At 44.2% G+C, this 72,089-nt stretch overlaps 1 protein-coding gene and 1 long non-coding RNA gene across 3 annotated transcripts; both read right to left on the bottom strand.

The window, feature by feature from the left end:
* Positions 1-25,156: 25,156 nt before the first annotated feature.
* Positions 25,157-35,592, bottom strand: LOC125525852 (MMS19 nucleotide excision repair protein homolog). 2 transcript variants are annotated; one of them, XM_048690858.1, is made up of 21 exons: positions 35,257-35,592; positions 34,802-34,864; positions 34,653-34,707; positions 34,092-34,189; positions 32,717-32,875; positions 32,567-32,626; positions 31,549-31,737; positions 31,383-31,436; positions 31,097-31,183; positions 30,289-30,991; positions 29,497-29,870; positions 29,336-29,409; positions 28,979-29,081; positions 28,047-28,849; positions 27,076-27,151; positions 26,876-26,987; positions 26,534-26,610; positions 26,369-26,449; positions 25,967-26,046; positions 25,653-25,762; positions 25,157-25,565 (listed from the first exon to the last, which is right to left on the bottom strand). In XM_048690858.1, the coding sequence occupies exons 1-20, from the start codon at positions 35,332-35,334 to the stop codon at positions 25,744-25,746; spliced, it is 3,345 nt and encodes a 1,114-aa protein (XP_048546815.1). In that variant the 5' UTR covers positions 35,335-35,592; the 3' UTR covers positions 25,157-25,565; positions 25,653-25,743. The 2 variants fall into 2 exon arrangements, with proteins under 2 accessions (XP_048546815.1, XP_048546813.1); XM_048690856.1 differs by lacking the exons at positions 25,157-25,565; positions 25,653-25,762 and having other exon boundaries at positions 25,882-26,046; positions 29,336-29,870.
* Positions 35,593-40,811: 5,219 nt separating this feature from the next.
* LOC125521662 lies at positions 40,812-43,635 on the bottom strand. Its single transcript, XR_007289366.1, has 5 exons — positions 43,151-43,635; positions 42,771-42,980; positions 42,544-42,688; positions 41,601-41,702; positions 40,812-41,005 (listed from the first exon to the last, which is right to left on the bottom strand). It is a non-coding gene; the product is annotated as an uncharacterized LOC125521662 (long non-coding RNA).
* Between the last annotated feature and the right edge of the window lie 28,454 nt (positions 43,636-72,089).

Genomic DNA, 72,089 nt, shown 5'->3' with positions numbered 1-72,089 from the left:
GGATTTCCAAGTTGAGGCCAGGTTCAATCATTCCCTTCCAAATCTTGCATATGCATCACATATCGCATCCCGCATATCATACCAAGTTTGCATCATGTTGATTGAGCATTGCACGTGGTTGATTGTGTTCCTTTTTGTTTGTTGTTCTTGCTTGGGTAGAGCCGGGAGACGAGTACGTGAACGAGGAGCCCGTTGAGTACGTTTACGAGGATCAAGGCAACTCTGAGAACTTTGCAGGCAAGATGACCATACCCTCGAAATCACTTCTATCTTTGCTTGCTAGATGCTCGCTCTTTTGCTATGCCTATGCTACGATACCTTCCACATGATTATCATGCCTCCCAATTGCCATGTCAAACCTCTAACCCACCATGTCCTAGCAAACCGTTGTTTGGCTATGTTACCGCTTTGCTCAGCCCCTCTTATATCATTGCTAGTTGTAGGTGAAGATTGGAGATCATTCCTTGTTGGAACATGTTTATTGTTGGGATATCACCATATTATCTTGTTTATCTTAATGCACCTATACACTTGGTAAAGGGTGGAAGGCTCGGCCTTATGCCTGGTGTTTTGTTCCACTTGCCGCCCTAGTTTCCGTCATATCGGTGTTATGTTCCCGGATTTTGCGTTCCTTACACGGTTGGGTTATAATGGGAACCCCTTGACAGTTTGCCTTGAATAAAACTCTTCCAGCAATGCCCAACATTGGTTTTACCATTCGCCACCTAGCCTTTTCCCTTGGGTTTCGCGGACTCAAGGGTCATCTCTATTTTAACCCCCCCCCCCCCGCCGGGGCCAGTGCTTCTCTAAGTGTTGGTCCAACTGAGCGATGTCCGGGGCTACCAGGGGCAACTCTGGGCTGGCCTGCCCAACGTCTGGCTCATCTGAGTGTGCCCTGAGAACGAGATATGTGCAGCTCCTATCGGGATTTGTCGGCACATTCGGGCGGTGTTCCTGGACTTGTTTTACCATTGTCGAGGATGTCTTGTAACCGGGATGCCGAGTCTGATCGGATTGTCTTGGGAGAAGGAATATCCTTCGTTGACCGTGAGAGCTTGTGATGGGCTAAGTTGGGACTCCCCTGCAGGGATTTGAACTTTCGAAAGTCATGCACGCGGTTATGGGCAGATGGGAATTTGTTAATGTCCGGTTGTAGATAAACTGAAACTTAACATAATTAAAATGCATCAACCGCGTGTGTAACCGTGATGGTCTCTTCTCGGCGGAGTCCGAGAAGTGAACACGGTGTTGGAGTAATGCTTGACGTAGGTTGTTCTAGGATCACTTCTTGATCATAGTTGTTCGACCGTGCTTTTGCCTTCTCTTCTCGCTCTCTTTTGCGAATATGTTAGCCACCATATATGCTAGTCGCTCGCTGCAGCTCCACATCATACCTTTACCTTACCTATAAGCTTAAATAGTCTTGATCACGAGGGTGTGAGATTGCTGAGTCCCCGTGACTCACAGATTACTTCCAAAACCAGATGCAGGGACCGATGATACCGCTCGAGATGATATGATCGAGCTCAAGTGGGAGTTCGATGAAGACTCTCGTCATTACTACGTGTCTTTCCCAGATGATCAGTAGTGGTGCCCAGTTGGGGCGATCGGGGATTTTGTCGCATTTGGGGTTGATCTTTATTTTGGTTCCGTAGTCGGACCTTGAGTGTATTGGATGAATGTAATGACTTATTTATGTATTTGTGTGACGTGGCGAGTGTAAGCCAACTATGTACCTTTCCCCTTTATTTATGTACATGGGTTGTTTGCGAAGATTACCTCACTTGCGACATTGCTTTCAATGCGGTTATGCCTATAAGTCATGCTTCGGCACGTGGGAGATATAGCCGCATCGAGGGCGTTACAAGGCCACTCCTCCTCGTCCAACTCAGCCACGTCAGCCGTCTCCGCCGCCTCAGCAATCATGGAAGAGAGCCACCGTAGCTATGGTGCGTAGCGGTACAAGTCGAGGTAGGACGGGAGGTACAGGCGGAGGCAAGCGATTTCAATATGGTCCAAGCAGCCTCGCGCCTCTTCCGCAGAGGCCTTATGACAAGTCCGAGGAGGAAAACGCAGCCATATCGAAGGCCGAGGTGGAAGCCCATTTTGCACCGAAACCGCCGCCGCCGCCAAGGGAGAAAGTGCCTGAGGAAAAGATTGACCACTTCATTCGTATGGCTAGACCACCAACTCCCAAGCCTGTTGACACAGACTGTGAGCGCCACCTCAGGAAGTTAAATCGAGCACGTCTACAGAATGAGGCGAGCTTGAGCTCGAGCAAATCAGCTGGCAAAAAATGTGGTAAAACTGTTCCCCAGCAGGAAGAACAGGCGGCGCAATCAACCCCCCCCCCCCCCCCCCCTTTTTTGGCAACAACACATGAGAGTACGCGCGCCCAATATTATTATGGGCAAACCGTTAACGTTCCCCAGCTGGGCGATGTGGTAATAACCGACCAGCATATTGAGCAGGCTGAAATGCTCAAGATCATTGTTGGACAACTCCTCGATATCGAGCCCATGTCTCCGCTTAGAGAGGAGGAGATAAAATGGAAATATGTCCGGGGCCAACCTTTGGTCGAGCCAGACGAGGTCAAGAAGCTCCCAACGAGAATGTATGAATTGCATCAATCGTACATGGACATTACCAAGACTTCCAATCGAGAGTCCCTCATGGTGAATGTCAAGAAGGATCATTACTTCCATGAGAAAGCTGTGTCCATTGAGTATTCAAAACTATTTCAGTTATACAATTAAGACGCACTCGACAAATCTATCATCAGTTTCTATTGTCTGTAAGTGATTTCTTTCTGTAATTTAAGTCTCAAGCTAGCTGTAGTGATCATTTTGATCAATCATTACCTGTAATTATCCTCACTATATTCTTTTCTGTGGTATTATGCAGGATGAAGATGTATGAAATGAAAAAAGGTGGACGCTATGGCATTGGGTTCATTGACCCAAATACCATTAATGAATACACATGGAAATTAGATGCATATTATTAAAAAAAAGTGTAGAGGAAAGCATGTTAGAGTTCTTCAAGCGCCTCAATACCAATGAAGATATACTACTTCCTTACAACTTCGAGTGAGTCACACTGTCTTGTACTACAAATTCTGTTTTTGCCTACTAGCTAGCTGCATGTTTTTGCTTACATATGCCCGCTTAATTGAGACATGCAAACGTGTGTGCATGCAGATTTCACTGGATCTTGTTAATCATTAAAGTTGATGAAGAAACAGTTGAAATACCTGACTCACTACTTAAAAAAGAAAGTGACTACACCATCTTGTTTGGGATAGTCAACAGGTAATTTCAATCATTATTAACTATATCTCGGCCTATTTAGTTCGTCATTTCCTGATATGAACTATTTAATAACCCATTTATTCATTTTCTTTGTCGGCGGGCAGGGCTTGGGAAAAATTCATCAGTGTCACTCCAGGCCAATGGAAACGAAAGTTGAAATGGTATCGACCCAAGGTAAGTAATTAAGTAGTACTAGCTAGCTAGCTGCCATCCCTTTAATTATCATGCTTGATTAATTATTATCTGATCAAATTCCATTCTCATAAAGTCCCAAAAGCAGGCGCCGGGGAATAATCTGTGTGCATACTATGTCTGCGAGAACATTCGCATGATGGCGTCTGAAAGGAGCAGATCTCAAAGACAGGACTGGGTAAGTTTGTCAGAATAATATTCACAATTTTTACACCATTATCGATATCTAGTCACACAACTAATACACATGCATATTGATCTCCTTCTTAACAGTTCAGAGAGGTGCGGGAGCAGCTCCTAGTAGAGGAGCGCATAGAAGCAATTCAAGAGGAAATAGCAGGATTTTTGCTCGACCAGGTCATAGATCCCAAAGGAGAATACTATTACCCGCTACCGCCCCCATGAACCACTTTCAATTGTCATCGTGCTCCGAAGGCACCAATTAGGAGAAATCGTATATAGCTAACTAATTGTATATATATATATATATGATCGGTTCTACTAGAAGTTCTATTTATATATATGCATAATGTGTACAATATGTAGTATCGTAAAATACCAGCAAACGAAAAGAATTAAATGGAAAACATAAAATTAAATGAAAAAGAAATCATAAACCCAACCCCCCCCCCAAACCTTTTAATACCGATTGGTGTCACCAACCGGTACTAAAGGGCTCCCTGCCCCCGGAGCTGGCTCGTGCCACGTGGTTGCCCTTTAGCACCGGTTCGTGCTGAACCGGTACTAAAGGAGGGGCCTTTAGTGCCCACACTTTAGTGCCGGTTACCGAACCGGCACTAAAGGGCCTTACGAACCGGTGCTATTGCCCGGTTCTCCACTAGTGAATCCGGGTGGTCAAGGACCGCAGGGGACCCTACGGAGCATCCGCGGTAGCGGGCGGGGGGGGGGGGGGGGGGGGGGGGGGGGGGGGTGGCGTGGACGGTGCCAGCATACATGTGGCATGGAAGTGGGGCGGGGGAGGTAACGGTGGAGAGGAGATTTTTTTCCTCCAAGCCAGAGCGGTAGAGGATAAATAGGGAGGTGGGACGCGGCTTAGGATAATTTATCCTCCACTAACATCGATTGAGGATCGGCTAAGTGCCGATTAGATTTTTACTCCTCTAACCGGTTATAGGGGGTCGGTTAGAAATGCCCTTAGAAACCTATGAAGATTAAATGATATTGTTGATAGCTAAAAGAAGTGGGGAAAAACCCCGCCACCTTTATGAGGAAAAGCAAGCATTGATAAGTGGTACAATATGAGCGCAAACATGCTATGGTTTATTGACATGGACTTAATAAGTGAGAAAATTCTGTTTATGCCACTAAGTAGCTTGGATGTTCGATGACTGCCTGCCACCGAAACTTCATGAATTCTGCGAGTGCCACAACAGCTTGCAAAGAAATTAGCTGCATGCCCCTAAGCGCCGTCTCCACTTGTTGTCAAGTTGCCATTTGAATCGTTTCCTCCTATGTGGGACCCACCTCTTGTCATGTTAACCGCGCCGATGAGCAGACTCGTTAGACTGTAGCATCTGTTGTGACGGACGGGGAAGGACGACCATAATTTCAATTTTTCATGTTCGCACGTCACACTGGCTGTTACTCCCTCCGTTTCGTTATGTAAGGTGTATTATTTTCGGCACGGTGACCAAGGCACGGAATTATAGACATGTTAAAACTAAATTACCCTTGGCAAATTATTGATTAGTGGTAAGTAAATCAATTAGTCCAGGAAATTAAGAGATGCATGCAATCAACAGAGAGATACTTTCCTTCTTTTGCTACAAAGAGAGATACAGACAATCAGGAGAGAGATACATTCCATTTTTCTGGAGGGCTAACAAAGGAATTATGAGGAATTAGAAGAAATGCATCTTACATTCTGAAATTTTATCAAAAAACAAATGCACCTTATATAAAGAAACGGAGGGAGTAGAAGGGAGAGAGAGGATTGGTGGAATAATCGTTGGATTGCTTGAGCCTCGTGGGCATATATATAGGAGTACATGATCTACTTGGAGCAGGGTCGTCTCCAGGAATTCGGGGGCCCGGTGCGAAATATAAGATGAGGCCCAAAAATTTGCATGATCCGTCTAGTATTTCTTAAAACAAAAATTTTAAATCGACTAAATCTACTCAGAAAGGAAAAATTCATTGAGTTATTCTTGGAATGAAGTATGCTAGTAGAGTACAGAATGAATAATTAATTCTAGAATTAGAAATTAGATTACGGATAGTGCGTTAATCCTATTAGTTTTGATTAAAATAAAGTACACACCTACTCGAGTAGCATTGCTGTACTAGTAGAGATTGTATTTGATACAGCGCCACAATAACATCAAAAGAACCAATGATGTATCAGGAAAGAAGAAATAACCTTAACGCATTGTTCGGTTCCTTAAAATTTGAAGGGGTTTAAGGGGACTGAGAGGGATTAAACCTCTGCAAGTAAAAAATCCACCTCAATCCTCTCCACTCCTCCCCAATTCCCTTCTGACCGAACAAACCCTAATTACTTTTCCGTTCATCAATTTTGATTCCGGGCATACGGTAACGGCTTACCTTGGAAAATATTGGGGGATGACGAGATGAGGCTGCTGCGGTAGCGAAACAAGCGGCGACGGCCGGACACACGGCAGACTCGCCGTGAGCGACCGCCATCTATCGGCGGCTCGTCCCCTCCTCGAAGCAGGTAGGCGGCGCCTCGTGAAGTCATGAACACGAGGACACACGCACGCTCGCGTGTAGAGAGTAGGCCCAGTAATACGTAACTAGTCTGCCTTGATTTTCTATTTGGATCTTCTTTTACTAGGACGACTCTGGGCCTGTTGGCTTTGACCAGCGGCATCACCACAACGTGCGTCCGCTTCACGCGCATCCGGCTGCATTTTAGGATCGAGCGACCAGCCGAAAAGCCAGCCAGTCAGCGAATTAAACGGAAAGCTTCGTGATTTTTCTGTCCGATCGGGGCCCCTCCGATTCTGGGGCCCTGTGCGGTCGCACGTCTCGCACAGCCTCCTCGACGGGTCTGACTTGGAGTACAAGGCAAGCCATAATATTTTCTAGTTTAACATATGTTTCTTAATACAATCACGTTACTCAACATCCCCCGCAGTCACAACGGTCGACGCATCGCGGAGTCGTGGTTGGAGTGGAAACCAACGAGGTTGCTCAAGCAGGCGGTAGCCCTTTGTGTCGTTTGTCGATGTAGCCGAGAGCCGAGGGTGGTGTAGCCGTGGTCGAGGTAGCCGCGCGAAGAATGTCGTGGTCGATGTCGAGTCGGGGAGCCGGTGTCGAGGATGTCGCCGTGGAGCCGCGGGCGCAAGAGGGCGCCGAGTTAACATGGGCGCAGTGGTGTCGAAGTAGTGGTGCGCCGGGAAGAAGACGTTGACGACGCGTCGCGGCGGGTTTGCCAAGCCCGAGGACACATCGTAGACGAAGGCACGCACCGGTGTTGCCAGCACCGGGCATGCGCAGACAGACGAAGACGAAGTTTACGAAGCGCCACACCAGGCTTGCCAGGCCCGGGGAAACATCGTGGACGAAGGCACGCATCGATGTTGCCAGCACTGGGCATGCATAGACGAGGACCTGCACAAGTTGTACGCCATGTCGGAGGAGTCGGAGAGGCCAACAGAGAAGGACTCGACGACGGTTGCGGCGTCAACCAGCACGGAGCCGATGTCGCCTGCGGTTGTCGGAGTAGACGATGTGGTCGGGGTAGATGACGGCGACACTGGCGACGGGCCGGTGCTGGACGAAGACGAAGGAGGTGGACGGGCGGCGGCGGCCACGTGGGTAGCGGCGGCGGCGGCTAGGTTAGGAGCGCGGCGGCGGTGCTCGAAGTAGGCTAAGAGCCTGACAGCATGACGAAGACCGACGCGGACAGTGGCGTTCCCACGCCAAGGGAGGCGGCGCGACGCATACCACGGAAGTCAATGCGCGTGGACGATGAAGTGGACCATGGACCGCCGCGCTACAGCCCGAAGGGGCGACGCAGCAGCGGCGAGCAGGTCGGGGTGACGGCGGGAAGACCTCGGGTCGGCGGCAGGGACCGCGGGCCGCGGCGCGATAGCCCGAAGGGGCGGCGCGGCGGAGGAGCGCGGGTCGGTGCAACCGCGGGGACGGCCTCTGGACGGCAGCGTGGACCGCGTGCCACGCTCGCTACGGCCCGACGGGGCGATGCAGTGGCGGCGCAAGGGTCGGTGCTGCCACGGGGACGACCTGGAGCGGACGTCCTCTGGGCGGCGGTGGACCGCGGGCCGCGGTACTACGGCCCGAAGGGGAGACGCAGCGGTGATGCGGGTCGGTGCAGCTGGGAGAAGAACCATGGGGCGGCGGCGCTGCGGCCCGATGGGGCGACGCAGCGGCAGCCCATTGCTCGATCGGTAGAGGGGCGCGCTGAACTCAGGACGGTCTTCACGGGGCCTGCTTAGGCGCGCGCAACCGACGGGCCAGGTCGGTCGCACGGCATAGATGAGGCGGATCGCGGCGGCGGGCGGATGATCAATCCGATCGCGCGTGAGGTCGGGGACGCCGCTCGGTGGAGGCGCGGTGGCGGCGGAGTCCAAGATGAAGCCGGCGGCGGCGGGCGGTAGGGCGGCTATGATTGGCCGCAGCATGGCGCGAGGCCGCCGGGTCGGGGTGATGCAGGAGTCCCGGTCGTAGCAGGGCGGTGACGGCCGGCATAGATCGACGGGCGGGCCGTTGCACGAACGGCGGCGGGGAAGGGCCGCCGCATGACGCGAGGCATCCGAGTCGGGGCGACCGGCGGGCCGACGCGCGGACGTCACGCGAGGCCGCCGGGTCGGAGCGACCGATGGGCAGACGTGCGGACGACGCGCGAGGCCACCGGGTCGGTGAAGAAGCCGGCCGATTACGTCGGTGTTAGAGTAGAGGCGCATGGGGTCAACGACGGTGATGGGCAACACAAACCGGATCACATAGACCGGAAAACCAAAAAGAAGACGCCGATCAAAGCGACCGGCGAGAGAGAGAAAATCCGGATCAAAGGATCGGGAAAAAAGACTCTCTAGGGCAGCCGGTCAACACGGGCGGCGGACAAACCCTAGGTACGGGCGGCGCGGCCCCCGGCGGCGGTCACGGAGGCCGCCCCGGGGGCGGCGCGCAACTGCGGAAGGGGCGGCGGCTAGGGTTTAGGATCGACTTGCGATAGATACCATGTTAAAAGGAAGAGAAAGGATTGATGGAATAATCGTTGTATTGCTTGAGCCTCGTGGATATATATATAGGAGTACATGATCTATTTGGAGTACAAGGCAAGCCAAAATATTTCCTAATCTAACCTATGTTTTCTAATACAATCATGTTACTCAACACTGGCCTATGCATGCATCATTGTAGTGAACTAGCAGGGTCACCTGCGCATTTGCGCGGCTAGTCTTATTGTTGCTGTCATCTTTTATTTTAAATGTACATAGTACTTCAATAGATGATCTTGTTATTTAGCAAAAAATACTATATGTTTCACTTTGTGTCAAAAAGTGAAATTTTTAATGGATATATGCTAGAATTATAAGTTTAAATTTTTAACTGGCTTTGTGAATTATTATGGATTAGGGATGCCAACCTCTCTTAGGTATGAGTAATGCTCTTTGTTGATCAATTAGCAAATGTTTATCGGTTCTTAGTTATGCAAATTTTGATTCCTTAGTGGAGACCGCCTTTAGATGAAATAGTGATTTCTTTATTTGTATTTCATATAGCCTTAGCACTTATCATTGCCTTGAAAAGGTTGTCCTTATTTTGTTCCAATCATTTATATTCCTAGTAGTAGTCTCGTCATCCTCGTGTATCCTTCTATTATGTTTCCCTATTGACCAGGGACACAATATGTTTTTTTGTTTCATCATAGAAAAATCATTATTCTCACATAATATCTCATGTGTTTCTTTCTCTTTATCGCATCTTGGTTCCTTATCCATCTGATATCGTCTTGAATCAAACAAAATTTATTGAATTTGATTGCATTTTATTTTTCTCAGTGACTGTGTCAACCCTCGAGCTTATGGTGATGGGCTGCATATGAGGTTTACTGAGCTATATATTTTGACCATGATAGTAGGTTTGGCCACAGTCAATAATGTCCAATGATGGCAACTTAACTTACCTACGGGAACAAAAAAAATTGAATGTTTTCCATTTTGCCGTTTATTTTATTTATTGCACTGTTGTGTTTGCGTCATGTGTGCTTTGTGAGCACTCAAAGTATCTGATACTTATGCATTATTATCTATGAGGTGGCCCACACATTTGGATACTTCGATTTTTCTTTCTTAGAAAAATGAACAGTCGTGGCTTGATATAATATGAAACCAAGAATAATATTTATGGATAATTATATTTGATATTATAATAATAAATGTTTTATAGTGCAAGCCTTTCGTAGTTGCGCCATAATGTTTGAGTATATAATATTATTTATTTGTTTTGATGCCAATGTTGACCTGCATCTCGGTTTCAGTTGCTGGCTTCTCATGTCCATTGACAAAGCATGTAGTCCCTTGCACAGAGATATGCATCCCTCATACTGGTCTCTAGATTGCAATCATTATAATATGGCCCTTGTAGAACAAAATACTAAGTAAAGTAATCCTGCAAATAGTCTTTAAAATTCTTCTGAATTAGAGTGCGGCTTCTAAATTTATTCAAGTTCGTTCTTCTACTCTTGCTATATCTAGCAAAAGAAAATTGGAATTGTTATATGCTCGCTTGCATCATTTGACAACTGTTTTGTTTGTAAATTGGTTCAAATTCGTACTACTCTTGCTATATCTAGCAGAAGAAAATTGGAATTGTTATATGCTCGGTTGCATGATTTGACAACGAATTTGTTCTTGTCCAAAATATGGATTGTTTGGCTTGGTGGTATTTTTCGTGCGCTCCATGGTTTTTAGCTTAACCTTGAGCTAATTGAAGAGCGTAAAAATTCACACTTAATCCAAACGGATCCTAAAAGAGAAAATCTATAAATTTGGACACAGATATTCATTTTTTTTGTTTCGGGAATGACACATTGATAGATTTGACACACCTTGGCGAGTAACATTAAAATGTTTCTGGGTCAAAAAAATTGTTTCTGGTGATCTACTCTAGTATGATGAAGAGGTGCAGCAGCGCACTCAAAATTCAGGCCCAATGATGATGGTCTCAGGTGTACGACATGAGTATGGCCAGTGATCTGATAGTCTAGTGTTTTTTCTCTCGCGTGGGCGTTGTTTCGTGGCCTAGTTAGCATTAGGAACATTTTTTTTTTTGCGAGATGAAACGACGACGACTGTCTTTCTACGTAGCCGGCCAGCTAAGGTGCGCTTTGCTCCTAGTCTCCATGGAGATCGAATAATAGCCAATATTTGTTTCCTTATTTAATTATTAATTTCCTATAATCATGTAGTACACAACTCTCTAACGTAAGTTTTTTTTCAAATTCGTAGTCAATTGTTTTTGCCTATATAAGGATATAAAACCGAAATATTTGTTTCCCTGTTTAATTTCCGAATCATATTAGGTAATTAGGAAACTCTCTGGTCGTTTTTTTCTTTCCACCCGTTTAATAGTCAATCTCTTTTTGCTTATAATAAGAAGATAAATCCGAGTCTTATGTGGAGTCTTTTTTTTAGAGAAAGAGTCGTGAAGAGATTAGGAAACCTCTAGCCGATTTTATTTTCTTTCCAATTCCGTAGTTAATCTCTTTAATCTATTCTCATGTTGGTAAGTGCCTGATCATGACAAAAAGCTTCCTTGTACATACTTTCAAGTGGTTGCACGTGACAATTATTGTACACAACTATATTTGTATGTAACGCTATATATTTTAAATCTTGACCGTTGAGGTATAAAATTGACGACCAAGATAATTTAATACATGTGGATAAACGTGATGGCTTGTTTGACTCCTGTATTATGTATATAATAGAAGAAGATTCCAGCGACGCACTCCCACCACAGTCGTGCTTGCCACTCCAGATTCTTGCTGACTATAACTACTGCGACACCACGACATGGCAAATTTTCGTGTTTGGACCCTTTTCTGAAACCTTCAGATTTGACCCTAGTTTGAAAAAAAAAATTGAGATCTAACCCTTTTGCTACCGCCAGAGTTCATGGCGGTAGGGTCTAACAGCCTACCGCCAGGGACTTTGACGGTAGGAAACATCGCTACCGCCAACCGGGCTGGCGGTAGCCTGCACAACCCCACCGCCAAGGTGCTTGGCGGTAGGCATGAGCACACACTGTGTTCAATACTGTTTTTGGCGGTAGGCCATGCAACCCTACTGCCAGGGACCTTGGCGGTAGGCTGTTATACCCTACCGCCATGGTCCCTGGCGGTAGCAAAAGGGTCAGATCTCGAAAAAAACTCAAACTAGGGTCAAATCTCGAATAGGTTTCAGAAAAAGGGTCAAAACACGAAATTTAGCCCCATGACGTTCAGCACAACACTCACATTGGTCTTGCTTCACTCCTCACGCACCATCACTGCCCCTCCAACTGCATGCCTTATCACTCACATAGTCTGTCAATGTGCTGCCCTTCCCTAGCCCATGCATCTTCAGTGCGGTGAGGGCCCCGACGCACCTGCACCAGAGCCGCAGCTGCCAATCCAACTGGTAAAGATCGTGGCCCGGGCTGAAAGCAACCTAAGCTCCTCAAGGGAACCCCTAGGGGCTTCTTCGTCTCACCGACTGGTGTTCAAGAAGCTCAAGTTTGTTCGCCATCCTTGTCATACCTAGTGCTCCTACAGATTCACCGAGCCATGTTATTTCCTTGATTCTCCCCTTGTTTAGCCTCGGCTGCACGCATATCCACCGAGATCCCATGGTCGTGTGACATCATGTTCCAGGGCGATTTGAATCTATCTATCATATAAGGTTTCCATTACAAGTTCTATTTTTATTACTGTTTTAGTGTGTTGCTACCATGTACTCCCTCCGTTCCTAAATGTAAGTCTTTGTATAGATTCCACTACAAACTACATACGGATGTATATAGACATATTTTAGAGAATAGATTCATTCATTTTGCTCCATATATAGTCCGTAGTGGAATCTCTAAAAAGACTTATACTTAGGAACGGAGGGAGTAATATGTTTGGTGTTTTTTTGTTCACTCTCATGTCATTTGCTTTTAGCAATCATGTAATCTGTTCACTCTTGTCTTATGTTTTCTTTTGTGGGTACACTCTTGTCTTATGCTACCATCATGTTTTTTCAGAGCAAATCATGTAATCAATTTAATCAGTTAATCAATTTATTGTTCTGTGTGGTGTTTGAGATTATTGTTTTGCGGTGAAGAGAAAAAAATATTAGTCAAACACATGTCTGCCAACTTTTAATGCAAAGCGAAAAAGTATGAAATATTGCAATTTCAAATTTCAGAAAAAAAACAACGCAATCCCTAACGTGTCTACCATATCGTGAAGACTCATGAGCATTTAAGTAAATTGTCTCTCTAAACTTCTGCTCCTGGACCACCAAGGGGGATGTTGCATTGTACATAGCTTTGGCATAATTGATCCTCAAACTCCATCTTATGTAGCATTTCTATCTATAAGGAGCATTCACCACTGTAAGGAAATAAGACCCCGGGATCAAAGGCATCTCACAAATCATCAATGTCCATACTCTCATACCATCCAAGCACGAGGTCGTTTTAGTATATCATGAAAAAAAAGTACGGCCACTAACAATCATATCCATGACGGGCTCACTAGTTTCTGCCTCGAAGGCGACATGAACGTTGATCTCTATGCAGACTTCTCGAGTGATCACAGCCATGAATTCTGGTACATCTGTCACTCCTAAAAGCATTAGAAGTGCCCAAATGTGTAGAAAACTATAATAACTCTTGTGTGGTGGTTTGTAGAGTAGTGAACGGTATTCAATATATCAATTTTATTCAATAAGAATAATGAGAAAACAATGTAGAGTAGCAATTGTTGTACGACCATATTTGAAGTACTCCCTCCGTTTTTAAATATAAGCCCTTTTAGAGATTTCAATATAAACTACAAACGGATGTATATAGACATATTTTAGAGTGTGCATTCAGTCATTTTGCTCCGTATGTAGTCCGTATTGGAATCACTAAAATGGCTTATATTTAGGAATGGAGGTAGTACAAGTTATTATTTGTCTTAGCATGAAATATTTTTATGATAATATTTGGGGAATTCTGTTGCATCACTTATCTCTTGAACTTGCAGTAGCATATCCTTATTGTCCTCTATCTACATGATCTTGTTGCATCATGAATTACTAGTGATTGTAGGTATTGTCCAACTGGGTTAGTACAGGGATTATGATTGCAAATTGAGTATATTCTACTCACTTTATTCCTAAATATGAGACCCTTGAACTGCCAAAGCATCTTATATTAGGAACAGAGGGAGTAGTATGACTAACTGGGTTGTGCTGGGTGGAAGTAAAAATCTTGTCGCGGCTGCATTAACGATGCCATATAGCAAAGGCAAGCAATGCCTCCCAAGTAGCCATCTAGATAGCTTGCTCAGGGATAGCATGATCCTGCTTCGGAAGGTGAACGGCGGCCTAGTCTCATCTAACACTATGCTAATGTTTACATCAGCACAAAACTCAACCAAAGAATGAGGGACCTCTCTTGTATATTATGTATTTGGGGGTGATGGGTACAACTGATGGAATCGAATCCGGCAGATCTTGGAAAGGGGGTCCCGAGCTCGTAGCCTTGGCACGATGGTAATAGGACGGAGAGGGGACAAGGTATTTACCCAGGTTTGGGCCCTCTTAAAGAGGTAATACCTTACGTCCTATTTTGATTGTATTGATTGTGAATGGGATATAGAGTACAGGTAAATGAAAGATGTGAAGAGAATACACACATCCATTTATTTTCACGCTATTCCCATTGAAGAAGGATCTAAACCAGGCATTGAAAGCCAATGAAGGCTACACCCTGCCTCCAAGAACGTGGTAAAAAAGGAGGTAATACATCTTCTTGATGCAGGGGTAATTTATCCTATCTCTGGTAGTAAGTAGGTACATCCAGTTCATTGCATTCCTAAAAAAGGAGGAGCATCCTTAGTAACAAATGAGAATAATGACCTAGTCACTATTCTGGCCGCTGGTTGTACAACCCCGGCCAAAACTCCTTCAACAAGATAGTGATAATGTCGTTTGGAAGACGTTCGTCTCCAACAACTTTCCAGTTGCTGCAAAAGAATCAAAATATTAGCATGTGTACAATCAAAATGTTAGTATGTGTTCGAAATATGATTAAGAGGCACTTACTCTTTCCCCGTGGGAACAATGAGCCACTTCTGCTCCTCGATAGCATGAAGGCGAGGGAGTTGCGCAATACCACGCAGCCACCCCTTCTCGCCAACCCCCTCCTCGCCTGCCTCCCCCTCAACCTCCTCCTCCTTGCCCGCCTCCTCCTCGCGAACCTCCTCCTCGGACTCAAAGGTTACCTCACTATAGGAGGGCGTCGAAGAGGTGGGCTAGAAAGTGGCTTGAGGCCGAATTCCAGGTTAGAACTTCCCCATAATAGCCACCAATATTACTCAATTGACCACTTTGATATAATGTCAACGTGGTCCTCCTACTCCATGTATAGTCGCTCAGGAAAAGTGTCGAGGCTCTGAAGCATGAAGCTTATCCTCGAGAAGCATTGAGCTCATATCCATGGACATGAAGTTGAGCACTGGGAGGTCGTGTCGGCAAATTGTATGATGCTTCTATGTGTGCTATGTCACTATGTTAAGCGTTGAACTTTCTATGTTGTATGCTCCATGTATCACTCGACATTTTCTATGTTGTATGGGCTATGTATGCTAGTTTGTGAACTTGTTGGTATGTGATGTGACTAGGTTGAAATTTTTTTAGGATTATATATGATGTATACATGGTTCTATCCATCAAATTATATAAGTTTTCAATTGCAGGAGCTTAAGAGAAATTCGACAATAAAAGGCATTTCTGGCAGCTTTCGCCGATTACTGGAGTTAACAAAGGTACTCTTTACGGAGTGAAACACTGCTGCTCTGACACATAGATGCCCAGTGTATTGATTGTGAATGGGGTATAGAATACAGGTTAATCTACCTCGAGATTGAGTATGAATGAGTTGGTCCCAATATGAGATAATCTATTGACTAGCCTAGCTTCGGTTTATATAATGTACTAAAGGCCTAGGATAACAGGAGTCCTACTCGGCTACGTCAGTGGAGAGGAGTCCTTGTCTTGTATGTCAAGTCTTGTGGAACCTTCCTCATATGCATCATGGGAAGCCACGGGGTCCTCGGCCCAGCCCTCCTGGCCGGGAGTGATATACTGAGTACCCCCTAGTCCATGACACCATCAGTAGCCCCTAAACCGGTCTTCAAGTTTTGGATTCCCCTCGGTTCTTCCGAACTATTCTTCGTCTTCGGTCGTTGGTCTTGAAAGCTGGTTCAACAAATCTTCCCCCCCCCCCTCCAATCTCGAGGATCACCGAGGTGTATCCGAAGAGTTCACATGTCGTGTAGCCGAGGATCCCCTTCTAGGTTCCCTTAGCCTTTATCAGATGTCTTGTTCTTTTCACGCTACACCTCTGGTTAAATTTTTTTTCTGTATGGCGGTGTGTTCTTGCATCCGAGCTCCAAAGCCGAACTGCATCCAAGGTGACATAGACCACCTCGGTCTTGAAAATGTTGAAGGGGTTTAGCCAAGTTGTATGCCAGAAAAAGGTCTTTCGTGTAGCCAGGAGCTCGCAGCTAGTCTCTAGGCTGGACTGGTTCCGAAGAGGCGCACACCACCTCTCTCTAAGTTGTCGATGTAGATGGCCGGCCTTCGTAGGAAAAAAATCCGCCAAGCCGGTTTTCGCGTGGCAATTTTTCACGGAATATTCCCTTTTGGTGCAATTTATTCTGTGCCGAGATGTATAGACAGTAGACCTCAAGGTGGATTTCGGCCTAAAATCTAGGATGCACCTAAAGGATAAAATAAAATCGCTGATCCCAATAGCCCCCGAGACACTGGTCGATTCGCAAAATCGTCCTAACGATCAAGCCCTTACTCGGCAGCATACTTTAGAAACACAAACACGGTGTGCAGTAGCCTCCGAGAGTCAGGTCGGGTGCAGCCGACCGAGCTAAGGATTGTAATCTCCTCGAAAACTGTATTGCACTTTAAATTTTCTGCATTGAATCGTCAATGCAGTAGCCCCCAAGACTTGGGTTGGGCAACATGGATGGCCATAGGATCGTATCTCCTCGGGAACTGGTTCAGCTTCGTTGTGTATTTCGCCATCACCGGGGTGCAACTCGGCAAGGAAGATGCCGAACTGTGGATCGAAAAAGATATTTCCAGAGTAGGATTACCACACAGGACACCTCAACCAACATGACGTCCTGCCTCCTAAGACAATAACATACAATAAGTTAAGAGTGTCATAAGCTCAGAAAACAAAAACAAAATGATGTAAAAAACTTTACGTGTGAATTAAATCAAGTTTTTTGGTGCCAATCCGAAATTGCTCTTAAAATTAATTTGTGCTTCGGTCGTGCTTTAGCATGATACGTCCGATCTCCGGGCTTCGAGTGGGCTAGTCTTCGGCTTCGGCCACCTTCTCTCGAAGGCGGAGTGCTTCTCTGGCCAATTTAGCGAACTAAACTCGAGCGGCATATAGAGAAGCCAAGCTATCTGGCTATTTTACCGTGAACTTGAGCCAGAAAAAGTAGTAAAAAAAGACTTTGCAACGACTAAGAAGCAAAACACTGATTATAAAATGGCACACACAAGTTTAACAGCCCCGATTAGCTTTAGTAAATAGAGTGTTTTTAACATTTTTAACAAACAACGATTTTGTTTTACACGAAAATAATGCCTAGTTGAACCAAACAAATTTGAATTTTCAATTATTATTATTTTTAGCATGAAAGCGACTTAGTTGGTTTTTTGTTTCGGGCATTGATAACACGGTCCGAGCTTGCGGAGGGACGAGGTCCTAGCCGCCAAGTTGGTCCCGAGGAGCTCGGTCTAATGAAGTAACGATATGACACGGTTGTTGTGGTGAGGCAAAGCCCTAGGTCCAGCTGAGGAGATGCAGCATGTCGATAGGTTATGTTGGAGCCTCCAGAGTAGGTTGATGAAGCAATGGAAAAGTCACCGGGTTGGCAGAGGTGAAAGACCATGTCGGTGTGGCGACATTAGAGCCCTGACGTCGGCGTCGTGGACATCAGCTTGATGAAGCGACAAGGAGGTGATGCCGACGCATGACAACATTTGTGACGTGGTGATGCTAGCTTGATGAAGTGACCGTGCAGCGATGCTGGCGCGCCTGACCCGTGCAATCTATGGGGTGACGATGTTGTCTTGGCCTTCACGATGACAAACTGTTGGCCAGCTTGTCGAGGTGGCGGTACGACGTGGATGACGTCGGCTAGATGAAGCGACGACGTGTCTGGCACGGGTCGGCATCCGTGGAGCAACGAGGTCGGACCGTTTTAACACCGACGCGATGGTGAATAGAACCTCGAAAAAGGATGAAAATTGATGGCACGTGTTTGAGATCAAAACACAATATCTTTAAAAAAAATCCTCCAAGAAAGACGTCTGCTAACCTGTTCATGAAAAAGATGAACTTGGGTTGGATTTGTTTTTGCACAGAAAACAAATTAGAAAATTAATGCACTCCTAGGGCTCATCCCGGAGGTTAAACCATCGGATCGAGCTGAAATTTTGAGGATTGTTGAAGTAGCAATTCCGCAGCAGATGAACGGCTGGATCTTCCAAAGGATGTCCAAGATAGCTGCAGCGTGTCTCACCCTGAAGTCGCGTGGATTTATGCCCAGGCCCGACAAGGCTTTAGTATATCGGCTATTGCCGGAGATTCCTACATCGAATGCAATGAAATTTTATGGGGCCGTTGTAGACTCAATTCCACACAATTCTACCAAAGCAATAGTCAAAGCATTGCTCGAGGAGGCGCAGACGTCGAAATCGTATCCGCTTTCCAGAAAATTCGGTTGAGATCGAAGTTGATGTTGATGAAGACATTCATCCGATCTTGACAATCCGACATGGGGTGTGGTCCTCGACTTGGCCGAGGTGACCAATTGAGTCAGCGAAGAAGATGGTGGCACCGAGGACGAAGATTCGTTCCGGTACATAGATCGCGTCAGAACCGATATGAATTCCCATCATGCCACGGTAGCTGCGCAGCAGGACTTGTATGGGCCACCAATGATGGAGTCGTATCCGGCAGATCTTGGGTAAGGGATCCCGAGTTGGTAGCCTTGGTACAATGGTAACATGACAGAGAGGGGACACGATATTTACCTAGATTCGGGCCCTCTCGAAGAGGTAAAATCCTACATCCTACTTTGTTTGTATTGATTATGGATGATATACATAATACTGGTTGATCTACCTCGAGATTGGGTATGAATGAGCTGGTCCCAATATGAGATAATCTATTGACTAGCCTAGTCTCGGTTTATATAATGTACCAAAGGCCTAGGATAACAGGAGTCCTAGTCGGCTACGTTAGAGGAGAGGAGTCCTAGTCGGCTATGTCAGAGGAGAGGAGTCCCTATCTTGTATGCCAAGTCTTGTGAAACCTTCCTCGTATGTATCATGGGCCTCCACGGGGTCCTCGGCCCAACCCTCTTGGCCGGGACACGACATGGTGAGTACCCTCTAGTTCATACACGATCTCGAGATAGATTAACATGTACTATGTACCCTATCCACAGTCAATACAAATAAAACAAGACGTAGGGTTTTACCTCTTCGAGAGGGCCCAAACCTGGTTAACATCGATGCCCCCTTGTGTCATGTTACCATTTACATCTAGTCAAGACTATTAGATCGGGACCCCGTACCCGAGATCTAGTAGATTCAACTCTGTAACTTGGGTACATCAAAATCATGTTGAACTATACATAATTCATCTTATATTGCCGAGTAGTGTTGTTTTTCCAATCGGCATCCGATCAATCTCATCCTCCTCGCCCTGTTCACCGTTTGCATAAGAGCTTCGGAATCAGCATCCAATCAATCTCATCCTCCTCACCCTATTCACCATTTGGATAAGATTCTCGGTTGGGTTGGGTTCCCTCTCCATACAAAAGGACCAAAAAATAACAAATCTCCATGAATAGATATTTTTTAGAATGAGCTTCATGTAAAAATACACGTATTAAGCAGCATTGCTGACATTCATGATGATCTTCAGCCTAAGAGCAACTCCGACAATTCCCCTAAAACACTTCCCCTAAGAGCATCTCCAGCAGACACCTTATCGCGCGAACCTTTATAGTGAGTATAAGGGCCACGAATAACGTGTTTTGATAGCTAGTGCGGGCTGCGGCCGAACAGACCCGCAAGGCCGAACGGTAAAACAAAATATTCTAGAATATTCGGTTTTGCTATTCGGCTTTGTGGGGTCTGTTCCGCCGCAGCCGGCGCCAGCCTTCAAACCAAAAAACAATCATCCAAATTAAAATAATTATTGAAATAAATATAAACTAAAATCTAAATATTACAATACAACAATCATCCAAATTACAATAGTTATTCAAATCTAAGAATTAAACTTATAATTCAATATAAAAATTGTTCGAAATACAACAATGATACAAATCAAACATGAGTTAAATTAAATGGATGTAAAAATGGCAGGTTTTATTACTACCAATGCCTTTGCTAATGGTGCTCAATGAGATCGTGCTAAGGCTGGTGGTGGGTATTTGAGTCTTCAATTTCCCGGTATGCCTGAAGGAATGCTTGTATGCGGTCAGGTTCTCTAAATGGCTTCACATGGCTACCGACATTGTCGTAGAAGAACTCAAAGTTCATGCCTCTCTCATTTTCGATGATCATGTTGTGAAGAATGAAGAATCACACAACATGTCCTGATGTTGGTCAGGGTTCGCTTGTCCTAAAAACGAGCAAGACCATGAATAATGGCAAACCTAGCTTGCAAAACCCCAAAGGCTCTTTCTATATCTTTTCGGGCAGCCTCTTGGACCTTTGCAAATTCAGTTTGCTTCCTAGTTTCAGGTTTTCTGATGGTCTTACAAATGTAGACCAAGAATGGTAAATACCATCAGCAAGATAGTAGCCCTTTGTGTACTGATGCACATTCATCATGTAGTTGTAAGCAGGAGCATGACCACTAGCAAGTCTAGCAAACAAATGAGATCGATGCAACACATTGATGTAACCGAGAGTACCCGGCAAACCAAAGAAGCAATGCCAAATCTATAAATCCACGATGCAACGACCTCTAGCACAATTGTTGTATCACAAGACTTGCCACAATACTGCCCATGCCATGCCTTCGGGCAGTTTTTTCAAATCCAATGCATGCAATCTATGCCCTAGCATGCCCGGCCAACCTCGCTTCTCATTTGTTTCCATCAACATTTTCGTGTTTTCCTCGTTAGGTGCCCGAAGATATACAGGACCAAAGACATGGATGATCACTTTGGTGAACCTACGAACTGACTCAAGAAGATATTCGTCGGCATAGTCAGTCGGAATGCCATATGCAATCACCCGCATAGCTTCCAAGATTTTTTGTATATGCGCTAAAACTGTTAGGACCGAGAGTATATCGACCAGAGGGGGTGAATGGGAGATTCAGATTTTCTTTCGAAAGCTTTGAAACTTAACCCAAACACAGTAGTGGAATAGAGTATCGAGGGAAATGCACGGAATCAGTATTCTTCGTCTGAGGCATATTCATCGAGAAACACATTTACTACAGAACGAGCCTGATAGATAATCGGTTTAACTACAATGAGGGTTATGTAGCAAGCAATTAGATGTAACAGAATGAGACATAGCATAGCTGAAGATGATAGAAAAACAATTGAAAGGTCGCACAAGAAGAGAGTAGTACAGACCGGCAATGAAGGAATATAGACGATGATAATGAAAAGAGTAAACACTGATACACAAGATGAGGGTGAAACAAGAAGTTAAACAATCAGGTATCTTGTCGGCATCGAACAAGAATGATGACTACTGAAAGAAATACAGTAAAGACAATATAACCAGTGGTGCTTGATGGCGACAAGAGATTTGGTAGACCAGTTCACCCTTCTGCCAAAGGGCTACGTCTGGTTAGAGGGGTTGTGACTTAACACGGAAGATAAACTCTCTTCACCCTATTCTCCTTCAATGCAGAGCTGGTCAGACTCAGGTTGATTTCACTCATGGTAGATCCTTGTCGGCGATCTCCAAACCTTCGGTCGAGCTTGCGAACCACAATGACTCTTGGTTGCTGAAGATCAGGCTCGGTGAAGACAACAACTCTTCAACGCTCGAAGCCAAACCTATCCGTCTAGAGAGTGTGCAACTCTCAAGAGTAATAGGTACAAGAACTCTCGCTCAGAACTGCTATGATGCTAAACCACTGTCTAAGTTTGGGCTCTTGATTTTCTCTCAGTGGATCTTAAACTCAAATCACTCGGAGAGGGGTTGCTAAAAACAATCTTTTCAGAAATCTCAAACGGAGCAGCCAACAGACAATGTTGGAGCGGGCTGGCTATATATAGCCGCAGCCTTCCCTGATGGAAAATGATCAAATTAGACATCGGGCTCAGACAATGGCCGAACGACACGATTCCAATGGTCGGATTTTAGCACAACAATAACATTTCTTGTGAGGCAAGAAATGCTAACTCCTCGGTCCGAAACAAATCCCTTGCAGCGAAGAAGATCTCGGTCTCTTGCTGGCAAATATTTGCTTGGAGCTCAAAGAGATTTTTCTCACAACTTTCATTGGTTTGGGCTAAGCATCACAACAGATCTAAGCATTGAGAACCAATACCCCTCTTAATAGTACGGAGGTCCTATGACTCAAATGAATGAAAGAAGAAAAACTAAATGAATGCTACGTCTTCCATAGTATTCGACATCCATCACTGCGGTCAATTTCTTCCATCGACAGTACCGAATAACACGGATTTGCTTCAACAGTAAAATTTCGAGGGGTTGATTTCTTCTCATCAATCTTCTTGACTCTATCACTTCAACAAGTATAGCTCATTCTCCTCTGCAACTCAGATGTACTTCGGTGAAGTTTCTCGAAACCCAGCACCAGAGACAGTATGTTCTTCGGTTATGTATGGACTTTTTCTTTCTGTATGCACTAGCAAACAAATTAGTCCATACATGTTTCTATCAACAATCTCCAAAACACAAGGTAGGCAGATATTGCACCAACAAAAACCCTTCAAGCCCGCGGCGTTTCTCCTTTGGGTGAAAAATCGAGAATTGGCCTCACAAGCTTCTACTATTTTTACGAAGAGGGATCGGCGCATTCGATACCTTCTCTGGAAGAGGTGCAGTGGATACGTAGGTGACACCGTGAAGTAGTCTTGCATGAACATCATGTTCCCGAGATGGCGGTTGCGAGGGAGCAAAGACGACCGACGATCGATCCTCGCAGTCTCCTACTATTCCTATCCTCGAGCTCCTTCACGGCGAGGACCACCACCACCATCTGTTGCCGATTCTTCTTGAGCAGCGTTCGAATGTTCGAGTCGTCGGACAAGGACGAATCCTGGAGCAAAAGTTCGTCGCAAGGGCTCAAATCCATCTATAGATCACAACGGAGCTCGCATGAATGGAAATCGTTCGCTAAATTAAACTAGAAGGGGTAGAAAAGGACTCACCGGCGGATCCGGGGCAGGCGGCGACTCGGCGGCGATCGACCCGGGGCGGCTGGGTGCGGCAGATCCAGGGCGTCGGTGAAGCGGCGCGCCGGAATTGAAGGCGGCGGGCGGGCGGCGACGACTGCGGAATGGCGGGAGGGAACGCGCTAGATTGAAATATCCCTCCCGCCAACTGCTTTCCCACTATACAAGGCACCGACTAGGCGAGGGGGGGTGACCTATGTTTTCGCGAGTCGGGGGTAATTTACCATGCCCTTGGGTCGGGGGCGTTTAAGGTGTTTGTTCGGGCCGCTTTTTCTGCACAAAACTGTAAACTGACGTTATTTTGTAATTCGGCGTGACATAAGTGGTGTGCTAAAGATGCTCTAAAATCGGCTTTCTTGGCTTCCCGTAAGTCTTCGGGAAAGTTTTCTGCGAGCAACTTTTATCAGTTCATGTAAACTTCTTTCCCTAATTTTTTATTTGATTTATTTTTTCATTAAACAAATTTTGTTATTCCTCTAGGGCCTGCTGGTCAGTGGTGGCGGCCGTCGGCAAGCGGCGTTGGGGCGGCACGAAAAGCAGCGGTGGCACAGCGTACTCCCGGCATGGTGGCAGCGACGGTAGCGGTGCATCGTGGCAGCGACGGCGTTTGGCATGTTGCTTGTGGAAGTTTCATCGCGGTTATCTTCCCTCCAAAAAGATATAAGAAGGTCATCCTTCCATTTCCATAAATCAGCGGAGAGAAATAAGTAGAGCGTTTTGATGCCTAGACTCATCTGCACTCGGTTAGAAAAAATCGTAAAAAATTCAAAACAAATTTAAAAAATTCCAAATGTTTTTGTGTGGTAGACAATTTAATACGTGAGATGCGCTACAAATTTCATGTCATTTGGACATCTGAGCAGCTCAGCAAAAAAGATAAATCGGATCAAAACAATACATAAACAGTAAACATTTTTACGGACCCCTAATTTGTCTTTTGCTGAGAGCTGCTCAAATGTTCAAATGACTTGAAATTTCAAGCAGGTCTCACGCATCAAATTGTCTATCACACAAAAAAAAGGAATTTTTTGAATTTTTCTAGTATTTGTTTTAATATTTTTTGTCAGCACAGATGCAGATGAACTTGGGTGCAGAGATGGATTTTCGGGAAGAAATGACCTATTTTACTGGATCCTCTAAAGATAAAGCCAGTTTACGGGAACTGTTGGAGCTGCTCTAACGATGTACATATTGAGTGGGGTGAAGAGGTGCCATGACTTGAGCTTTTTTGGTCGGCAGCCTGCCTCACCCTAATGCTCTACAAGGCTCATACATGTGGGGCAGCCAAACACCATCTCAGTATCAGGAATTGCCCCTTTCAAACATACCTATGCTGCTGCCGATGGGCAAAGTCGGCATGACCATGTACGGGTGCATCTCGGCATTGGTCTTCTCCAGGTTCATCATCTACGACAAGGAGAATCTGATCAAGAGGCACACCACCTACAACAATGTCCCAGCAGGACAGAGATCAGGTGACATGCACATTTGCATGTCACCGTGTGCCTTGCAGCCGAAATTCAAATTAATATGTGCTGTGAAGATGCATGATTTTTTTCAGATTTTTTTTGTAATGTTTAAATTTGAATTTCGGCCACAAGGCACACGGTGCATGTCACATGATCTCTGTCCGTCACAGCAACCATCTCACTGTACCTATGGCATCATCATCTTGCCATTGTCACTGCTCTGAGTGTTTCAGACTCGCTAGGCAATTCTGCTTGTAGAGATGACAGTCAGGGTGCTGCCATGCCGAACGCTGATTCCAAGGAAAAAATGTGTCGATGTCCAGGGGATGGAACAGGTACGTCTGGGCTGAACAGTTTATAGTGGGAATTGTTGCAGGTTTGCAATGGAACAACTTATTGCATCGTAGATCATGAAACCTTCCTGATGATTTGACATAGTTAACTAAAACTCAGCAAGTTGGATTTAACACATCACATTTTAATCACGGAAGAAAGACTTTGAACATAATCATATATAGTTATATAGCTGAGCATACCTAGGGAACTCACGGCTTAGAAAAACTATTTGGGTATGTTGAACAACTTTACATGATAATCAGCACTCGGGCCATATCTGACTTGCATTCTCCCGACTTGAGAGACAAATGCAATGCATAGTGAGGAGAACCGGAGATACATTCACGAACTGGTCCTATAAATGTCCATTCATGATAAATACAAGGAAAAAGGGACGGAAGAGCGGTCAGCCAGATTGAACCCAATGCACTGACATACACCATCCAACTGTGGTTCGCCAAATTTCCTCCTAAGAACTCACCTCCCGCCAGAACTTACACAGTCCAAAAGCATTTCAAAGGCAGAATGAGCCGCATTGTCCTCTACCACCCTACGGGCTACCACAACCTGCATCGCGCCGACAATCAAGTAATCTGAAAAGTCTTAAGGGAATAATCAAGATGAAACAACCAACAAGATGGAAGAATGACATACCTATCACACATCTCAATACTTATCAAGCTCTAACATGATCTGTTCAGTGAGTAATTCCAAACTATGATGCAGTGGCGGGAGAAAGACTACCTTAAGCAAATGATGATTGCCTGCAGGAAAATAACGACTCATCAGGAAAGGTTGAGGCTCGTAAAGGATTTTTTATTTTTATTTTGAGGGAAAGCCACCATGGTGACTTCATTCAAATGGAATAAAGTTGCATCGTTTGCCAATTGCCCAAATATTACATCAGGTGGTTCATGTTGCCACAGAATAGCACCAGAACTCTTAGAAATAGGATATAGTTTTCATACCATGTTTGTCGACATCGAACAGCCTCTTGGCGAACAGCCCTTTTCTTATCATCAAGAGCCTTGATTGCTGCTTGTAGGACCTGCAAGAATATACCATTCTGCAATGAGTTCTCTTTTATTCCTTCAGAAGGAAACATTTTCTTACTTGACAACAGTTGCGATATTAAGACACCCTAAGTTCCTAATAACAACAAGAAATTAGTCATAAGTTAGATATATACCATCTCAATTATCCATAATGTTCTAAAGTGTGCAGTTAAAACATGAGACCTAATTAGCTCCACCAATAAGGGGAGTGCTATCCATGATTAACAAAAAGCACAGTATAATAATAACTCAATGTCTTAAAGGTCGTATTGTGTGCACATTCTCAACAACCATCTGCATAAATAGAAAAATGACCTGTGATCGCATGCGATAAACTTTTGAGTGGGGAAAGCTAGACATGGCAACAAAACATTGCAAGGCAGTCTCCCGAACAACCTACAGGAGAAAGGAAAAAGGTTGTGAAAAATGCTGATCTTACAAGTGGAACAAGTGAACTGAATATGAAAAACTCGTAAGTACCATCATGTGAGGATAGGAAACAAGTTGTGCAAGTACACTGATAATGATGCGGATATTTTCCACAATGCATTCTTTGCCTGCATAAGACAAACAAGATTTAGCGCCCGAAGAAAGAAATAGCATCAGGAATTTAGTACTTCCTCTGTCCCAAAATAAGTGACATGGTTTTAGTTCAAATTGACAGAGGTAGAACGCAGCATACACCAGTCAAATTTACATAGTAAACAAAAGAAAATGAACTGAATGGATGCATCAATGCATGCACATCAAACACAATTTATTGAATTAATGGCTACTAAGTAGGAACTTATGGAAGTAATTGAGTAAAGTAAATGATATCACCTTTTTCATCCATCAGCATTCCAGATAAAACAAGCAACAAACTATACACTAGATCTTTATCCTGAATATCCACACTCAATTTGGCTAAGATATCAATCATCACGAGCAAAATCTGAAAAAACAATTAGTTAAGCAATTGGGCAATTAGTATGCTCTGATCCGACAAAGGTTGTGCATGCTTCAATCAAGAAGTAATTAACCTGATGGGCTTCTGTTATAACTGCTGACACTGGAGCATTGGTAATAATATGTCCGAATGCTCGATATATCACCAATCTGCAGTAGGTGATATTTTTCAGTTGCTTCAAGGCATTTGACAAATAAAAAAATCACTAAAATCACAGGATCAGTTCATCAAATGAACTAAAACTGGCATCAGACCATCACTTAGCTATACAATATTTTTAATCAAAATACACTTTTCTCTAAAATATAAATCATGATGATAAAAATTAATGAGGAAAAGCACAATATGGAACTAAATTAGGGGCCAGTTCTTTTGGGTGGCTTAAAAATTAAGCTGCCTCTCCCCAGCTTAAAAAATAAGCCACCCTCAAAATTTGTTAATGCTTATTAGTAATCCCATAACAAGCTCAGAAGCCCCAATGAATGAGGGAGGCAGTTTATGGAAAAAGCTGGGGAGGAGGCGGCTTATTTTTTAAGCCGCCAAAAGAACTGGCCCTAAATAATGTGATGCAACCTAGTCCTGAGGTTACAAAATTGCAGTATTCAACTGATGTGGCAACTCAAATGTCTTTTTCCTCCAAGGCACACATAGTATAAAAAATTCTTTGACTTCTAAACTCGTGCCACGGTTCAGTTTGGCTTGCTATCATGAAAAAGTTACATTACCATCTTGATATCCGAAACGGTGTCATCACATTGCTTTCTTTTCGCTTACACGTATAATGTGAACAAAGGTATGCAAAGTCAGAGTACACAAATAAACTAAGCTGAACCCTTGGGAATTTCACAGAGGACGAATCAAAACTAAATGCACAAAAGTGTCCAAGCTAATTGATAGAACAGATATGTCCACATATAAACTAAGCTAAACCCTTGGGAGATGCTGCTGGTGCATAGGCAAAGTAACAGAAACATGGTATACAAATGTGTATGGTTCAAATCAATACAAGATATAATACAAAGCGATGAGAATGTTGATACCTACTTTGTTGTCAGCTCAGAGGTCTCCTTAAGTTTAGAGAGAAATATTGGCATCAGTATTGAGAAAAAACGCTGCTTATACAAAAACTTTATTCTTGCATGGAACTTTTTATTTAGGCAGACTTCTGAATCACCCATCATCACATGGAATGCATCAGCTGCAGCTGTTGCTAGAGAAGCATCTGATGAGAGGCATTTAAGAAGAAACAATGAAATTTCCTTCACTTTCTCATCTCCTCTCATAAGCAATCCTTTGCCAATCCATGCCAAGCCACATAAGATATCAATCTTTGAACCTATGCTTCCAGGCAAGCTGTCTGAGAAGTTAGCATTATCCAAAGTGGCAGCAGGAGAGCAAGACATCTTCAAATTGCTGCTGGGTAATACAATTGAGAAACATCCCCCAAGAATAACATCAAGTATTTTATCCAGCTTAATCTCGTGTGAGAACTCTGAATTCTGTAGATATTTATTGAAAATAGAAGCTAATGCATGAGCAGCTGGTATATGCCCATTCAGTAGAAAGACCGAAAAGAGGTTAATCATCATCATCATTTCTGGTACAGGTGTTTGAGGCCAAAGACCAACTATGACTGATGAAAGCATACACACAAGAGCTGTATCTTGAACAGAGTGTGCAGGAACTAACTCGTCAACAGACAAAAGATGGCGTGTTAATGCTTTCACTGGGAGAGACAGCATCGATGATACTATACCGCATGCTTTCTGAACAATCAACGACTGTTGTTCCTCTGTGCAGACTCTGACTAATAACTTCATTCCCATCATTAGTGAGTCAAGAAGACCCTGAGAGAGAAAAGTGAGTGTTCCATGATTACACAGTACAGATTTATGCGTCACATGCCAAATATATACCTAAGAACCAGTAATTCAACTGCATTAGCAAAAAAAATAATCAGTTTGATGGAGCTTCACCTGTGATATGATTCGGTCCAGAGTAACCAAGTCCCCAATCTCATCCCAGAGACGCAGAGCAAAGCTCAAAGCAAGTTCATTGAGACCACCGGAAGTAAAGAACCTGCCATAATGGAGATGGTTACTCAGAGAGAAGATGATATTTGGCTAACATATATCCTGTCAAAAGGCTAGTACAGGGCACAGGTACCAAGCATGCCACCAGTAACATTTTTCAGCTATCGAATTGGTCAAGTATGTGCAACCTTTTTACAGTTAGGTTTGCACAAACTGAGAAAGATGTTTCAAGATTACAGACTAATCGTAACCCATGTTTGTTGATACAGCAATACATACTGGAATGCAAAGTTGGCATACCAAGGAAGGAGACGACTAGAGTAAAAATCAATCAGACAGGTTACATAGTCCGCACATTCTATACTTCCATTAACCTGCAGGATCAATAAAACATTAGTTTGGTTGCTTATAAAATGCAATTTGCAGGAAATAAGAAGACAACAGGGGGATTCGTTACAGGCCTGAGAGATATTTGTGATGACAGTTTCTTCAAGTGATCTGGCAACCCTTAACATATAGTTCACACTAGCGGTGCCAACTTCAAAACATGCTTCAAGTCTTAGATTCAGAGGCATCGATGCATCACAAGATTCAGCCAAACGAATTATCTTGTCGACAACAATTCTATTGTAAACCATTTCTCTTTTAGAAGCATGTAATTCCACAGCAGATGAGCCAATGCTAGTCAATGTTTTCAATGATAATCTCCACAAATGTGCATTTTCATACTTGCTTGTAATTACTAAGGTAAGCATCAGCAAAATATTCTCATAAGCATTTTCCAGTAGAAGTGAACATTGTTCCGGGATAGTTGCAAGTATCAGCAAACCCTTCACTGCAAACAATTTATAAGAAACAACCATATTAGGATAGACAGATTGATCCTCAATGATTCTAAAGAAGCACTGAAATTCAACAAGAGAAAAATAAAAATTAAGAGTCCATCAATTAAATATTTGGAACTAAAATATGACCTTGATGAATAAGGTAGACCATATAGACTAGAATCTCCAGAAATGGCTAAAGAGTTATTGACAAATAATATGTAGACTGAAAGAGCACGGCTATGGACAGCATGTCTATTTGCAAACCAGATGCACGACCTTTTGTAATGAGGAGTTCTCTTAAGCAAAATCTACAAGCATGGATTAGGAAAGTTCAGATAGTTGTGAGTTTGTGACAGCGCCTAATAGGTGCATGTTGTCTTACAAAATGTGGTATGTAGCAAGTCATAATTAAAGACTTCAACATACCAGCAAACGAAATACATTCTTTTCTGACTGCTGACTGGGTAGGCTGAGAATCAATAGTCAGCAATTTTCCGAAAAGATGGATGATTTGATCCAGCTTTTCCTCTAAGATAAGCCACCAGGACTCCTCTGCTGGGACGCCTTCTCGAGATGCAACAGCGACTTCTCGGCAGGATGAAAGCATTTGAACAGATAAATAGAGAGCTCCATAGTTAATAGAAGCAGGAGATGATCCATTGGCGATGCTCAGGTGTTGAGAATCAAAACCAGCTGAGTTTCCCAAAATATCCACCAAGCGTTTAAAATGTGCTTGAAAAACTCTAGTGCACAAATATGTAGATGACCCAGCAAGAATAGAAACGACACTTCCAAGGGCTTGCAGTGAACTACCGATGGAGTTCTCTTCAGTTGTTACAGAATGGATGTTATTCACAATATCCTCATCCAACAAGATCAAATTGATGAAAATATCTCTATCCGAAGAATGTATATATGTAACAGCAGTCTTCAAGCAATGTTCAGCTTCTGATATTATTTGATTCTTATTATTCTCTGCATCTTTAGGTGACCCTGATGATAAAAGTTGATCTGAAGAAAGGCTAAAAAGTACTTCTTTCAACTTAAACCAAATAGCTGATGCGTGTGTAACCATTCTATCAGCTCCATAGCAGTGAATGCAATTGTCCAAATATTTCAAGGAATCAAGCTGTACAAAATACTAACATGTGAATTTTTAGCAGAAAATCAAAGAGGTTATTCACTTTGTTAGATTGATGAACTTGAAACATTAAGATAAGTTAAAACTGCTGACCTTTGCTAATGGAAGATCGGAAGAAAGTTTATCTAGAAGCAATGGGATGGCAAAGGGCTCGAAATATGGACTTGTACAAAAGGCATGCTGCAAATATTTAAACAGGTTGTTAACCACACAAGTAAAATAATAGAAACATGTTTTCATTTAGAAGTATGATAAGGTGATATAACACACAACTCCATAGTCGCATTTGACAAATAATTATAGCGCCGAGCCATATGTTCAGTTCAAAAAATTGAATGGTCTTTGAAATAATCTATCAGGTAAAATACTAAGGTCATACCATCAATGCCCTAGAAAGTTCGTCTCTTGTAACACCTAAATTATCACCGGCTCCCTGCACATATACATGATACCATATTGGAGAAAGGAACGTCAAGAACTAATTAAGTTGCAGAATGACATACACACGAAAATGTTTTGGAAGCCACGATAGTTCATCAACATACATGTGTGAAGTAAACAGGAAAATATTTGCTCAGAATCTCAAAAAGGTCACTTGCAAATTGGTCTGCGATACCAGATGGGTCTGGGAACAGCTTCATGACAACTTCCACCACATGAAAAGAAAGCTTCAAGCACTCTGGGTCTTTTTCTTCATCGATTGATTGACAGATCCAGTATAGCAATTCATCATCCTGGGCATACAGATTAAACTTGTGTTGGTAATGAACACATGATTGAATAAATCCAGGAGAGGTGTAAATAACCAAACAAAATAATATATAAAACCAGCCTCCATGACAGAGGTTGGAAATGAAGATTCATCCATTCTAGAATACTTGTACACCACCAAACTACCCATATCAAGTATCAACTCTACCTCTATGCTTGATTTATTACCTTATTTTTCTTCCAATAATATTGGAAGGTTGTCACACTTTACCCCAAGCATGATAACATCAATACGCAAGATTTGGTCAACAGTACAGAGCATTACATAATGCAACAGATACCATATGCTTGCCAGATAAGGAAATGCAAACACATCAAGAAATAATCACGACGATACAAAAAATCACTCCCTCCATTTCACTATAATTATCCAGTGTGCAAACCTGGGAGGCACCAATTTAAGTACTATTTGATACTCCCTTCGTTCCAAATTACTCATCGCAGAAATGGATGTATCTAGAACTAAAATTCATCTAGATACATCCATACCTGCAACAAGTAATTCGGAACGGAGGGAGTAGAATTGAACAATGTTTAACCCAGTTGGATAGACATACTACTACTCTATGTAATGGGAATGGGTATGGTCTTATTACAATGAATATTACTTAACTTTCGGCGCCTCCTAGATAGACGCGCCGAACATACACAGTTAACTAGAGTTGGTAACATGTTAGAAGTTAGAACATGCAAGGGGTATGGTTAACATGTAGGACTAACTTAATGATAACTACTAATACAGTTTTGAGATGATGGTGTGATCCATAGTTGTCCAGAGAGTAAGTATCATACCATTGTCTTGACAGCTTCTGGGTAGTGATCAAGTATCCAGCTAAAAATTTCAAAGCACATCTAGAAAGAAAAGAGTGATGAAAAATCGATCAATAGATAGATTAAATCTAACTTTATTTAAGCATATTTGTGCTGAAGATTCAAATCAACCTTGCGGTCAGCAGCTGCAAGTGACTGTACTTGAACATCAGCTATGAAAGCCTCAACTAGTCTTTTGACATCAGCAACCATAATAGTGCCAACAGATGATTTTCTGTGCAATAGAGCCAAGCATCCAACAAGAGCTCCCCGCAGTGCTTGCCAATCCGACTGAAGCCAAAAACGAAGTTCACGAGTAATGAGAGAAGGGTGGCCAATTTGTCACCATAGGGTAAAGATCACCAAAGCAATAGCATGGCACTAAACAAACGTTGCAGTTTAATAGGAGCTATGGGTCTTCTGAAGAACAATTTGCTTCACTGGATATTTTCTTGAGACAAAAACTTCGTAATAGAGAACTAAAAGGCTATACCAACATTATAATGTTATAGTGTCAAAAATGGTCTTGCATTTTGGGACGGAGTACATCTCTGTAGGGAGTGAGAATTCTTTGCAAAGTATTACTGGAGTCAAATTTAGGGGTAGTCTAACTTAATATGAATTGATGACTATATGTAACCTAGGACCGGGCTCATTGCTAACTTTCTTCTTTAATTAAATATAAAGCCCAGGTGAACTGCTTATATGCCACCTAAGTCATCGCTTATTTGGAGATATCAAATTGAAGAAGTTGCAACAATATCCCACTGGCCTGCTAGGTAAAATGATGACATATTGGGGTTGCAACCCGTTGGGATACGGTTGGAGCCAAAATATTGGCTAGCCAGTTGGCAAGACAAATCGGTAGCCAATTTTTGGGCTTGTCCAAACATTGGCAAGCCAAACTTTGGAATTATACCAAGCAGCCCAAGTCTTTCTTATGTCAAATCAAGTTACTGACAATATTTGATCTTAACTGGATAGAACGGCCAAATTCACTCTTGTGCGCAACGTTTCGAACAATTGTTTTTCACAAAAATTGAACAGCTTGGATACATGTAAGCCATACAAAAATAAAACTTAGAAATCTGAAACCTAATACCTACCCATATTCAGTCATTTGTATTCCACAACAGGGAGCTTAGTATTGCTAAAAATTCAACCTTGGAATCAAAGATGTGGCTGCCATAAACATGTAATCATTAGTTTCTAGAGTGTCATGGCAAAGACAGAGTATACTGGCCTATTTAATCTGGGCAAAGAAGGCTGTGGTGTAAGAACTTTAATAAGTCAACATTACTACAGCCATTAGCTTCCCCAGATTGATGACCTTATTCCCAAGGGTTTTTATCTCACTCTATGTTACAATTACAATAAGGACACAAGACCAGAAGGTAAGATTTGCTATTTAGTTCAGGTGTAAATGGGAACTCATAAGACTAGTGTTTGAGAAACTGTGTATGCACTTCAAAAGTCAAATAACCATGATGCACAAAGTCAAACTTACCAATCTTGATATAAAGAAGTCTGACAATGTTGTGATGGCATTGACATCTAACCATTTAAATGAAATGTGAGACATGATTTGCCCCAGAAGCAGTATTCCTGCAAAACAAACAGAAGCATATCCTTAACAAACTGCAGGGAACTATGCATGTACCAGCAAAAGATTATGACGCTGAACTTAAATCTATTATGCAGAAATGACTTTGCAGAACAGAAAATGAAAAACAATGGTTGCAAAAGGTTTTTCTTTATCAACAATGTAACCATCCAAGAACCAATAAAGTGTTGTGCTAGCTACCGATGTGCGGACGTACGTGGATGTGTCTCTCTATTGCACAGTACGACTTTACATTTTTCAGTAGAAGAAATCCACAATAATCTTCACTGAAGAAAGAAAGCTTGACTTATGGATTTTTTCGAACTGTGCTAACAGTGAAGAGCAACTATCACCTGTATAGCCTTAAAACTTGGCATAGACCGTAACTTTACTTGCATTATCAAATTTGCAAATTTTCTAACAATGCATGGGAGGAAAAGATATGAAATGAGGGGTAAAAGAAACCTCTTGCTCTAACAATGTGGTCTGTTGTCGTCAAATACATGTCCATCTTAGACACCTGAAACGATACCACCAACAAGATCTATAAAGAACTACCCTCCTTAGCCAAATCATGGAGCAAAGTGTATGATCTCCGAGAAACCAGGACATACCAAATCGAAGAGCGTCAGCTTGTCCTTGTTGACCAAGGCTGCAAGAGCATCCACGCCCGCAGACTGTTGCACACCACATAACAACAGCATTAGCGTCCACAAGAAACTAAAATAACAAAGGAGAGCGTGTATCATCAAGCATACTAAGCTACGCAATGACAACATTTGCCCCATGTATTAAGCAAATAGCAGTTTGTACCAAATTGTGTTAGAAATACAGAAGCCTCTGCAACACTGGAGCTTGTGTCAGTGAAGCTTATAGGTGCTGCCCGTTAGCTAAATTCTTATGAGAAAATCGCACAATAATTACATATGAAGTGAATGAGACTCCGTCAATTGTTAAGCGGGTGTATATTCCAAGCGAACCATGCGAGCCAAAAACAGAATTTATGAAGCAGAAGGCACCGAAGGCCTCAACAGTAATAGGGGATGGGGATGGGGAGGGGAGACCGTACGTGCTGGGCGGGGGAGCGGGAGACGTCAACGAAGGCCTCAACGTGGGGGACCCACTCGCCGGCAGGGACCTTCGCCATTGCCGCCACAAGGTACGAGCCGTGGCCTTGAAGCCTCGCTTCCGCTTCCAGGGTTTAGGGTTTTGCTAGTGAAGGAGACGGGGCGACGGAGGAGGCGTACGGGGAGGCGGATGCAGCAGGCCCGCAGCGGCGGCGGGTGGAGGCGGCCGGCGGCGGTGGCGGTGGCGGTGGCGGTGGCGGCGGCGGTAACCTAGCGTGCGTGGAGACACTCCTCCGCCAGGCTGCGTGCGTGCTTTTGGCCTCTCTTTTTTTTGTAAGGGGGCGTGCGTGCTTTCGGCTGAATTTGGTCACGGGGTGAGGCTCAGACAGTCAGACCTGGCCAGATGGGCCGGCCCGGCCTGGCCTAAACGGGCCAGGGACGGCAGAGCCCACCCAGGCACGCCTAATAATATGCGGGTCGTGCTGGGCAGGCCCTCCGGCACGTTTAGCCCACTAGGCCCCCTGATTTTGGGATGTTTTGGGCCTATCTGGGCTTCATAGGGCTAATATATAAATAAAATCTAGTTCCTCAAAAAATTCTAAAAAATAAAAAGAGTAATCGGGCTGTGTCGTGCTGCCCGGCCTCGCGGGCCACGTGTCGGGCCAGGACCACCATGGGCCGGGCACACAGGCTATCCGGACAGCATGCTAAGACCATCCCATTTGGCCACGTTTGGTCAGACTCTGCATACAACCCGATACGCGAAGCACGAAGCCCAAACCCATATAGCCCGAACCTGAAAGACCTGAGCACTTTCTTGGGTGTCAAATCCAAAAACCTTTGAATTTAAAGATACCTCAAACTTATGGAAAATCCTATCTGCCACATTTTGCGGCAAATTGTCAAATTGTCAACCTACCGCACACCCTATCGGTCGAATAGGCCGGACCAGCTGTGTGTGTGACAGCATCGGTTTTGTGAACCTTCTGGTTGGTTCTTGGTTTGGGAACTTTGTAGAAGGTTCCTAAACCGGTTTCTTTTTTTCTGTTTTTTCATTGTTGTTTTCGTTTTTATTTTTCCTTTTCTTTTTCATTTTTTCCTTTCCTTTTTCTTTTTTTCCTTTTGTTTTCTGTTTTATTTTTCTCGTTAATACTTTTTTTGTTTTTTTTTGCCTTTTATAAGTTTACTTTTATTCCTTATTCTTGTTTCAAGTTTCATTTTCTTTTTTTTTAAGATTTCATTTTTCGAAAATTGTTGGGAAACTTAAAAAAATGTTCGTGCTTTTAAAAACAGTCAATATTTCAAAAAATACTGAGCAGACATTCAAAAAAGTTTTTCTTTTTTTTTTCTTTGACAAGAGTGTAGCTGGCAGGACATTGATACTGCTTTCGATGCATGCCGTCTTTTTCATGCATACGTTGCTGGTCCTTCCGTGTCTTCGATGTATCTTTTGTCTTCCCGTACACGCCCAAGAAGCCTAGCAGATTCACGCAAAGATTATTCGCCACGTGCATCACGTCGATTGTAGAGCGAACCTCTTCCATTTCAAAGAATAGATTGTCTGTCAGGATCCTTTTCAAAGATTACTTTTAAATCCTTGACCATATCAAATATATCATCACCAGTACGATGGCGAGACTTCTTCCGATGATCCGCCTCACCTTTGAAATGCTTGTCTTTCTTTCTTAAGAGATGCTTGATCGGAAAAAATCAACGATGTCCCAGGTACACATTCTTCTTACATTTATCTAAATATATACTTTCGGTGTCATCTAAACAGTGTGTGCATGCATGGTATCCCTTGTTCGTCTATCCTGAAAGGTTACTAAGAGCAGGTCAATTATTGATGGTTACAAACAGCAACGCTCGTAGGTCAAATTCATGTTGTTTGTGCCCATCCCACACACGTACACCATTTTTGTTCTACGGCTATAAAAGGTCTTCAACTAATGGCCTTAGTTACACATCAATGTCGTTGCCGGATTGTTTGGAGCCTTGGATGAGCACTGGCATCATAATGAACTTCCGCTTCATGCACAACCAAGGAGAAAGGTTATAGATACATAGAGTCATAAGCCAAGTGCTATGATTGTTGCTCTGCTCCCCAAAAGAATTAATGATATCTGCACTTAAACCAAACCATACGTTCCTTGCGTCATCTGCAAAGTCTCGATTGTTCTCCACTGCGACCCATCAGCGGGTACTCTTAATTTCCCGTCTTTCTTACGGTCTTCTTTGTGCCATTGCATCAACTTGGCATGCTCTTTGTTTTGGAACAAACGTTTCAAGCATGGTATTATGTGAGCATACCACATCACCTTGTCAGGAATCCTCTTCCTGGGACACTCGCCCTCAATATCACCAAGGTCATCGCGGCTGATATTATAGCACAATGTACCGCATACCAGGCATGCATTCAAATTCCCGTACTCCTCACCGCGGCAGAGGAGGCAGTCATTAGGACATGCATGTATTTTCTGCACCTCTAATCCTAGAGGGCAGACAACCTTCTTTGCTTCGTACGTGCTGTCGGGCAATTCGTTATCCTTTGGAAGCATCTTCTTTAACATTTTCAGCAACTTTTCAAATCCCTTGTCAGATACACCATTCTCTGCCTTCTATTGCAGCAATTCCAGTGTGGTACCCAACTTTTTCTTGTTATCTTCGTAATTTGAGTACAACAATTTCTTGTGATCCTCTAACATGCGCCGCAACTTTGATTTCTCATTTTCACTTGCGCAGTTTCTCTTTGCATCAGCAATGGCCCGACCAAGATCATCAGCGGGCTTATCTGATGCCTCTTCTTCAGCTTCTTCCTCCATTGTAGTACCATCGTATTCAGGGAACCCAGGATAGCTGTCATCCTCCTCCTCTTCTTCATTCTCTTCCATTAGAACCCCTCTTTCTCCATGCTTGGTCCAACAGTTATAGTCGGACATGAAACCAGACGTAAACAGGTGGACGTGAATGACTCTTGAGCTAGAGTAATTCTTATCATTCTTATAGGCAGCACATGGACAACACATAAAACCACCCCACTTGTTTGCCTCAGCCGCAAGCAGAAAAGTATGCACGCCATCAATGAACTGGGGAGAACGTCGGTCATCGTACATCCATTGCCGGCTCATCTTCATTACACAACACCGGAAAGACCAAATTAATACAAGTTCATATATAAAATGCATACATGCTTATCCTATATACTTAAGAAGTTGATCCCCACTACAACTATTTATCTCAACATGTAGCATATCCACCTCAGCAATCTTGCCATATCATCATCTTCAAACATACATGCGTGCCACATCATGCGTTCCGTTTCCAAAATTGTACGCAACACACAGAACACTAGCACTCTCGTGCGTTTTATTTTCAGCCTTAAGCCACTGATGGCTGCAACGCTTCCTGTCCCCACATCCTGCACCCGTTTCTCTGACCTCTCGCTCTTCATTATGTTTTTTAACAAAGAGATAAATGCGTACAGAAGCCCCAAAGAAATGCTACTCATTAAGGCAAAAAAAAGAACAGGTCATATCTTTTCAATTCATCTCCCTTCCGGCATTGTACAGCCGCTCCACAACACTTTCGTTTCAGCTTCCATCTCCTTATAAATTGAATAACGAGAAGGAGAAGCCACCAAGGCTGGGACGCCTGTGTACCTTGCCACCAGTTCGCATGTCTAAGATATTTCCCCTTCCATATGTGCAATAATCTTTCCATGTCCTTCCTTTTGTAGAATCGTATGTGAAAGATCTCCGAGAAAGAGCCACTCGCAAATCCATTACAGAGAAGACTGAAGTAAGTTCCTACTAGATTTTATCCCCCAAAATACGTCACTCTAATAGTCTATTTTTTTACTCGAGATTATTATTCACCGCTACCTGGTTGCATATTCTCACTGTTTCTTCTCTTGCAGTATTTGTAACCTATCCTTTTTTTTCGCCACATGCAAGCTTCTCATGATCTACCTCCCTTCTTCCTATTCCCAAATCAGGAATTAGCCATCACTAGGTTGATCAACTTTAATTATGGCCGAGATCATTTCATGATGATCCAGTACGTGCATGTATCTACATGAATGAATACTCTTCTCTTTTGAAAAAATTATATTTGCTTCTTTGCCATGCATTATCACTAATGAAACAGTACTTATCCTATAGATGTAGTGACAAATTTGTTCTATATTCCTTGCACTAATGGCCCGCCGTGCAACTGCACTCCAGAACAACTCTCATTTGGTTACGTTTGCTTCAGTTTCATATGAACTTCGATATTTGCACTAATTGTTAGCATAAAACACTATCATGATTTGTTTATTCCGCACTCCATCAATATTTCTATTCATCGATACAAAATTTCCGCAGCAACGCGCGGGGTATCATCTAGTTCTCATAAAACAACATACAACTATCTAGCTAAAGCATTTAAATGCAACAACAAATGCGATCAAGATCGCAACTAATGTAACAATTGATCCAACATCGTAGTGATACCAAGCCTCTTTATTAAAGGCATATTTTCTAATCTTTCTAATCTTCAAGCACATTGCATCCATCTTGATCTTGTGATCATCGACGACATCGGCAACATACAACTCCAATTTCTTCTTCTGTTCTTCAATTCTTTTCAATTTTTCTTTCAAATACTCGTTTTATTTTTCAACAAAATTTAACTTCTCGACAAGAGGGTTGGTTGCAATTTCTAGTTCACATACCTCCTAGATAAAAATAGTTATGTCAACTTGATGGGCATAATTGTCATAAACATGAAGTGCAACAAATAGTTATCTAAGAGAATATACCACATCTGAATCATAAACCGAACGAGGGTCAACGGCGACGGATATCAAGACCATGGCACTATGTATAACAAACTATCATACAAGTAAGAAAATTATACAAGTAACTATCTAAATCATACAAAATAAGATGGACTCACCAAGGTGGTGCCAGAGACAGGACGTTGCGGGTGATCGACAGTGCTTAGGACGGGGATGGGAAGGCACTAACACTACAAGAAATATGTCAAGTTGCAACCATCACTATTGGTCGCTGAATGGCCATGGGTTTTCATTTGAGACCTTTTTGCGACCAAAAACAGATAGATGGTCAAAAGCTGGCCGCCATAAATTGAAATTAACGACCTTATTTGTGATATGTAAAAGGTCGTTGGTTCCACGACCAAATTTTTGGTCTCTGGTAGTCTCCCCAGGTCACTTAGGATCCAGCGTGGAAAGCTGACGTGGATAAGAATCAGCCCAGTCCAATTCAATGTTTTACATGGGTCAAGCCCAACAATTCAACCTATTTGTATTTTTTCTGTCAATTTTTGGTTGGATTCATGGGCCAAGCCCAATATTGCAGCCTTTTTATTGTTGGGCCATGGCCTTCTTTCCACCAATTGATTTTCTATTTTTCAATCATTTTATTTTAGAGCTGGTCCCACTAGTCAGATGGGTCCCACATGTCAAAAATTTCAAAATTTCTCAGATTATGTTCATAAGTGGGACATAAATTGGTACCGCTGGTCAAGTTTCCATTTCACATCTTTTCAACATACATAATCACTATTTCAAATAGGACGGGACAAATATAATTCATCAAATAACACTACATTAGTCTTTTACAATCTGTTACAATATTACAATTTACAGTCTACTATAGAACCAAAAAACTCTTTGCTAAGTAGGGCTTCACTGATTCGCACTTGGCTTCACGGTTTCACACTCCAAAAGAATTAGGCCTGGAGCTCCTGTAAAAGAGTGAACAACTTCAATATTGGTGTACTACTGCTGAGGCCAGAACCAAACAACTTCAATATTACAATAGAAAGAAGTCTCAGGTTTATCAAGCACAGCAAAACAACAGTGTGACTGAAAACAAAAGAGGTCTCAGGTTTAGACTGAAAAGGAAGAGCTAGTTATGCATGATGTCCCAAGTTTAAAGAAAAGATCAAGACCACAATTTTAACAAGAGATATATAGTCAGTCCAATTGAACAAAGGGTGGACAGTAGCATTATGAGTGTTTAAGTGGAGATGTAGTAGACAATCAAATGAATATATTATGGAGATGATGAATAAAATTAGGCAATCATCGATGGAGAGCGTCTAATGCTCCAAATCAAACAAACGGATATGTTTAGCCAACCAAGAAGGAAACACTAACAAATCAATGGCAATTTGAGGTGGTGAGCTAGATGAGGTACAAACTGAGATGACATTCAATCATCCGGTAGCAAAACCAGCTTACTAGCTAGCTAGTACACTAGAATGTGACCATCCAACATGCACACACGCATCATGCAGGAACATATATGAACATTTTCTATAAGGGGGGCATCAAGACCTTGTTTTGGAAGGACTAAAGAGCACTTGAACGAGTTCTGGTCATCAGGTGCTTCTTCACCATCAGGCACATTTGTTGTTGCTGCTCATCCTCCTACTCCATCTACGTGGACAAGAGCAAGTTAGTTGTTTGCATGGCATTCACTTAATAAAATTGCATGTATATGCATCTACATTACTTCTTCAGTACAATATAGTACAGAGGATGGATGGGTTTCAGTTTAAATGTTTGCTTGCACGTGTACTACTCATATACTTAGGCACATGGAAAATTAACTACAAGCAGGAACACGATGAGCCAGAACAAGCTAGTAAGACACTAGCAGTAGAGCAACCATAACATGAAGCAAACAGAGGAATCACAAGGTAATTCTACTAATTTCATTGAAACAATAGTGGCAATTTTAGGCAGTGTGCTAGATGAGGTACAAACTGAATACTAGACAGATTAAAGCAGGTTGAATGTTGAGCGGCACATATAATATGATGGTAAGAAAATGATGGCATCAAACAAATTGACAACAAGAATTTCTCATCTTGGGCATGAAGAGCTCTGTATAATTGAACCATTCAAAACTATACACTGCACAACAAGCACTATATGGAATACTAGTAAACATTTAATTTGCTTGTGTTTGATTGATTGACAGCCATTGTTAACAAGTCAAATTAAATCACAACAGAATATGCAGTGAGGACAAACCATCAGAACTAACTAACAAAATATTGTTGAGAACAAGTGAGATTTCTTGACAATAAGAAGCTACACAAGACAGTAATATTTCTCAGGTGTGGAAGGAAGTTGTAGGAACCAACAATACATGTTTCCCTCGAAACAATGTATACAGATTCAAACGAGAAAAGCATCAGGAGGTTGATCTGCTCTACTCTGCTGCCACCACACCACACTACAAATGAATGCATCTGTCTAGAAAAACAGGAACCTTGAGGTTGTCAAACACCAAACCTCCTCCTCCTGGATCCATCCATCCATCCAGGAGAGGGCCCTTACGTAGCAGCAGCATGATCCATCCATCCAGGAGAGGGTCCTCATGTAGCACCAGCAACATGAAGACCGACCAACAGAGCCTGCAATGCAAACAGAGAGGCGTGAGGAAAGTGAATCCAATCAAATAAGATCAAGCAGAGGAGGGGAGGGGAGTGGGCGCACCTTGGCCTGGAGTTGCTGCTGCGTGGGTTAGATCCAAGAGGAGAGGAGTGGCTGAGCGTCGTGCTGCATGAAGTCCAAGTCGAGCTGCTGCACCTTGACCTTGAGGAAAACAAACTTCATCTCATCTCAGGGAAGAAGAAGAAAAATCCATGGTTGCTGCTCCATGGCCTTGAGTTGTTGCGGCTGCAGCAGATCGAGGAAGAAGAAGACCTGCGAGAGGGAGGGAGGGAACCGCATCACCATGAGGAAGAAGAAGAAGACTAGAGCAGCATCCAAATCGGATGCATCCATGGGGCATCCAAATCAGATCCAACCATGGGCATCCAAATCGAGTCAGAGAGAGAGAGATAGGGGGTAGAGGAGGGGAGGATGATGAGTACCTTGCCCAGCTGGACCACGACGTGCGCGAGGAAGTCTGGCGGCCGGAGAGGGGGCCGATGGAGCGGGGAGGATAGGTCGGGTCCAGCAGCAGCCGTTGGGGAAGCGACAAGTCAGGGACGCGGCTGTCCCAGCACGGTGCCGGGCGGAGGAGCACCATCCAGGGGGCTGAGCTGCATGTGGGGCGCGGTAGATGTCAGGGGAGGAGCCTCCAGAGTCACCGGAACCGTGCCGGCAATGGAGGCGGCGCCGCCCCCGAAACCCTAGAGCCACGGGGAGGGCTGCGGGTGAGCTGCTGCGGGAGGACGAAGGGGAGTGGGTGGCCGGGGCTAGGGGAGGTGCTTGCAGGCGACGGCGGAGGGGCTTGCAGGCGAGGTGCGAGAGGCGGTGACATCGATCTGGATCAAGGTGCGAGAAGTGGATCGGAGGGAGCGAGAGGGTTGGGGGTGGCGGCCGTGGGACGAGAGGAGGAGTGCGGGCTGTGTTAGGTCTAGGTGGGTGAGATGGTGAGGGGTCAGGGCTGCCGTGGGATCCCGGACCATCCAACGATGGCTGATGCATGATCCGCGTGAAATGCCAATTGACCAATCAAAACGTTGTACGTATTTTGATAACTTTATAATTATTTAAATTGACCGTGATCAATTAAATAATATGCTAAAACATGTCGGTTATTTTGTAACATGATAGAATTAAAAAAAAGTGCAATATAAAATCTTCGCATCGTGTCACAAATGAGACATGTTTTTCAGAAAAATAACAAACATGGAATAATACAAATATCCTTAAAAATTGTTCTAAAAAATGAGTTTTTTTTGCAAAAACTAAATATATATTCTATCTTTAGAGTGTCAAAAATGGTATATATTCATGGGATAGTTTATTCAAATGATCTCATATTATACACAAGGGTGCATCTTGGAATGGCAAACAATGTTGCATAAGGGAGTTTTCATTTCTTTGCACGGAAAATTCATTTTCAGTTTTTTGAATGTCCAAAATGAGTTTTTTTGTGAAGGACCTACCATATATTTGTTCCAAATTTAGACCACACCATTCTTAGAAAATATTAGGCCATATTTAATGTACAATTGACCAAATGGTTGGGTGTCAAAAGTTTCGATCCACCTCTCGTGAAAAAGACAAATTTTCGCTGATTCAGTTGGAAGTGGGTCAAATTTGAACTGTAGCTGCCTCATAGTTTGCTCTTTATTTTTTTCAAAAATCATTTGTATATACATAAGTATCTATTTAATCAGAGAAACATCAAATTTTTTGCAAGATTCAACCACTAGCTAGGAACGGTCAAGCCCGTCGTTTTGACCGCATTTTGAAACGGGCATAAAAATGCATGACATAGTTTGTTCAAATGATCTCATATAGTGCACAGGGGTGCATCTTGCAATGACGAATAATATTTTCTAGGGGAGTTTTTATTTTCTTTGGACAAAAAAATCAATTTTCCATTTTTAGTGCCCAAAATGAGGTTTTTTTTGTAAAGAACCTGAAAGTGCGTTATATCGACTAGAGGGGGGTGAATAGGCGATTTTTATGAAAGTCTTCAAAACGTGGAAGTTATGAAGACAAACAGTAGAGATATGCCTATTACTATGCAGCGGAAGTTAGACTACACTAGGCAAGCCATGGTCAAGTATCAACAGAGTGAAAGCACAGTGACAAATAGCTGTAGTGTAATAAGGATCAGGTAGGAAGATACTATGAAGCCAAACAGATCATACACTCACGTTGTGAAGACGAAAGATAGAGCAGACACGCAATGACTTCACAATGAGTGATCAGTAAGTAAAAGGAAGTGAAGATGAAACCAGTGACTCGTTGAAGACAATGATGTGTTGGACCAGTTCCAGTTGCTGTGACAACTGTACGTCTGGTTGGAGCGGCTAGGTATTTAAATCTTAGGACACACAGTCCTGGACACCCAGTCCTGAACACGCAGCTCAGGACACCAAGTTCTCACCGTATTCTCCTTGAGCTAAGGTCACATAGTCCTCGCCCAATCACTCTGGTAAGTCTTCAAGGTAGTGTTGGGTTTCGTAGTAATTTCAAAAAAATTTCTACGCACACGCAAGATCATGTGATGCATAGCAACGAGGGGGAGAGTATTGTCTACGTACCCAACGCAGACCGACTGCGGAAGCGATGACACGACGTAGAGGAAGTAGTCGTACGTCTTCACGATCCAACCGATCAAGCACCGAAACTACGGCACCTCCGAGTTCGAGCACACGTTCAGCTCGATGACGATCCCCGGACTCCGATCCAGCAAAGTGTCGGGGAAGAGTTCCGTCAGCACGACGGCGTGGTGACGATCTTGATGAACTACAGCAGCAGGGCTTCGCCTAAACTCTGCTACAGTATTATCGAGGAATATTGTGGCAGGGGGCACCGCACAAGGCTAAGGAACAGATCACGTGGATCAACTTGTGTGTCTAGAGGTGCCACCTGCCTCCGTATATAAAGGAGTAGAGGGGGGAAGGCTGGCCGGCCAAGCTTGGTGTGCCAGGAGAGTCCTACCCCCTCTGGGAGTAGGATTCCCCCCCCCCCAATCCTAGTTGGAATAGGATTCGCGGAGGGGGAAAAGAGGAGGAGGGGGCCGGCCACCTCTCCTAGTCCTAATAGGACTAGGGGAAGGGGGGAGGCGCGCAGCCCATGAAGGCAGCCCCTTCTCTTTTCCACTAAGGCCCACTATGGCCCATATAGCTCCCGGGGGGTGAACCCTCCCGTACTCCGGTAAAATCCCGATTTCACCGGAACAACTTCCGATGTCCAAACATAGGCTTCCAATATATCAATCTTTACGTCTCGACCATTTCGAGACTCCTCGTAATGTCCGTGATCACATCCGGGACTCCGAACAACCTTCGGTACATCAAAATGCATAAACTCATAATGTAACTGTCATCGTAACCTTAAGCGTGCGGACCCTACGGGTTCGAGAACAATGTAGACATGACCGAGACACGTCTTCGGTCAATAACCAATAGCGGGACCTGGATGCCCATATTGGCTCCTACATATTCTACGAAGATCTTTATCGGTCAGACTGCATAACAACATACGTTGTTCCCTTTGTCATCGGTATGTTACTTGCCCGAGATTCGATCGTCGGTATCCAATACCTAGTTAATCTCGTTACCGGCAAGTCTCTTTACTCGTTCCGTAATACATCATCTCACAACTAACATATTAGTTGTAATGCTTGCAAGGCTTATGTGATGTGTATTACCGAGAGGGCCCAGAGATACCTCTCCGACAATCGGAGTGACAAATCCTAATCTCGAAATACGCCAACCCAACATCTACCTTTGGAGACACCTGTAATGCTCCTTTATAATCACCCAGTTACGTTGTGACGTTTGGTAGCACCCAAAGTGTTCCTCCGGCAAACGGGAGTTGCATAATCTCATAGTCATAGGAACATGTATAAGTCATGAAGAAGCAATAGCAACATACTAAACGATCGGGTGCTAAGCTAATGGAATGGGTCATGTCAATCAGATCATTCAACTAATGATGTTGACCTCGTTAATCAAATAACAACTCATTGTTCATGGTCAGGAAACATAACCATCTTTGATTAACGAGCTAGTCAAGTAGAGGCATACTAGTGACACTTTATTTGTCTATGTATTCACACATGTATTATGTTTCCGGTTAATACAATTCTAGCATGAATAATAAACATTTATCATGATTATAAGGAAATATATAATAACTTTATTATTGCCTCTAGGGCATATTTCCTTCAGTCTCCCACTTGCACTAGAGTCAATAATCTAGATTACACTGTAATGAATCTAACACCCATGGAGCCTTGGTGCTGATCATGTTTTGCTCGTGGAAGAGGCTTAGTCAACGGGTCTGCAACATTCAGATCTGTATGTATCTTGCAAATCTCTATGTCTCCCATCTGGACTAGATCCCGGATGGAGTTGAAGCGTCTCTTGATGTGTTTGGTCCTTTTGTGAAATCTGGATTCCTTTGCCAAGGCAATCGCACCAGTATTGTCACAAAAGATTTTCATTGGACCCGATACATTAGGTATGACACCTAGATCGGATATGAACTCCTTCATCCAGACTCCTTCATTCGCTGCTTTCGAAGCAGCTGGGTACTCCGCTTCACATGTAGATCCTGCTACGACACTTTGTTTAGAACTGCACCAACTGGCAGCTCCACCATTTAATGTAAACACGTATCTGGTTTGCGATTTAGAATCGTCCGGATCAGTGTCAAAGCTTGCATCAACGTAACCTTTTACGGTGAGCTCTTTGTCACCTCCATATACGAGAAACATATCCTTAGTCCTTTTCAGGTATTTCAGGATGTTCTTGACCGCTGTCCAGTGATCCATTCCTGGATTACTTTGGTACCTCCCTGCTAAACTTATAGCAAGGCACACATCAGGTCTGGTACACAACATTGCATACATGATAGATCCTATGGCTGACGCATAGGGAACATCTTTCATATTCTCTCTACCTTCTGCAGTGGTCGGGCATTGAGTCTTACTCAACTTCACACCTTGTAACACAGGCAAGAACCCTTTCTTTGCTTGATCCATTTTGAACTTTTTCAAAATTTTGTCAAGGTATGTGCTTTGTGAAAGTCCAATCAAGCGTCTTGATCTATCTCTATAGATCTTAATGCCTAATATGTAAGCAGCTTCACCGAGGTCTTTCATTGAAAAACTTTTATTCAAGTATCCCTTTATGCTATCCAGAAATTCTATATCATTTCCAATCAGCAATATGTCATCCACATATAATATCAGAAATGCTACAGAGCTCCCACTCACTTTCTTGTAAATACAGGCTTCTCCGAAAGTCTGTATAAAACCAAATGCTTTGATCACACTATCAAAGTGTTTATTCCAACTCCGAGATGCTTGCACCAGTCCATAAATGGATTGCTGGAGCTTGCATACTTTGTTAGCTCCCTTTGGATCGACAAAACCTTCTAGTTGCATCATGTACAACTCTTCTTCCAGAAATCCATTCAGGAATGCAGTTTTGACATCCATCTGCCAAATTTCATAATCATAAAATGCGGCAATCGCTAACATGATTCGGACAGACTTAAGCATCGCTACGGGTGAGAAAGTCTCATCGTAGTCAACCCCTTGAACTTGTCGAAAACCTTTCGCGACAAGTCGAGCTTTGTAGACAGTAACATTACCATCAGCGTCAGTCTTCTTCTTGAAGATCCATTTATTCTCAATTGCTTGCCGATCATCGGGCAAGTCAACCAAAGTCTATACTTTGTTCTCATACATGGATCCCATCTCAGATTTCATGGCTTCAAGCCACTTTGCGGAATCTGGGCTCACCATCGCTTCTTCATAGTTCGTAGGTTCATCATGATCTAGTAGCATGACTTCCAGAACTGGATTACCGTACCACTCTGGTGCGGATCTTACTCTGATTGATCTACGAGGTTCAGTAGTATCTTGTTCTGAAGTTTCATGATCATTATCATTAACTTCCTCACTTATTGGTGTAGGTGTCGCAGAAATAATTTTCTGTGATGTACTACTTTCCAACAAGGGAGTAGGTACAGTTGCCTCGTCAAGTTCTACTTTCCTCCCACTCACTTCTTTCGAGAGAAACTCCTTCTCAAGAAAGTTTCCGAATTTAGCAACAAAAGTCTTGCCTTTGGATCTGTGATAGAAGGTGTATCCAATAGTTTCCTTTGGATATCCTATGAAGACACATTTCTCCGATTTGGGTTCGAGCTTATCAGGTTGAAGCTTTTTCACATAAGCATCGCAGCCCCAAACTTTCAGAAACGACAACTTTGGTTTCTTGCCAAACCATAGTTCATAAGGCGTCGTTTCAACGGATTTTGATGGTGCCCTATTTAACGTGAATGCGGCCGTCTCTAAAGCATAACCCCAAAATGATAGCGGTAAATCAGTAAGAGACATCATAGATCGCACCATATCTAGTAAAGTACGATTACGACGTTCGGACACACCATTACGTTGTGGTGTTCCGGGTGGCATGAGTTGCGAAACTATTCCACAGTTTTTCAAATGTACACCAAACTCGTAACTCAAATATTCTCCTCCATGATCAGATCGTAGAAACTTTATTTTCTTGTTACGATGATTTTCAACTTCACTCTGAAATTCTTTGAACCTTTCAAATGTTTCAGATTTATGTTTCATTAAGTAGATATACCCATATCTGCTTAAATCATCTGTGAAGGTGAGAAAATAACGATATCCGCCACGAGCCTCAATATTCATCGGACCACATACATCGGTATGTATGATTTCCAACAAATCTGTTGCTCTCTCCATAGTACCGGAGAACGGTGTTTTAGTCATCTTGCCCATGAGGCACGGTTCGCAAGTACCAAGTGATTCATAATCAAGTGGTTCCAAAAGTCCATTAGTATGGAGTTTCTTCATGCGCTTTATACCGATATGACCTAAACGACAGTGCCACAAATAAGTTGCACTTTCATTATCAACTCTGCATCTTTTGGCTTCAACATTATGAATATGTGTATTACTACTATCGAGATTCAATAAGAATAGACCACTCTTCAAGGGTGCATGACCATAAAAGATATTACTCATATAAATAGAACAACCATTATTCTCTGATTTAAATGAATAACCGTCTCGCATTAAACAAGATCCAGATATAATGTTCATGCTCAAAGCTGGCACCAAATAACAATTATTTAGGTCTAATATTAATCCCGAAGGTAGATGTAGAGGTAGCGTGCCGACCGCGATCACATCGACTTTGGAACCGTTTCCCACGCGCATCGTCACCTCGTCCTTAGCCAATCTTCACTTAATCCGTAGCCCATGTTTCGAGTTGCAAATATTAGCAACAGAACCAGTATCAAATACCCAGGTGCTACTGCGAGCATTAGTAAGGTACACATCAATAACATGTATATCACATATACCTTTGCTCACTTTGCCATCCTTCTTATCCGCCAAATACTTGGGGCAGTTCCGCTTCCAGTGACCAGTCTGCTTGCAGTAGAAGCACTCAGTTTCAGGCTTAGGTCCAGACTTGGGTTTCTTCTCTTGAGCAGCAACTGGCTTGCCGTTCTTCTTGAAGTTCCCCTTCTTCTTTCCTTTGCCCGTTTTCTTGAAACTAGTGGTCTTGTTGACCATCAACACTTGATGCTCTTTCTTGATTTCTACCTCCGCAGCTTTCAGCATCGCGAAGAGCTCGGGAATAGTCTTGTTCATCCCTTGCATATTATAGTTCATCACGAAGCTCTTGTAGCTTGGTGGCAGTGATTGGAGAATTCTGTCAATGACGTAATCATCTGGAAGATTAACTCCCAATTGAATCAAGTGATTATTATACCCATACATCTTGAGTATATGCTCACTGACAGAACTGTTCTCCTCCATCTTGCAGCTATAGAACTTATTGGAGACTTCATATCTCTCAATCCGGGCATTTGCTTGAAATATCAACTTCAACTCCTGGAACATCTCATATGCTCCATGACGTTCAAAACGTCGTTGAAGTCCCGATTCTAAGCCGTAAAGCATGGCACACTGAACTATCGAGTAGTCATCAGCTTTGCTCTGCCAGACGTTCATAACATCCGGTGTTGCTCCAGCAGCAGGCCTGGCACCCAGCGGTGCTTCTAGGACGTAATTCTTCTGTGCAACAATGAGGATAATCCTCAAGTTATGGACCCAGTCCGTGTAATTGCTACCATCATCTTTCAACTTTGCTTTCTCAAGGAACGCATTAAAATTCAACGGAACAACAGCACGAGCCATCTATCTACAATCAACATAAACAAGCAAGATACTATCAGGTACTAAGTTCATGATAAATTTAAGTTCAATTAATCATATTACTTAAGAACTCCCACTTAGATAGACATCCCTCTAATCCTCTAAGTGATCACGTGATCCAAATTAACTAAACCATGTCCGATCATCTCGTGAGATGGAGTAGTTTCATCGGTTAACATCATTATATTGATCATATCTACTATATGATTCACGCTCGACCTTTCGGTCTCCGTGTTCCGAGGCCATATCTGTATATGCTTGGCTCGTCAAGTATAACCTGAGTATTCTGCGTGCGCAACTGTTTTGCACCCGTTGTATTTGAACGTAGAGCCTATCACACCCGATCATCACGTGGTGTCTCAGCACGAAGAACTTTCGCAACGGTGCATACTCAGGGAGAACACTTCTTGATAATTTAGTGAGAGATCATCTTATAATGCTACCGTCAATCAAAGCAAGATAAGATGCATAATAAGATAAACATCACATGCAATCAATATAAGTGATATGATATGGCCATCATCATCTTGTGCCTGTGATCTCCATCTCCGAAGCACCGTCATGATCACCATCGTCACTGGCGCGACACCTTGATCTCCATCGTAGCATCGTTGTCGTCTCACCAATCTTATGCTTCCACGACTATCACTACCGTTTAGTAATAAGGTAAAGCATTACATCGCGATTGCATTGCATACAATAAAGCGACAACCATATGGCTCCTGCCAGTTGTCGATAACTCGGTTACAAAACATGATCATCTCATACATTAAAATTCAGCATCATGCCTTGACCATATCACATCACAACATGCCCTGCAAAAACAAGTTAGACGTCCTCTACTTTGTTGTTGCATGTTTTACGTGGCTGCTACGGGCTTAAGTAAGAACCAATCTCACCTACGCATCAAAACCACAACGATAGTTTGTCAAATAGACTCCGTTTTAACCTTCGCAAGGACCGGGCGTAGCCATACTTGGTTCAACTAAAGTTGGAGAGACAGTCGCCCGCAAGCCATCTATGTGCAAAGCACGTTGAGGGAACCGGTCTCGCGTAAGCGTACGCGTAAGGTTGGTCCGGGTCGTCTCGTCCAACAATACCGCCAAACCAAAGTATGACATGCTGGTAGGCAGTATGACTTGTATCGTCCACAACTCACTTGTGTTCTACTCGTGCATATAACATCAACATAAATAACCTAGGCTCTGATACCACTGTTGGGTTTCGTAGTAATTTCAAAAAAATTTCTACGCACACGCAAGATCATGTGATGCATAGCAACGAGGGGGAGAGTATTGTCTACGTACCCAACGCAGACCGACTGCGGAAGCGATGACACGACGTAGAGGAAGTAGTCGTACGTCTTCACGATCCAACCGATCAAGCACCGAAACTACGGCACCTCCGAGTTCGAGCACACGTTCAGCTCGATGACGATCCCCGAACTCCGATCCAGCAAAGTGTTGGGGAAGAGTTCCGTCAGCACGACGGCGTGGTGACGATCTTGATGAACTACAGCAGCAGGGCTTCGCCTAAACTCCGCTACAGTATTATCGAGGAATATTGTGGCAGGGGGCACCGCACACGGCTAAGGAACAGATCACGTGGATCAACTTGTGTGTCTAGAGGTGCCACCTGCCTCCGTATATAAAGGAGTAGAGGGGGGAAGGCTGGCCGGCCAAGCTTGGTGTGCCAGGAGAGTCCTACTCCCTCTGGGAGTAGGATTCCCCCCCCCCCCCAATCCTAGTTGGAATAGGATTCGCGGAGGGGGAAAAGAGGAGGAGGGGGCCGGCCACCTCTCCTAGTCCTAATAGGACTAGGGGAAGGGGGGAGGCACGCAGCCCATCAAGGGCAGCCCCTTCTCTTTTCCACTAAGGCCCACTATGGCCCATATAGCTCCCGGGGGGTTCCGGTAACCCTCCCGGTACTCCGGTAAAATCCCGATTTCACCCGGAACACTTCCGATATCCAAATATAGGGTTCCAATATATCAATCTTTACGTCTCGACCATTTCGAGACTCCTCGTCATGTCCGTGATCACATCTGGGACTCCGAACAACCTTCGGTACATCAAAATGCATAAACTCATAATATAACTGTCATCGTAACCTTAAGCGTGCGGACCCTACGGGTTCGAGAACAATGTAGACATGACCGAGACACGTCTCCGGTCAATAACCAATAGCGGGACCTGGATGCGCATATTGGCTCCTACATATTCTACGAAGATCTTTATCGGTCATACCGCATAACAACATACGTTGTTCCCTTTGTCATCAGTATGTTACTTGCCCGAGATTCGATCGTCGGTATCCAATACCTAGTTCAATCTCGTTACCGGCAAGTCTCTTTACTCGTTCCGTAATACATCATCTCACAACTAACATATTAGTTGTAATGCTTGCAAGGCTTATGTGATGTGTATTACCGAGAGGGCCCAGAGATACCTCTCCGACAATCGAAGTGACAAATCCTAATCTCGAAATACGCCAACCCAACATCTACTTTTGGAGACACCTGTAATGCTCCTTTATAATCACCCAGTTACGTTGTGACGTTTGGTAGCACCCAAAGTGTTCCTCCGGCAAACGGGAATTGCATAATTTCATAGTCATAGGAACATGTATAAGTCATGAAGAAAGCAATAGCAACATACTAAACGATCGGGTGCTAAGCTAATGGAAATGGGTCGTGTCAATCAGATCATTCAACTAATGATGTGACCTCGTTAATCAAATAACAACTCATTGTTCATGGTCAGGAAACATAACCATCTTTGATTAACGAGCTTAGTCAAGTAGAGGCATACTAGTGACACTTGTTTGTCTATGTATTCACACATGTATTATGTTTCCGGTTAATACAATTCTAGCATGAATAATAAACATTTATCATGATATAAGGAAATATATAATAACTTTATTATTGCCTCTAGGGCATATTTCCTTCAGGTTAGACTCCCAAACCTTCACAGACTTCGTTCACTGGCAATCCACAATGTCTCTTGGATGCTCTGAATGCGACGCCTAACCGTCTGGAGGATGCACAGTCCTCAAGTGTAATAAGTCTTCAGATCACACAGACAAGAAGACTTAAGTGATGCCAAATTTTCTCTGGCTCTGGGTGGTTAGGGCTTTATCCTCGCAAGGAATTCTCTCTCTCGAAGGCTTCGAGGTGGGTTGCTCTCAAACGACAAAAGTCGTACTCTCAATCTGAGCAGCCAACCATTTATGGTTGTAGGGGGTGGGCTATTTATAGCCACTTGGCAACCCGACCTGATTTGTCCGAAATGACCCTGGGTCACTAAGGAACTGACACGTGTCCCAACGGTCAGATTTCAAACTCACACGACAACTTTACTTGGGCTATAAGCAAAGTTGACTTGTCCGACTCTGGACAAGATTCGCTCCCATAGTCTTCACTCGAAGACATAGATTTTTGGTTTAGGCATCACTTCAGTCATTCTGACTGGTTCTCCTGGACCCCACTTAACAGTACGGTGGTTCCTATGACTCAACACAAAAGAAAAAAAACTACGAAATATCTAAGTCTTCGAGCTCCATAGGCTTCATATCGAGTCTTCTCTTGTCATAGTCTTCAATGTGAATATCTTCATATACCACCTTTGACTTCAATGTCTTCATACATTTTTAGGGGTCATCTCTGGTAGTAAAACCGAATCAATGAGGGACTTCTACCTGTGTTATCCTACAATTCTCACAAACACATTAGTCCCTCAACTAGGTTTGTCGTCAATACTCCAAAACCAACTAGGGGTGGCACTAGATGCACTTACAATCTCCCCCTTTTTGGTGATTGATGACAAACTAGTTGAAGCAACGGGGAATATAATCTGTGAATTTGTAAAAGATAAGGAATTGTCTTCATAAGTTGCAAGGGCTCCCCCTGAAGATGTGCATATAAGTTAATTTGCTTTTGGAATGCAGATGCACATGGCAGGTTATACTTGTGGAGATCCACTTCAGCTTATGATGACAATCCACTATGCATGTGAAAGTATATGAAGATAATGATATGCATAATGGAAAATGGACGTCTGCAGAATGAGCTAAGTGCGGAATTTATCGTCGCACATGCAAAATTTATCTTCGCAAAACAAGTAGCAGACGACCATCTGGTTTAAGTATTACAACTCATAAGAACCAATTGTAGCAAAAACGAGAGTTGTAAGCACGAAGCAAAATATAAGACACCCGCCCATATGAACCCGCTTGAAGACTATCAATCTCATATGCTTCTCCCCCTTTTGTCAGTAATGACCAAAAAGGTGTGAAGACATAGAGCCTCTACTCGTTCCCATGAGGAGTAGGTGAAGTAGCAGGGTTGTTGGTGTTGTTTGGTGGTGCAGAAGAGCTTGGAGGTGCTGAAGAATATGGCGGTGAAGTAGCATCGTCTTCTTCCTCAATGATTCTGGCAGTGACTGTGGCAGCAGAGGAAGAGAACTCAGAGTCTTTAAGGGATGGAGTTCCCAGCAGCACAGCTCTTCGAGGAGGTGTGGAGTCAAACTTGAATCTCTCAGTGAAGCCATCCTCTTGAAGATCAGCTTCAGAAAGCATCATCGTTAGCCCTTTCCATGTGTGGCGACAGGTTTCATGGGCAACGAAAGCGTTCTTGGTGGCAAGATTTCGAGTGCGATTAACATCCACCAAGAGGCTTTTCATCTGACGCTTCAGCCAGTCATGATGCCTATCTTGTTTCTGATGTAGGGCCACAAGAAGCTCTCGGTCGTTAAGAACACGAGTGTGCTTCTTGGGTCTTGAAGCAGTGGCACTGTCAGTGGCTTCAGTTGAAGCAGGGTGTGGTGCACGTGTAGTGCCAGCCAAAGAATACACCCGAGAAACTGCTTCAATGCCTTCAACATTCTGAGTGAAACTCTGATGTTCTGCATTCTGAAGACTTAGAGGTTGCTTGGCAGGCTCAGAATATATGGCTTCAGTTGACATGTCCACGTCAGGCAGGAAGATCCGATGGTTGCGGGCTGAGGGCTGATACTTGATGGCGGAGTGTAGCTTGATCAACCGCATGACCCAAGGGGCGTAGAATTTCAAAACAAACAGATCCATGCCTGATGCAGCAAGTTGGCGTATGAAGAAGTCCTGTGCATTGAAGCATTTGCCATGAAGTATATAGAAGACCAGAGTCTTCATTGCACCCTGAAGCTTGGCATTTGGAGAGTGCCCTTTGATAGGCCAAAGAGTCCGCCTGATGATGTGATAGATGGTTCTGGGCAGGTACTCAAGGTCTTCAACGAAGAACTATGTGGGATACGCAGCATCTGGGGGCAATGGCTTCATCATGCTGAGCATTTGGCTCATATTAGGTTCTGGCCACTGAAAGATGCTCTCAATAGCTTCAGCATGCAGTTGACAGCCTTGCTCGAAAAGATCGCCAGGAGTGGGCAAGCCAGTGAGCTCAATGATGTCAAATGCATTGGCTTCATGATGGACGTTGCCAGTCATCCACTCCAGGATCCAAGTCTTCGGATCTCTGCTGTATCCTTTGATGTGAAGGGTGGCATAGAATTGTAGCAGCAGCTCTTCATTCCAATGCTCTTCATCAGTGACAAACTGCAGCAAACCCACTTGCTTGAAGCAATCCAACGCTTCTTCTAGACAGGGCAGACCAGCTATAGCTTCAACGTCAAGGCGCTTGTGTGGAAAGATGCGACCTTGGTTGTAAAGAATGCAAGAGTAGTAGCTTCGCTGAGGATAGCTCCAGAACTGATCAGATGATATCCTTTCCCTAGAGTAGGGGTTCTTGGAGCTATCGAAGAATGTGTTGTCTGCCCTGAAGCCATTGATGTTAAAGGAGCCAAGTGCTGATGCAGGACCTAGAAACCTTGGCAGTCTGGGGATTGGCTTCTGGACCTGAGGCCTGTGCTCAACATGATAGTTGAATTGGGGACCGGCAGCAGACTCGGGAACAGAAGTGGTGGGTTCAGTGGCTTCGCTATCATCTGAAGCTTTTGCTGGGGAGGGCTCCACATTAGCTTCGTTGTTGGTTGTGGCAGCCTCAAGATATTCATCCTCCACTTGACTAGCTGGAGGGTCGGTCACAAGCACGTTCTTGTGGAGAACTGCTTCTTGGTGGAGCAGAGGAGTGGGCTCTTGTGGTACTTCTTCTTCTGCGGCTGATGCAGCCGGAATGTCTTCAGCATAGACTTGAGGCCTTGGACCTTTGCGAAGCCTACGGAACGCAGACAACGCCTGTGGGGTTGGAGTGGGCTGGGCCTCATAGTCTTCTTCCTCTTGAGGATGATCCGCCCATGAAGCATCCTGTGCAATTGGCATCAGTGGACGACCAATGCTGATGAGTTCGTTGTGTTCTAACTGAGGAAGGGTTGCATCATCTTCTACATTGTCACGATGAGCAATGTCTTCAGCAGCGATGGGATCAGCTGCTGGAATGTCTTCAGCTTCAGGAGCCTCTGTGGAAGCGGGCTCATGAATCGTCAGTTGACATTCTGCGTCAGGGTGAACCATAGAAATGGGTTCAACTATTAAGGGCTCTGTGGGAGCAGCCCGAGCTTTCTTGGTCTTTCTCTTTTTCTTGCTGGGGGAAGTAGGAGAGGCTTCAGAGCTTTTCCTCTTCCTGGCTTCAGCCTCAGCAGTTCTTGTCTTCTTGAGCTCTGAAGCTGTTGATCGACTCTTAGGCTTTGAGCCAGTCATTCTTGTTGGGAAGACAATCGGAACTGCTTCTTGCCTTGGTGCATCAGATTCAGCCGTAGCAGGCTTCTTCTTCTTCTTTGCGGCCATCCTGGGGTCGATGCCAGGACGCCCAAGTGCCTTGCGCTTCTCAGCCTCATTATAGGCTTGCACACATCTGTCAGCCAGAGTCTTCATGCGCTCACGCGAGCCCTGAGCTTCTGCACGCTTCTTCACAAAGGCTTCCTTGAGCTCGTGCATCATTGTCTTGAAGTTCTTCACTTCTTGCACGCTGAGCTTGGCCATATGCTTCTTGAACTGAGCCTTTTCATAGTCAATTTTCTGCTTCAGTTCAACTATGCGCTGGGCAATAGCAAGTTCTGAAGTAATGGCGCCTTGGAAGGCGACACTGAGGCCAATAGGTAGCTGCAGATCTTCAAAGCTGATGTTTGGCGTGTCAAACCACTCGTCAATGAAGCTGTGGATGATGGCGACATCAAAAAGAGGCAGATTATTGAAGATTTCTGCTTCTTCTTTGCTCTTGATGAGCTGCTCAAGAGCGTCATCTGCAAGATCTTCATCACTTGACAGATCAATGGCTTCACTGCGCAGGATGGCAGCAGCTGTGAGCTCTTTGCCAGTGTGAGACAGAGGCATCTTGGCCTTCTGGTGCCTTGAGACGCGTGATAAGTCTTCAGACTGCACACTGTCTTCAGGAGGTGCAGTCGCCAATGGCTTCGCCTTTGAAATTTTTGGTGAAGGGGCTGGCTTTGAAGCTTTTGGTTTCTTCAACTGCTTTGGCTTCGGCACAACAGGCGCGTCATCAGACTCAGTGTCAGCCGCAGGCTCATTCACTGCAGTCCCTTGAACCAAGATGTAGGTGATGAGGCCTTCAAGGTTGGCATACGGACCGATGACATTGGGTTCTGCTTCTCGTGTGCCATCTGCCCTTGGTGCTGAGGGACCAGGGTTTAAGTCTAACCCAAATTTCTTCTTGTTCTACTTTGCTGAGTTTTGGACAAACTGGAAGTTGCGCTTGAACAGATTGTCGTCACGACACCAGAGTAGTGACGACGGATGTGCATCATCAGGCTGTGGCCCACGAACCATGCATGGATAGAAGCTTTGGGCAATAGCTTCATCTCTGGACTTGGGTTGAAGATTCTTGTATAAGATGTCTCCCCACGGTCTTTTGATGGCGCTTTTCTCAGCATACTCTTGGGTTGTGAAGCGGTATTTGAACCATTGTTCTGCCCAATAGCGTCGAATCCATTGGATTCGGGTCTTGCGCTGACCATAATCCTCTTCAGGATCTGTCTTATACATTTCTGCGAGTTCATCAGGCAGATCTTTGGATGTTCCGCCACGACGTTGTCTGCCCTCCTTCCTTGCTGCTTTCTCTGAAGCCATAAACTTTAACTTGAAAGGCTTCAAAACGTTCAAAGGCTTCAACGGCTTTCTCTTGCTGGACCAATAGGAACTGGCTTCAGGAGAATTTATGTGATGCTGTAAGAATTCTGCAAATAAATGCAGACTATGAAAACCAAAGGATTCTCCCACGGACATGTACCACACTGAGAACTGCTAGACAGAGTGGGAGATGAGGCCGAGCAGTTCACTCGTCCGTGCCCTAACTTGGTGACGGAGGAGACCTACGGCGACGGCGGAGAGGACGATGTTCGCGGTCGGCGTGAAGACGGCGCCGGAGAGGTTGCGGCAGCGAAGCGCTTCGTCGCCGGCGTCGTCGAGAGCTAGCGGTGGCGCTAGGGTTCGTGCGAGGGTGGAAGAAGAGATAGTTACCGCTGTGAGTGTGTATTTATAGGCACAGGGGCGGCACTGTGCTATTACATAGGTGCCCCTGGAGATTCGCATCTAAGGAACACGTGGCCAGTTTGCGGAAGTTTGGGGTCTGTTCCATGTCCCACGCACGCCTGGATTGTCGGGTGGTCGTTCCTACTTCTCCGGATTTCATGTGGAGGAATGAGCATTGAAAACGGACTTAATGGTTGTCTCTGTATCTTCAGCTGACAAGGACGCAGTGAAGACATTCGACAGTTTCAATAGAATGCATATGACTTGGAGAGATAGAGTTTGAGATAGAAAGCATAGAGAAGTTGGGGTCCGATCACATTCACTTAGTTCAAAAGATTCAACACGAAGACATAGCTATAAGTGAATGCTGTAGAGGACAGAACACTAGCATATATATATATATAATCAACATAGTGAAGATAATCATGAAAATATGTTGAGTTCGAAACTAAACCAAATGTGAAGACATTGCAAGGTAACGCCATGAGTGAAACACTTCAAAATAGAATGTTTGGTGGTGGCGTTACCCACCGTATAGGAAGTATTAGACCCAGACACGACGCACAATTATCGTGGCGCTCTAAAGTCAAATTCCACATTAATGTATTCACACTTAGAATGTATGTCTTCATTGATTGAAGATATACTTCACTTCGTGTGTTGCACATCTAAGTCATCAATATGCATAAGGGTTAGGATGTGTGCCTGATCACAGGACATTTGAGGATTCCAGGATATTTAGCTCACACCGTAACTTGCAAAACCTCTTCTCATCCAAGGGCTTGGTGAAGATATCTGTCAATTGCTCTTCAGTGTTGACGTGTATGATATCAATGTCTTCCTTCACAACATGATCTCTGAGAAAGTGATGACGAATTTCAATGTGCTTTGTCTTCGAGTGCTGAACTGGGTTGTTGGCAATCTTGATGGCGCTTTCATTGTTGCAGTAAAGTGGCACTTTCTTCAGATGAATGCCATAGTCCTTGAGTGTTTGCTTCATCCACAGAAACTGAGCGCAGCAAGATCCAGCAACAATGTATTCAGATTCAGCAGTGGAGAGAGATACACAGTTTTGCTTCTTTGAAGACCAACATACAAGTGATCGTCCCAGAAAGTGACATGTGCCTGATGTAGACTTGCGATCAACTTTGTCACCAGCATAATCAGCATCCGAGAATCCAACCAAATCAAACTCTGAGCCCTTTGGATACCATAATCCTAGAGTTGGGGTGTGAGCCAAATATCGAAGAATTCGCTTCACAGCTAAGTGATGCGACTCCTTTGGTGCCGCTTGAAATCGAGCACACATGCAAACACTAAGCATAATATCTGGCCTAGATGCACATAGATAAAGTAAAGAACCAATCATGGAGTGGTATACCTTTTGATCGAACTCTTTACCATTGTCGTCAGGACCCAGATGATGTTTGGCTGGCATTGGTGTTGTGAAGCCTTTGCAGTCTTGCATACCGAACTTCTTCAGGCAATCTTTGAGATACTTCTCTTGAGATATGAAGATGCCATTGCGTTGTTGTCGTATTTGAAGACCAAGGAAGAACTTCAGCTCCCCCATCATGGACATCTGATATTGCTCTTGCATCATATATCCAAACTCTTCACTGTACTTCTGATTGGTGCAGCCGAAGATAATGTCATCCACATATATTTGGCACACAAACAGTTCACCATCATATGTATTCATGAAAAGAGTGGGATCTAGGGAACCAGGTATGAAGCCTTTGCTCTTCAGGAAGTATTTGAGTGTGTCATACAAGGCCCTAGGGGCTTGTTTGAGGCCATACAGTGCCTTGTTGAGCTTGTATACCATGTCAGGATGTTTTGGATTTTCAAAGCCAGGCGGTTGTGCAACATACACTTCTTCTTCAATCTTGCCATTGAGAAAGGCACTCTTCACATCCATTTGATATAGAAGTATGTTATGATGATTTGCATAGGCCAGCAGTATGCGTATGGCTTCAAGCCTAGCCACAGGAGCAAATGTTTCATCGAAGTCAATGCCTTCCACTTGAGTATATCCTTGAGCAACGAGATGAGCTTTGTTTCTGACAACTTGACCATGCTCATCTTGCTTGTTGCGGTATATCCATTTGGTGCCTATTATATTGTGCTTCCGTGGATCAGGACGCTTAACCAGTTCCCATACATTATTCAGCTCAAACTGTTGAAGCTCTTCTTGCATAGCTTGAATCCATTCAGGTTCCATGAAGACTTCTTCAACTTTCTTGGGTTCTGATATTGAGACGAATGCAAAGTGCCCACAGAAATTTGCTAGCTGAGTTGCCCTTGAACGAGTGAGTGGACCAGGTGCATTGATGCTATCAATTATTCTTTCAATCTACACTTCATTGGCAACGCGAGGATGTACAGGGCGAAGACTTTGCTCTTGCTGTTCATTGTCGTTGTTGGAAGGAATGTCTTCAGGCTGAGCATTGTCTTCATGTTGATCAGGTGCTGAAATGATAAGTTCTTCTTTAGGATGAGCTTCAGAAGGTATAATTTCTCCAGTTCCCATCAGCTTGATTGATTCACTGGATAGAACTTCATCTAGCACACTTGGCAGGTGCTCTCTTTGTGATCCGTTGGTCTCATCGAACCGCACATCCACTGTTTCAATCACTTTGTAATGAAAGAGATTGAAGACTCTGTAGGAGTGCGAATCCTTTCCATATCCAAGCATAAAACCCTCATGTGCTTTTGGTGCAAATTTTGAGGTGTGATGTGGGTCCTTGATTCAGCACCTTGCGCCAAATACTCTGAAGTAACTGACATTTGGCTTTTTGCCAGTAAGGATCTCATAAGATGTCTTGTTCAGTAGCTTGTGAAGATAAACACGATTGATTGTATGGCATGCAGTATCAATAGCTTCGGGACAGAATTTTCTTGGGGTCTTGTATTCATCTAGCATCGTTCTGGCCATCTCAATTAGTGTTCTGTTCTTGTGTTCGATGACGCCATTCTGCTGTGGCGTGTACGGGGCTGAGAATTCATGTGTGATGCCCAAGGTATCAAGATATGTATCAAGGCCAGTGTTCTTGAATTCAGTGCCATTGTCACTTCTGATGTGCTTTATCTTGGCGCCAAAATTGTTCATAGCACGATTGGCGAAGCGTCTGAAGACATCCTGCACTTCAGTCTTGTAAAGGATTATGTGCACCCAAGTATATCTAGAATAATCATCAACAATAACGAAGCCATAGAGCAAGCAGTAGTAGTTAGAGTTGAGTAATGAGTGGGACCGAAAAGATCCATGTGAAGCAGTTCGAAGGGTTGAGTAGTAGTCATGATTGTCTTCGAGGGATGTTTGGCCCTCGTCATTTTCCCTGCTTCACAGGCACCGCATAAGTGGTCTTTCTTGAACTTGACGCCCTCGATGCCTATGACATGCTTCTTCTTCACAAGGGTGTGGAGGTTCCTCATGCCAGCATGTCCAAGCCTCCGATGCCATAGCCAGCATTCTGAAGCCTTTGCTAGAAGACATACTGCAAGTTGTGGCCCTGCTGAGAAATCTACCACGTAAAAATCATCTTTTCGATATCCTTCAAACACTAGAGACTTGTCAGATTCCATTAGTACAAGGTAACGATATTTTCCAAACATTACGATCATGTTCAAATCGCACAGCATTGAGACAGACATTAAGTTGAAGCCAAGGGATTCAACAAGCATGACTTTATCCATGTGTTGATCCCTTGAGATTGCAACTCTACCTAGACCCAATACCTTACTTTTACCAGTGTCAGCAAATGTGATGTGGCTCTTGTCGGATGGACGTAAAGTTGAGTCCATAAGAAGACTTCTTTTGCCAGTCATGTGATTTGTACACCCACTGTCAATAATCCATTCTGAAGACGCTGGTGTCGTACCCTACAGTGCAGTTAGGGGGATAGACTTCACCAAGAGCATTGTGAAGCAAAAACATTTGACGAACCAGTGGGTTATGAAAGCTTAGATCCAGGTTAGGACTAATAGGGAGTGTAGCAAGCGATTCAGGTACGAAGTACATAGTAAGACCATTTGGGCATTTGATCTTGCGCCCTACAAGATGTTTAAGGTCCCCAGCAATAGTGTCAGACGATTTTGGTTTTCTACTGGAGACCTTTCCCTGCAAAAAAGAGTTAAGCCTTCTTAACCACCCACATTTTCAAGGGTGGCTTAGAAGCAATAAGTCTAAGTGCAGCATCTGAGAATTTTGGCTTTGAAGCCTTAGCAAACAGTCTTGCAGGTGGACAATAGTACTCATAAGAATAAGCAGAATAGTTCCTGGTCTTATGAACATAGCGGTTTGATGAGCCGCTCTCATATTTATATGACTGAGTATGGTTTCCCTGCAAAACATTTGCGTTAGTGCGACTCAGGTGAGTCCTCTGTTTGTATGAAGCCTTTGGACCGTATGAAGCCTTTGGTCTGAGGTTTGTCTTCTTCAAGTGAGGTGTCATGAAGACATTCACAGGAAGATTTTCCAGACACCTTTTCGGAACCCAGATCTTCTTCATAGGCGGTCCATTCCTGCAGTTAGTACCAATGTACCTGGCAAACACTTCACCATTCTGATTCTTAAATAGTATATAGTTTGCATCAAAGGATTCATCAATGATAATGGAGTTGGCACAAGTGAAGCCAGTTAGATTGGATGGATCTGCTGAAGGTTCCTTTGCAGCAACCCACATGGTTTTGGGGTACCGCTCAGGTTTCCAGTAAGAGCCATCTGCAATCATTTTCCTTACGAACCCTACACCCTCTTTCCTAGGGTTTCGGTTCAGAATCTGCTTTTTCAGGACATCACATAGCGTCTGATGCCCTTTAAGGCTTTTGTACATCCCTGTTTCAAGCAATTTCTTCAGCCTAGCATTCTCATCAGCAATAGCGGTGGTATCCTCAACAGAGGGGTTAGTTACCGCATCAACAGTTGAAGATATTGCAATAGCAGTAGCAGTAGAACATTCAGCAACAGAAGTAGCATTATCACGCTCAATGCATTTAAGACATGGTGGTTCAAATCCTTCCTGAGCGGGACTGATCTATTTGGTGCGAAGTGACTCGTTTTCCGTTTGAAGATCTTCATGAACCGCTTTCAATTTCTCAAGATCTTGCTTTCTTTGAAGATAATCATAGGAAAGCTTTTCATGAGTTGTTGAGAGAGTTTCATGATGATTTTCAAGTTCCTGATACTTAACGTGAAGATTTTTTATGTCTTCAATTAAGGATTCAGATCGAGTCATTTCAGCACCCAACAGATCATCGCTTCTGTCTAACAGTTTTTGAATATGTTTCATAGCTTTCTGTTGTTCAGTTGCAATTTTAGCAAGTGTTTTGTAGCTAGGTTTTGAAACACAATCAGAGTCATCGTCACTAGATGTTTGATAGTGAGTAGTGCGTGTGTTTACCTTGGCACCGCGTGCCATGAAGCAGTAGGTAGAAGCGGAGTAGTCCTTGTCATTTGCATCGGTGTCGGTGATGAAGTCATTGTCTTTAGTGTTGAAGATGGACTTGGCAACGTATGCTGTAGCCAGACTTGCGACGCCTGAGTCGGATTCCTCTTCAGACTCCACCTCCGCCTCCTCAGAAGCAGACTCCTCCTCTGAATCCATTTCCTTGCCAACAAAAGCACGTGCCTTGCCAGATGAGCTCTTCTTGTGTGATGAAGACTTTGAGTATTTCTTCTTCTTCTTCTTATCGTCAGAGTCATATTCCTTGCTCTTCTTCTTCTTTTTGTTCTCATTGTCCCACTGTGGACACTTAGAGATGAAGTGGCCAAGTTTCTTGCACTTGTGACATGTTTTCTTCTTGTAGTCATGAGCAGGAGCTTCATCATTCCTTGAACTTGATCGGGAAGACTTTCTGAAACCTTTCTTCTTCGTGAATTTTTGGAACTTCTTCACAAGCATAGCAAGTTCCCTTCCAATGTCTTCAGGATCATCAGAACTGCTATCAGATTCTTCTTCAGATGAGGAGACAGCTTTTGCCTTCAAGGCACGAGTTCGCCCATAGTTTGGACCGTAGATATCTCTTTTCTCCGAAAGCTGAAACTCATGTGTGTTGAGCCTCTCAAGTATGTCAGACGGATCGAGTGTCTTGAAATCAGGACGTTCTTGGATCATCAGGGCCAGGATGTCAAACGAACTATCAAGTGATCTCAGTAGCGTCTTAACGACTTCATGTTTGGTAATCTCAGTGGAGCCGAGGGCTTGAAGCTCATTTGTGATGTCAGTGAGTCGGTCAAATGTGTGCTGGACATTCTCATTGTCATTTCGTTTGAAGCGATTGAAGAGGTTGCGAAGGACACTGATTCTTTGATCTCTCTGGGTTGAGATGCCTTCATTGACCTTGGAGAGCCAGTCCCAGACCAGTTTGGATGTCTTCAAGGCACTCACACGGCCATACTGTCCTTTGGTCAGATGACCACAGATGATGTTCTTGGCAGTAGAGTCCAGTTGAACGAATTTCTTGACATCAGCAGCAGTGACACCTTCTCCAGCCTTGAGAACGCCGTTCTCGACGACATACCATAGGTCGACGTCAATGGCTTCAAGATGCATACGCATCTTATTCTTCCAGTAGGGATATTCAGTTCCATCGAAGACGGGGCACGCAGCGGAGACTTTAATTATCCCTGCAGTCGACATAGCTAAAACTCCAGGTGGTTAAACCGAATCACACAGAACAAGGTAGCACCTTGCTCTGATACCAATTAAAAGTGCGTTATATCGACTAGAGGGGGGGGGTTGAATAGGCGATTTTTATAAAAGTCTTCAAAACGTGGAAGTTATGAAGACAAACAGTAGAGATATGCCTATTACTATGCAGCGGAAGTTAGACTACACTAGGCAAGCCATGGTCAAGTATCAACAGAGTGAAAGCACAGTGACAAATAGTTGTAGTGTAATAAGGATCAGGTAGGAAGATACTATGAAGCCAAACAGATCATACACTCACATTGTGAAGACAAAAGATAGAGCAGACACACAATGACTTCACAATGAGTGATCAGTAAGTAAAAGGAAGTGAAGATGAAACCAGTGACTCGTTGAAGACAATGATGTGTTGGACCAGTTCCAGTTGCTGTGACAACTGTACGTCTGGTTGGAGCGGCTAGGTATTTAAACTTTAGGACACAACAGTCCCGGACACCCAGTCCTGAACACGCAGCTCAGGACACCAAGTCCTCACCGTATTCTCCTTGAGCTAAGGTCACATAGTCCTCGCCCAATCACTCTGGTAAGTCTTCAAGGTAGACTCCCAAACCTTCACAGACTTCGTTCACTGGCAATCCACAATGTCTCTTGGATGCTCAGAACGCGACGCCTAACCGGCTGGAGGATGCACAGTCCTCAAGTGTAATAAGTCTTCAGATCACACAGACAAGAAGACTTAAGTGATGCCCAATTCTCTCTGGCTCTGGGTGGTTAGGGCTTTATCCTCGCAAGGAATTCTCTCTCAAAGGCTTCGAGGTGGGTTGCTCTCAAACGACAAAAGCCGTACTCTCAATCTGAGCAGCCAACCGTTTATGGTTGTAGGGGGTGGGCTATTTATAGCCACTTGGCAACCCGACCTGATTTGTCCGAAATGACCCTGGGTCACTAAGGAACTGACACGTGTTTCCCAACGGTCAGATTTCAAACTCACACGACAACTTTACTTGGGCTACAAGCAAAGTTGACTTGTCCGACTCTGGACAAGATTCGTTCTCATAGTCTTCACTCGAAGACATAGGTTTTTGGTTTAGGCATCACTTCAGTCATTCTGACTGGTTCTTCTGGACCCCACTTAACAGTACGGTGGTTCCTATGACTCAACACAAAAGAAAAAGAACTACGAAAGATCTAAGTCTTCGAGCTCCATAGGCTTCATATCGAGTCTTCTCTTGTCATAGTCTTCAATGTGAATATCTTCATATACCACCTTTGACTTCAATGTCTTCATACATTTTTAGAGGTCATCTCTGGTAGTAAAACCGAATCAATGAGGGACTTCTACCTGTGTTATCCTGCAATTCTCACAAACACATTAGTCCCTCAACTAGATTTGTTGTCAATACTCCAAAACCAACTAGGGATGGCACTAGATGCACTTACAGAACCTATCATATATTTGTTGCAAAATTGGACCAAATCAAATTTCTAGAATACTAGGCCAGATTTAATGTACAATTGACAAAATGGTTGGGTGTAAAAAGTTTTTGATACACCTCTCGTGAAAAAGACAAATTTGCGCATATTCATTTTACATTTTCCAAGTTTTCAAAATGAGTTTTTTTATGAAGAACCTAACAAATATTTTTTGTAACAAAAACTTCTCCATTTTTCAAGAATATTAGACCACATTTTATGAATAAATTTGTGTACACTAGAAACATTTTTTTATAGATATTAAATGGTTTTTAGTTACATTATTAACATTTTTAATAAATATTTTGATGTATAATATTTTGAACACATGTCTACATTTTTTCAAAACACATTGTACATATTGTTTATATATGTTTAACTTTTTTCAAATACATGATTAACATATTTTCATATAATCCCAACAAAAAAACATCCTTTTATACATACGTTTTGATGTCTATATTTGTTTTTACACATTGTATATTTTTGTATACATATAAAAGATTGTTGATATTGGTTAGAAAAATTTAAATACATGAAAAACTTGTTATTTTCCCATTTTCATTGGGCCGAATATTTTTTTGTGAGTAATATGAGAGCATCCCACATTTCTTCCTGGATGGGCCGAGGCCTAAATGGCACACATATTTTTTTTCAAAAGAAGGTGGCCTCGTTCCACCGAGGCCCAAGCCCACCTTGAGCGACACCTTAAGTACCAATGCATCCACGTTCACAACCTCATAACCATTTATATTGGTCGTAATCAGGTAGAAGTAAGGTCGTTGACCACTCTTGTCTGCTTTATGACCATTTGGTGTAAGACAATTTTAGGGTTTGAGCCCTTTCAAGCAAAATGGCCATGGATTTACGACCAATTTAGCCGGGGTCACTGAGAGAAGGTCACAAGTTGACATATTTCTTGTAGTGTAAGTAAACCATACCTACACATATGCAAACTAAGAAATTAATTTGAGCTCAAGTTGCATATAAATCAAATAAACTCCCACATAATTATTCCCAAACTAAAACCCACAAATCACTATATACTTATAGAGCATTGCACGAGCTAATCTAGCAATGAGAGATGAAAGGACAAAGTTTCTAACCTTTGTAAACACTTGATAGATGGGATGCCTTCAAATCTTGACAAATCTTGGCAAAAATGGAGGATGTGCTCGAGCAAGGGGAAGAATAGAGGATAGAAAGGGGAAAATAGAGAGAATGGGCTCGGGCTAGACGAAGGGTTTATGTAGGGACATCTTTAGTTCCGGTTGGTTACACTAGTAGTGTCAGGGATATACCCTGCGGTACGACCCGGCCGGATATGTGACCCGGCCAGACTTGGCGTTTCATTGGTAACCTGATAGAGGATTGGCGACTCACATGTCTGGCGGGTCACTGGTGTGACGACTCACGAGTCTGAAGACTCATTGGTGACCCGGCGGGTGTTTCAGATGGATGACAAGGCCCAAAAGGCCGACTCATGTTATGGTGAGCCGGCTTAAGAGAAAAGACATAAGGAATATTCTTTTACAAAGGAAGTAAGACTAGGGCTCCACTTGTAATAGAATAATCCTAATCCTATTAAGACTAGTCATATAACCCGCCCCTTTAACATATATAAGGAGGGGCAGGACACCTCAAGAAGAAAAGGAAATAATCTCTAGGGCTAGACACACTCTCTCATGAGCATAATGAGATCTAGCCACAAATAACATGTAGGGCTATTACCAGATGATGTTTCCTCACGATCAAGTCCTCACATTAGGACATCTGTCGTGACATTTTCACGATAGTTGGCGCCCATCGTGGGGCTCGCGCACAGTGATATTGAATTATTGGAGGGATCTTTTCTAGTATTCGAGAAGTTTATAATTTTTTGGATAAAGAGGAACCAGTTTATGAAGGATCTGCATCATATCGATGACAAGCAGCCGGATCGACATACGTGAGATTTGAGATGGAAGAAAAAGTTACGGTTGCGTGGTGCAAGCCGCCGCGATCGGACGATCCGTCAAATCCGGATAAGATTTTCAAGAGCCGCCAAGACCGACGACCATTGTTTCTCGAGTCACCAGCCGGACAGATTTTTGAAGAAACCACGTCAAAATCTGAGACGGCCCTCCCTGGCCCTACGTCGTTGAGTCGCTATCACCGCCTCTGTCTCTAGGTGGCTTCTGTCTCGATCCCCGCGGGCAAGTCGCCAGGCCACGCCTGAGAGCCGTTTTGTTGTTTTTTTTGTTTCACCATCACCGCTGAGCGCGGCTAGATTATTTCTGCTACAACACATGTACTGCAGTAACCAGACAACACCGAAAACGACGGTGGGTCAAGTCCGTAAACAGAAGAATTTGCTGGCAGCAATTAAAAGGAATTTTTCCCCAATCAAGGAAGTCAATCATTATTCAAAGCAAAAAGGGGAAGAGCAGGAAAACTAGCGCTTTAGTACTAATTCAAGCTTTGTACTCCTCCATCAGCCAGTCGGACACGTCCAGAATATTTGAAGGCTTATTATGGCCACACAAACTTGATCACTTATTGGATGGATAGCAGGTGTGATTCCGATCCGAGTTACTGCCGTGACCCGCCACTACGCCATGCTTGATTTACCACCCGCCGCCGTCGCCGCGTCTGGTTCTAGTCTTGAACCGGCAACGCCTCTGACCTACTCTGCCATGGTGACCACCCACGAGTCGGGAGCAGATTCTCCATGGGTTTGGACCCGCTCCATTGATCCGCCAAGCTGGACACCGAGTAGCAGCGATGGGGCCTCCCCTGCCACGCTCGTCGGCTGTGCCCCGCCTGACGCCTCCGCCTCTGTTGCGGTCCCGGCCTCCTGCTCGCCTCCGACGCGCGCGGCCTCGTGCCGCCGTACCACGAGCTGCCGCACCCCCGGATGGCCTGCCGCCTCGCGGGTTTTGAGACGCCGTTCCGCAGCCTTGAGTCGCCGTTTGCCGTGGCGCGAGCCGCTGTCACTAACCCGCCGTTCGGTGAGCCGCCTCCCGCGAGCCGCTGCTGCGGCCCGGGTTTGCTGTTCCGCCTCGCCAAACGCCGATTTATCCTACGAGTCGGCCTCAACTCTACGACCTCATCGAGCCGCCGGCCTTCATCGACGCGCCCCCACTGCCGGGCCGCCGGCGCCGGTCGCCCCTGTCCAGGCTACGGCCCGCTCAACCACCGGCCGCCGCCAAACCACCCACATTCAGAGCCGCCTCGACTTCACGGCCATCACCGCACATTACCTCGCCTCCGCCTCTGCTACACATCGCTGCGAAACTCGCTGGCGCGTCAAGACGCCGCCAGGCCACCCCGCGGAGACTCCTCGCGGCCACGGTTGTGCCTGAGCCGCCCTTACGGGCACGACGTGCTACCGCCTGCCTCTGCTCTGCGGCCTCACGCCGAGCCGGCCGCCATCGAGCCGCGCCAGCAAGCCGCCGCCTTCATCACGGCAGCGCTGCGAGTCACCTCCTCGCCGCCCCAGATTACCTCGGCTTCCGTCGCGCCTGCAAGCCGCCTCCTACGGGCTGCAGCAAGTCGCTAAGACCGACAAGTTTACTGCTACCGATTCAACCTGTACGTACAGACGCGAACATCCATTGTGCTATTACAGTCAATTTGCAAAGTCGCCTCAGTATAGACGTGCCTTGCCTGCTGCGGGCTTGCCGGCGTGCCGAGCTACACCTGCGCCCCGCCGGCGCGGCCTTGAGCCGCCCTTCAATTAAAGTCGCCGAGGACGCCGTGAGTCGGCATTTGCTTGTTGCCGCTCTGCCGTAACCCGCCTGCTGCTGCCGCGACCGACTCTGCCTCGCTCTACGCCGGCTGATCCCGCATGGACATGTTGTGCAAGTGCTTTCGCCCCTGTCACAAGCCGCCGGGACGCCGCTGTTGTGCCGAGCCGCCCCGGCCTCACCTCGCCTCTGCCGAGCTCTGGCGTGAGTCACCTCACCTTTCCCGCAAGTCGCTGACCAATGGATTCGCTAATGTGATGCGTGCTTGCTCCGCCTCATCAAGCTACTGTAGCACACGCCACCGGAGAGCCGCCCAACACCTCTGAACCGCTCCGCATCGAAGCCGCTGTTGTTGAGGGCTGTCGGTGTCAAAACCGGCGGATCTCGGATAGGGGGTCCCGAACTGTGCGTCTAAGACGGATGGTAACATGAGGTGAGGGACACGATGCTTACCCAGGTTCGTGCCCTTTTGATGGAGATAATACCCTACATCCTGCTTGATCGATCTTAATGATATGAGTATTACAAGAGTTGATCTACCACGAGATCAAGAGGCTAAACCCTAGAAGCTAGCCTATGGTATGATTGTCTGTCGTCCTACGGACCAAACCCTCCGGTTTATATAGACACAGAAGGGGGCTACGGTTACACAAAGTCGGTTACAAGGGAGGAGATCTACATATCCGTATTGCCAAGCTTGCCTTCCACGCCAAAGAGAGTCCCATCCGGACACGGGACGAAGTCTTCAATCTTGTATCTTCATAGTCCAACAGTCCGACCAAAGGATATAGTCCGGCTGTCC

The sequence above is a fragment of the Triticum urartu genome, chromosome 7, assembly GCF_003073215.2.
Source record: "Triticum urartu cultivar G1812 chromosome 7, Tu2.1, whole genome shotgun sequence".
NCBI classification, from domain to species: Eukaryota; Viridiplantae; Streptophyta; class Magnoliopsida; order Poales; family Poaceae; genus Triticum; species Triticum urartu.
The sequence above is the reverse complement of the archived record's forward strand: the minus strand, read 5'-3'. Positions and strand labels throughout refer to the sequence as shown.

Coding starts and splice junctions, on each gene's coding strand:
- LOC125525852 (XM_048690856.1), bottom strand. CDS start 35,334: ATGGCGAAGGTCCCTGCCGGCGAGTGGGTCCCCCACGTTGAGGCCTTC. Junction 31,437..31,548: donor TTCCTGTTTACTTCACACAT/GTATGTTGATGA, acceptor GTATATGTGCAG/GGAGCCGGTGATAATTTAGG. Junction 27,152..28,046: donor ACCTCTGAGCTGACAACAAA/GTAGGTATCAAC, acceptor CACCTACTGCAG/ATTGGTGATATATCGAGCAT.